Source organism: Arachis ipaensis, chromosome B7 (genome assembly GCF_059453495.1).
Source record: "Arachis ipaensis isolate K30076 ecotype BB chromosome B7, ASM5945349v1, whole genome shotgun sequence".
Lineage (NCBI taxonomy): Eukaryota > Viridiplantae > Streptophyta > Magnoliopsida > Fabales > Fabaceae > Arachis > Arachis ipaensis.
The window spans coordinates 10,900,481-10,972,569 of NC_142442.1; the positions used below are offsets into that span (position 1 = coordinate 10,900,481).

Sequence of the window (72,089 nt, forward strand, 5' to 3'; positions counted from 1 at the left end):
AAAACGATTTCAGAGCTTGATTTCAGAAATAATGAAAAACGAGAAAATCAAAGAAAGAGAATAGAGAGAGAAACTTACGTAAACGGCAAAGGAGAAGACAGAGAGAAACGCACGAAAGAGATCGAAAAGAGAAGGCAGAAAAATGCAGAGAAAATTCGAAAAAGGAAACAAAATCCTTTTGAAAAAGGAAGTTATATATTCGCGCGTTAATTGATTGAAAAATCTGTTACAGAGGCGCGTGAAACATACGTGCCATAAGAAACGCGTTTTAGGGATAAGGAATATTAAAAATTTGTAAAACTTGTATAGTAAAAAGGCTTATACGTGGAGATTAATTGTATTAATTAATCTTTTTTTTCTAATATTAACTTTTTACTAAATTGAAAATTCAATTAATAAGTAGGTCACCACATTTAAATTAGGATTCATTAAGTCGAACTACTTTTCTCAATTTATAAAAGTTGATAAATTACATTTATTCTTAATAATTATCATGTGATTATGAATAAGAATAATAATCTTTAACCCTCAATCTTAGTCAATATTTTTTTTTTAGTCAAATTACATCATACACACATTCCTTCCCTTTTGCATGGTTCCATATAACAATTTTCTAATCATGCTTCTAAAATCAAATTCAACATTCTACTATAATTAATTAATTATACGCTATGGCCGCCTAACCTTCCACATCATAACATTTTACTCTATGAAAAAAAAAAAAAAAACACTATATGTTAGGATGATTAACAAGTAACAGAATAATATTTCTCTATTTACATATAAAAGAATTTCAACTCAATTTAACTATCGTCAAACCCAAGGTCCATTTACATCTAAACCTTGCATAATTAGACTCTTCTTATAAAATTTCTCTTTGTTAGTATTTTTTATCCATTTTAATACATGTACTAGTAATTTAATTAAATACTATTAGAATTTAGAAGTATTTCAATTTTTAAATATACTTAATAATTGAATAAATAAAATATTATTATTATTATTATTATTAACAATTTTAAGCATTATATTTAGAGTAAGTCACCAAAATAAATTATTTGGAAACCAATATTGTTAAAATACAATTCTTATACTTTAAAGACACAAATACAACTTTTACTATTTTATAGAAACCACAATACGGGTATAGTAAATTAGGGTTTGCACGTAAACTGCTACACCTTATAACAGTTTACGTTGAAACGCAACAAAAAAGAAACTGCAGCAGCCCTCCAACGATTTTCTCACGAATTCTTAAATTACATAAACCGCGGTACCCGTATAGTGGTTTATGCTTGTCTATAAATCCACCGGACCTAGTAGCGGATTCTTCATTTCTATTGAAAATCAAATATTTTAGAGAGAGAAGTTGTTTGTTTAGAGAGAGAGAGTTGTGGATTGAGAGAGAAGGAGGAAAAGACTTGGAGAGGATTTGGACACTTGAAATTTCTAAGGTGCTGGACCATGGCAGATGAAGGCAGCTTGTACTGACTCAACAGCATTGCACACGTTGCCGGTGGCATCAATGAAGAGGTAAATTTATTTTCTTTTAGTTATTAAATGGGATAAGTATTATTTTAGTCCCTAAGGTTTAGGGTCAAAATCAAATTCATCCCCAACGTTATTTTGAATTTAAAATCGTCCCCAACGTTTCATTTCATATTAAAATTGTCTTTTTTTAATAAAATTTTTAATTTTATTACTAAATTACCCCTAAAAAATTATAATTTTTTTTAAAAGGAAAGAACGCGAGGGAGGGGGGAGAAAGGAAGAGGGAAAAGGAAGAGGGGGAAGGGAAGGGAAGGGAAGGGGGGAGGGGAAGAAGAAGCTTGGAGCCGCCGCCGTCGTCGCCATCGGGAGTCAGAACCAGAGGGAGAGAGAGTGATGCGTGAGCATTTTTTCTATCTTTTCCTAGTAAATTTGCATTCAATTTGTTGAGTTTAATCAAGAATTAATTATCTTTTAGCCACTATGGATGTTACTTTGAGTATTGTGCAATTCTGTCTATTTTAGGTAGCATTTGGTTGGATTTGATGGAGCTTTCACGGAAAAAGAGAAGAAGGCTATATAGGGCAGAAATGCTTAGAGGATGGAGAGGAAGCTTGCACAAATTCGCAGCTATAGGAGGCACCACAATGCTTTTTTCATAAAGATCTGTAGTAGGAGCAGAGTAAGAGCCAAGCACTCTCCTTTGTTGATCATCCCCATTCGGATTTGCCACATTGGCATTAACAGCTATGGGGATGATCAGAGAGCTCCTGAGGGAAAGAGGAGACGCGAGCCAGGGAGAGAGCTCACCGTCACGCTCCGCCATTGCCGCCACTTTGCGTTCTCGCTGCTGCGCCTCGCTTCTGCTTCTGCTTCTTGCTTTGGCTTCTGCTTCTGCTTCTGCACTTTTGTGTCTGCTTCTACTTCTGTTTTTGCTTCTAATTCTGATTTTGATTTGTTATTTTCTTATTACATTGTTGTTCTGTGTTGATTTTGTTGTTAAATTTGATGTTATTATTTCTGAATTTAAATAATGTGTGATTGTTGGTGTTCTTGAATCTGATTATTGGTATTTGGTGGGAGTAAGGGATGTGGTGGTGGTGGTAAAGGTAGTGGTGGTGGTGGAGGGTATTTTTGTCCATAAAAAGTTAATAGGACGATTTTAATACCAAATAAAACATTGGAGATGATTCTAAATCCAAAATAACGTTGGGGACGAATTTGATTTTGATCCTAAACTTTAAGGACCAAAACAATATTTATCTCTTATTAAATTTTATAACATAATATGTAGTATTTAGGGTGCAGTAATTAGAATACAGAATTTAAAATTTGCTTAGTATTTGAAATTTAAGATTTAAAATTTAAAATTTAGGAATCTAAGAATTTAAGATTTGCCGCGGTTTATACAATTTAGGAATTCGTGAGGAAATCGCTGGAGGGGTGTCGCGGTTTGAGTAGAATGTTTATCTTTCAGTAATTGAGATTTAGGGTTCAAATTTTAAATATAGTGTTTAAGGTTTGCAGGGTTAATTTTTAAATATAGTATTTGAAAACTAAGAATTAAAATTTTAAATTTTAAATTTTAAAATTAGAAGTTTCGAAGCACCCCACCATAGTCGATTAAGGATTCGCCGCTGATGCTCCAAAACTGTCGACGCCATCTTCCAACTTGGCATACAGCTCATGTATTCTCACTTCCGGAAAACTACGTCGACAATGAAACAAAACATGCATATCTTTGTCCGACCTTATTACAAATGTTTCATACTTCACACCAGTTGACACAATCACAATTAGAATCTTGTAGAACAACTTCTTCACCCACTTGGTCCCACACAACCCTATCTTCTACAATATACTCGTTTTTAACTCTGACAACGTATTTGTTGACCCTGATAAAAATACTGTGCCTTTTGTTTTTTTGAATTTTTCCAGAGTAATGGACTAGAACCAAAAACTCTCCTCACTATCTATTTGTAAATCTGTGAAAATGACAATCTACAACTACACCACTCCCTCTGCTTGGTATTTATAGGCAATTCTAACCAAACATAAACTGTTAAGAGGGGGTGCTGCGGTTTCCTTAATGTGGTAATCGTAAAGAAACTTCTATAGGAGTGCGGCAGTTTCTTCTTAGCTCAATTTTTTCAAAAATAGCAGGTTGTAGCGATTTCTGGTCACACGCAGTCCAATGTAAATTGCAGGATTCTGTAGCGATTTACGTGCAAACTCTAATCCATTATATTCCTATCGTAATTTCTATAGAATAATAAAAATTGTATTTACGTCTTCAATTTATAAACATTGTATTATGATAATATTGATTTCCAAATAATTTATATATTTCGGTAACTTACCCTTTTATATATATATATATATATATATAGATAATGAATCTGCAAATAATTAAAAAGGATATAGAATCATGGATAAAAAAATAGTAAGTTGAATTAGAATATTAATTTACAAATGAATTAAAGAAAATCACATAACTCTTTTTTAATTTTTGAATTATACAAAAAAAATTAATATATAATATATAGAATTAGTTACCAATTTTCTTCATCAATTAAAAAGCACATATGCCATAATTTTTTTTATTTGAGTTAATTATTATTATTGTTATTGGTATTAAAACTCTTTGTTTTTCTTTTTAGTTCGGTTAAGAAAAAAGAATCAATCAACAAAAAAATCTCAAGGAGTCAAGGTCTCAAGGACCAACTTATATGTAAAGAAGGATCAACATGAATGATTTTTCCTTAGTTGTACCTAGACAAGCTATCAACTTTTTAGGCAACAGCAGCTTGCCAAGTTACTTCCCCAACATAAAGATAAAATACTAAAATAGTGCAGGTGTTGCGAAAAGAGCTGCATCATATGAATTTCTATAAACTTAAATATGTACCATATACAGTACGTACATTCTTTAATTAACACCATTATTATTATTATTATTATTATTATTATTATTAATAAGTGAAGAGTACATATATTTTTGTATGATTTTATATAGTTGTTTGATTGGCACTATTCTTATTATATTACATAAAAATATAATTCTATATAGTACTGTGATTTGTGTCATTGCTATTATTATTATTATTATTATTATTATTATTATTATTATTATTATTATTATGAATACATATCTATTTTTTTATTTTCACTTTCAGTAACAAAAATAGTGAATAAAAACCAAAAAATCTTTGAATAAATAACAGGTAATAAAAAATGTATATAAAATATTATATATTGAAAAAGTACTCTCTTGATAAATTTTATTATCTAAAATTATTTTAGAATTTTGATAGTACTTTATAGTTTATCATATCTTATTCACATCCTCTGATATGAATGAGGTTGATCTCTATTATTAATTCTTTGATTTCATACATTTTATATCGATTATCTAAACACATAAATAGCTACAACTATTGAGTTTTGAAAAATCCTTAACAGAGGATTCCAAATGGAACCCTTTGTCCCTCCTTTCTTTATCCTCTTTGGAAAAGTCACTCCGAAGTGACCGCTTCGAATGGCTGAGAATAACTTCCTTATTGAATCCCAATATATCTTCGTTGTTCAACATCACTTGAACTGCTAGCCATATTGCAAATTCTCGTGCAAATGAAAAACAGTTAAACAATAGAAGCTACCTATACACACTAATACAAAGCTGCACAATAACAATACTTAACTGCCTACGACTCAATTGTTTATGTAGAAAAAAATACTGGTATTGTAATGGTATAATTTAGAGAAACAATTAATTTTATAATGTAATTTATCCTATTTTGAGATACATCCAATGATAAAGATAGAAAGTTAATGGAACTTAATATTAACTGGATAAATAACATAATTTTTATTACTTACAAGTGTAAACAAAATAAGTAACAAAGATAAAAATATAAATAATATAGAATTTGCATAAATTGATAAATATTAAAGTTATTTTATTTATTAAAAAAATCCTATAAACATTTAGAATACAAATAATTTTGCAATAAGAATTTTGAATGTATCACACAAAAAGATGTACTCTTGGACTCTTTGTGACTTCATTAATGAACTAAGAATGCAAAATCTATCTTAAATATTTGGCTATTGTTTTGTTATTGCCACTCCAATAGAGTAGAAGTAGGTACTAGGTATGCCCTCAACGAGTTGACTCGTTGGGTAGACGACCATGATGAAATGGATGAGTTGTAGAAACGTTATCCAAAGAAATTGGATATGGTTACACAAGTGGCATGACCTTAGTGGAGGAAACGATTTTGACTCCCGTTTCTGTGTGGATCAGATTCCAACGAAAATCTACCTTCTTTCCAAGTCTCTCAATATTATTTTTGCTTCCTTTGTCATCACACTTATCAACCATTATCAGCAGAGAGATACAAAGAAGAGAAAGAAAGAGAGCAATTCAATTGAACTCAGATAGTTATGGCTAGTTGCAACATGGCATCAGCTGCATCTGGATTTGTGCTGTCAGCCGGCAACGTAATCTCTTCGTCTTCCTCTTCGAGAGTCACTTCTACAGTGATGTTCCCTTCAAGGTTCAACAACAACAACAATGGTGGTTCTTTTAACAGGCTTGTTGTGAAGGCTGAAGACGAAGCTGCTGCTGCTTCTGCTGCACCTGCAACTGCAACACCACCGGCTGAAGGTGAAGCTGCTGCTGTTCCGAAACCAAAGCCACCTCCAATTGGCCCCAAGAGAGGAACTAAGGTTGGGTTTTAATTAATTAGTTATGGTTAGTTACATAATTTAATGTTTAATTTCCTTTTGTTCAGTTATTCTTACTTCTTACTTAGTACTGTAATAAAATTTACAAAAGTACATGAAAGATTATAGATTATATAAAAAATGCTATGCTCAAATTCAGTAGCCAAATCAATCATTATCTATTATTTTCAACATGTATTTTGTATTTCAACGAATATACTTTGGTGGATTATTCTTGACATACATGTAGGGTAGTAATATTATGAATCAATTATTAGATAAATCCGTCAAATGGAACACTTTTTTGTTCAGAGTGAAGTTTTTATTGGACAACGTACTCTTAACGAGTAATTCTGATCCAATTTAGAATTTTAGTGAATGAAAATTAATGTCAGTGTTGAAATCCTTGATATTCTATTCGATAATTAGTTTAATTGAGTTGATAATCTGGCTTGATAACTTTTTTTTTTTTTTTAACTTGAGTGATCTGTAGTATAACTTTTTTTAATACATAATCTTTAAGAGTTAAGACCTTTAATCTATTATGAATCCACTTAGATGTTTATTGATTTTTGTGGCTTTATATGATATGAGACTTCATTTTTTATATATATAGATCATAATGTAGACTAATAATAACATGCGTCTAATTTTTGTTTACACTCATCATCAAAACAGGTGAAGATTCTTAGGAAAGAATCGTACTGGTACAAAGGCTATGGTTCAGTTGTTGCTGTTGATCAGGTTATTACTATTCCTACTCCAAATTACACTCAAATTAACAATTAACCACATGCTCAATTTGTATTTCTAACGAAATAAAAATTTAGTGACTGATATGATGATTAAAATTTGTTGACCACTAAAGTGTCTGGCTAAAATGTTTTAGAGACTGATTTGGATATTACTTTAGAGCGATCTGTGCAAATTGCTTAACTAAGTCATGTAATCATGTTTGTTAATTTGATTGGTTTCTCTGTTTATTGTGTAGGACCCCAAGACTCGCTACCCTGTTGTGGTTCGATTCAACAAAGTTAATTATGCAAATGTATCAACAAACAATTATGCACTGGATGAGATTGAGGAAGTTGCATGATTCCATTCTAAGTTTGTAATTTTGACAATTGTCATCATGCTATTGCAGCAATTAGCTTAAGAATTTTTCATCTCAAAAGAAAAAAAAATTATGTATCATATTTTCTCTTATATCCATCACCCTCTAATCTTTATAAATTATGTTGTGTGTGCAATTGCTCATGATTTGAATTTATTTTTAAATTAGTACATAGAACGCAAATACTATACAATTTTTAATAAATTATAGCATAATAAATTATGTAGTATAATACAATCATATAGTATCATGAAAATTAAATTCTAATAATTTATTATATATATTAAAATATTTGTTTGAGTAGATTTTTGATGAAGTATAAAAAAGAGAATCAATTTTTTATTTGATTTTGATAAATGAGTTATATTTACACAAAAAATATATAATTACAAAAATAGTATATTTATTGACACTCAAATAAAGTTTAATTTAACTTAAATAGATTTTACTTCACTAAATATTTTTTATGGCTGAATGAAATTAAAATAAATCCAAAAAAATTTTGTAACAATTTTTTTTAATATTGTTAAATATTAATTGACTTTACAACTTTTAATTTCATTTCTAATTAAAAAATCTTTAAAAAATATAATATATGAACATTTGACCTATAACATGAAACATATAAAAATAAAATAATATTTTAATAAATAGAGTTAATAACAAAAAATAATAAGATAGTTTTTTCTTATGAAATAACTTAATAATAATATTAAAGTCATTAATTAAAAAATAATGTTAATAGAAGTTATTGATTAAATTTATTATTAATTAGAAAAAATCTTAGTTAAAGTTATTAAACGTAGAGAGATAATTTAAAAAAAAATCAAAATTCTATGAAAATTACAACTTAGAAAAAATGCTGATGTAAAAATAGAGTAATAGATAAAATATCAATCTCTAGTGATCTCTAATGATAAAAAAAGTCTTATGTATCAATTTTTATATAAATAGATAAAATAGATTATTTAACAAGTGGGATGATGATGACACACATCTTCTCATTTGTCTTGGTGAAATATAAGATGTGTTGAGACATGAAAGTACATATTTAAAACATTAAGAATACAACTTTTGAGAGAGAATAACTACATAAAAATAATACTAGGTATTCTCTGTAATTTTCAATAATTTTATTAATAATTACGAAAAGTTTTAATAGTTATGAACTTTCTTCGCCTACAAAAGATGGTCCAAATAATTTAAGAAGATTTTGAGGTGACCAAAATTAATGTACTTGATCTATAATTATTATCTAAAAATACTAGAAAACCCACCAATAATATTTTTGTGTTAAGTAAAGACTATCAAATAATGAACTGTAATATATATCTTCATTAATTTTAAGTATTTAGTAGTGTAATTTTCACTTTTGAAATAATACTTTTATAAATTAAAGACTATTGCTATCTAAATTTTAAATAGATAATAAAAATTATCATTTAATATATTTTTTTCATTTACTTTATTAAAATTTTAGTTGAAGTTCTCATTTTTATTTTGGAAAAGAAAAAGATGGAGTATATACAAAACTTTCTATTTTTATATTTTTAAAATATTTGTTAGGACATTTATTAGCAAAGTCTATTATAAATTTTTTTAACAGTAAATTTATTATAAATTCTAAAAATGTTTTTTTTTTCCCTTTTTTTTAAGACTTTAAACATGAAGTTTAAGAAGACTGAGAGGATACACTGTAACTATGCGGGATAAAACGACTCCTCTAGTATCATCAATTCATCATCAACAATCATTCTAAGGATACCAAAAGGCAGGTCCACAAAATGATAACCAGGTTCCTTTTCTGTACTTAGCTTAGCTAAGCAGTCAGCTACACGGTTCCCTTTCCTGTATGTATGGCTGAATTTGAGTTGTCATTCCCTATTGATAAGGGAGTAGATTCTATTTATTAGACTACTTGGATGATTTTTTACTTTGTTTTTTTCATCAAGAACTTCTATCACCGTCTTGGAATCCAACTCTATCACTGTCTTTCTGAATCCCAACTCCCACAATGTTTTAAGACCATAATACACTCCCCAAAGCTTCGCTTGATATGCTAAATATGTCCCTATATTCCCCATGAAACCTGCAATCCATCGCCTATTCTTATCTCTCACAACTCCACCACATCTAGCCGGACCAGGGTTCCCTGCTGACGCCCTATCTGAATTCAATTTTACCCATCCCCGTGGAGGATTTTTTCATTTTATGTTCACTTGAAATCTGGTTGGGACGGTATTCAAGAGGCTTTCTTTTTTGAAGGCTGTGCGAATCTCCTCAACATGGTTAGCTATAAGCTGATGAAGACTTGGGGGTCTGCTCACAGTTGGGTTGAACACCTCTGTGTTTCGCCACTTCCAAATCCACCAACATCCTACCATGAAGATATCCATCCAAGGGTCATTTGGTTTGTTACTAAGCTCTGAGGTGAGGTTCCACCTTAGCCAAGTGTTGAAGGGAGCTCTAAAGAAGCTTTCAATTTTTGAGGGATGGATTAATCTGGACCAAACCCACGATGCTGCTAAACAGTCACGAAGCGCATATAAAAGGGTTTCTTCCGTTCCCACACATCTATGGCAATAAGGTATTGTTCCCATAATTCTTTTCCTTCTCTTCGCAGTTAGAAATTTGTTATGCAAGGCGAGCCACATGAAACATTTTATACATTAGGGCCCTTTCCAGCCCCAAATTATTTCCCATACTGTATCTAGATCTTCTTTTGTGCTTGTGATGCTTTTGTAGGCTGTTGCAACTGAGAAGTCCCCATCTCTACTCAAGCTCCAGAAGATTTTATCATCTCCAAATTTCTCTGATGGTGGTGGTATTGCTCGAATTTTACTTACAATATGATCAGGGAGGTATGTACTTAACTTATGAAAATTCCAATTGCCATTTTTTTAACATAATCTGTTACAGTTTCTTGTTGTTGACTGTCTTGTAATTGAATAATTGTATGCTGTGAGAGAGCTGTTGTTTCCCCCTGTAACCACCTATGTGTCCAAAAATTAGTTCTTTTGCCATTACCAATAGAGTAAGATGAGTTATGTAGCACCATTTTCCATACTTTTGCCAACTCTTTTCAGAGTTCCGAATCGTCTCTATGTATTTGAAATTGCTCCACCAAATTTAGCCCTCTCTCATATTTACTTATCGAGACTCTGGTCCATAAGGAGTTTGGTTCAGTGAGAATTCTCCAAAGGATTTCATAATGAAAGCTTCATTCATGATGGTTAACTTTCTAAAGCTCATTCTTCCCTTCAGTTGTTCTTTGCATAATAACTCCCAGCTCACCGCATGTATTTTCTTGGTATTCTCTTCTTCTCCCAATATGAATTTTCTCTGAAGTTTCTCAATCTGCTGGCATATATCTTTTGGAATTTTGCTGTGCAACATATCAAAATTCAATGAGGTACTCATTATCGATTTAGCTAGGGTTATTCTTCCTGCAAATGACAAACAACTGGCTTTCCATCCCTTCATTTTTCCTTGCACTCTTTCTAATATGTTCTTGAAATTCTCCTTCTTGCTTCTGCTGTTAGTAAACATCGCCCCCAAATATCTTCCCAAGCAATTCACCTCTTTGTATCCACTACTATTACAAATGATTTCCCTCAATCTATGATCTGTGCTCTTGGAGAAATAGATAGCAGTTTTTTCTTTATTAACTTTTAGACCCGATGCTTCACAAAAAGCCTCAAGAGTTGAGTTAACAATCTGTAATTGATCTGTTGATGCCTCCGCAAAGATGAGTAGATCGTCCGCAAAAAGGAGATGCGATATGTGTGGCTCATCTCTGTCTGCTTTCATTGGCAACCATTCTCCCCTATCCACCCTTTCTTCTATGAATTGGGAGAGTTTGTCTATAGCTATGACAAACAAATATGGAGAAAAGGGGTTTCCTTGACGGATTCTCTGAGTTGGGTAGAAAAGCTTTGTTTTAGAACCATTCCAAAGAATTTGATAAGTGACCGAAGCTATGCATCTTTTGATGATATCTGTAACTTGTCTAGGGATCCCAAATTCCATTAAGCACCTTTCCACATAGTTCCAATTCAACCGGTCATAAGCCTTCTCAAAGTCGAATTTTATAGCCATGAATTTCTTTCGACCCTTCATCCTTTTCATATCATGGATCATTTCCTTTGCTATGATTATATTATCATGTATTAATCTCCCAGATATAAATCTGGATTGGTTTGGAGCGATGTTTTCATTCAAGATAGGTTTTATCTTTTCAACTAGAATTTTTGTGAGACATTTATATACTACATTGCATAGAGCAATGGGGCAAAATTGAGTGATAAACTCAGGTTGGTTTACCTTAGGGATAAGAGTCAAAAGAGTCTAATTTACCTCTTTAATCATGCTAGGATTTCTCCACATGCTGGATATAAACTGGCATAAGGATTCTTTGACAAGACTCCAGTTCTCCTTGTAAAAAGAAAGCTGGCATGCCATCTTCCCCTGGGGCCTTAAGGGAGCCTATCTTGAAGAGGGCTTTTTCAATATCACTTTTGTCAGGGGGCTTCAAAATTTGAGTCCGGGCTTGTTCTTCAATACCTGAAAAGGTAGAAAAGATGGGGATCTCAGGCCTGAATTGTTGCTCTTCTTCGTAAAGATTCTTGTAATAGTCTACTGTCATGTTCTTTAGTTCTTCTTGATCTTCACACCATGCACCATCCTGTCTTCTCAGTTTTACCACTCTATTTTTCCGTCTTCTAATTGTTGTCTTAGTATGGTAATACCTCGTGTTCCTATCACCCTCCACTATCCATTGTTGTCTTGACTTTTGGAGCCAACGTATTTTTTCTTGGTTCAAAATACTTTCTAATTCATTCTTTAACTGTCTTTCAGAGCTCTTCAAGAAAAGGGTTCCTTCCATATGATGGAGCTTGCTGGATTCCTTTTAAGCGATTCAGAATTCTTCTCTTCTTCCTGAATATATTGCCAAATACTTCAACATTCCATTTCTGCAGACTTTTTGTAAGATCCTTCATTGCTGCTGGAAAGTGCATATCCCCTTTCCATACTTCTTTAACAAATGTATTAAATTGGGGGTGAGTTTTCCAAATCGCTTCAAACCGAATAGGTTTTGGACCTCTATCCAATCTTTCTGGTTGTAATCGAGCTAGGATTGGGTGGTGATCTGAAAAAACTCTTGGTAGCACCTCTATTCTTGCTTCCGCAAACTCAGTTCTCCATTTAGCATTCGCCAACGCTCTATCCAGGCGCTTGAAGACTCTATCCAAGCCTTCTCTTTGTCCTCCCCTCCAAGTAAATTTAGAGCCAACATGGCCCAAATCAATAAGCTTACTTCTATTGATCAATTCCTTGAATCTTCTGCAGGCTTGGAGATCAACTATAGCTCCTCCTTTTTTCTCACCTTCATCAGCGATTTCATTAAAATCTCCCATCAAAAGCCAAGCTTCTATCTCTCTGTTTGCTATCGTGGATAATTTTTCTCAAAGCTCCCTCCTAGTACTCTCTTGGGGACTCGCATAAATCGCAGTAAGGCACCACATGTGCATTCCCTGTTTACTCACTTCCATATGGACATATTGATTGTGAACTTCAATCATATCTAGGCTAACACAATCATCATTCCACATCACCCATATGCCTCCTGCAAAGCCTCTTGCTTCCTCAATAAAGTACTGTCTATAGCCACTGTCTCTTATCACTTCTTTGGCTTTTACTCCCCCACATTTGGGTTCAAAAATAAGATAAATATCTGGATTATATTGCCTTTTAATTTCTTTGAGTGTGCGAATGGAACCTTTATTTGCAGCACCCCTAATATTCCATGCAAGAATATTCATAAGAAATCTAACAAGTGAAGAGAGTAAAAAAAAACCTGACTGAAGGACACTGTCCTGTCCCAGCACAACCTTAACAGGCAGAAACCCATTAGTTACATACCATATTTTCCTCCTGAAGAGGAAGTTCCTTTCCATTGTCATCTTGCTCCGGGTTCAACCCTGTTTCGTACTGATTTATGGCTTCTAACATATCATCAGTTTCAATTAAACTGAATCCTGGGGATTTGGGGTCTGGATCAGGTGGTATCTCTACCTCCATTATGATTGGGTCTGTTGCTAAAACTTCTTCTGTGGCCATTGGACTTGGGAGGGTAGGGTCAATCCAATTCTCTTGAAAATGTGCTTCTTGATGGGGTGGACTCAAAGATGTTTCAGGATTTTGGTCTGGATGAGAACTTTGGTTAAGTTAATTTTGTGTGCTTGGGTTATGGACAGTTTGGGTGCAATGATTTTGGGCAAGATTATGAACAGGATGCATACATGGGTCTTGGGCAGAATGATACTTTGGGTTATTCTGGGTGTTGAACTGGGTGGTTCTACTGTTAGAGGTCATACTGGGTCTGTTTTGGTGTGTCTGGGTTTGGTCTACTTTTGTGGGCTGTGATTTTTGGGCTGTTGAGTTCTTTTCCTGAGTGCTATTAGATAATCTTTGATTTTTTGTATCTTTTTTGGGCAGGTTTTTTACTGGAGAGGTTTGATTTGTTGCTTTCTCCACCTCAGTTGTACTATTATCATTATTGGTTCCATTGTGATCCTCCACTACCTCATTTTGCAGGGGAGCAAAGTGAGAATTGTGTCCTTCCACTACAGCATCCAGAATCTTCCTTGCATCACCTCCTCCAACGCTTGTTCCTTCCCCAAGTTTGTTGCTTTTTCTGCCACGTGTAGTCCTCTGGACAAGCATCCAGGGACCAAATTCCTCATTTGAGCTTTCAATTACTTCCTTGCCCTTGTCTTTGGTTGCATTGGCATTTTTGCCCCTATCTTCAACCTCAGCTCCTACCTGCTGGGTTGCTTCACCTCTGTTTTGATGTTTTTTTTCTGGACAGCTATTCTTCTCATGCCCAATTTTTTCGCAATGGAAGCATACTTGATGGATTCCTTCATATTCTACTTTTTTATTGATATCATTAATAAGAAACTGGGACACGAGCGGTTTCTGCAAATCAACCTCTACGCAGAGACGAGCAAACTTCCCACGAGAAACTTCGACAGTAGTAGAATCTACTTTGAGTGTTCTACCAACTATATTGCCAATCTTAGTGAGAATGGCTTTGTCATAGTATTCTATTGCTAGTCCCGGTAGCCGAACCCAGGCAGCAATATTATCAATAGTAGCCTCCGCAGGATTAAAATCGGGTTTCCAGAGTCTTATTGTTAGATAGTGGTCTAGGATCTTTCATGGTCCCTCCATTATAGCGAAATCCAAGTCTTCGGAATTGTAAAATCTAACAAGAAAAAAATTATTCCCTAAATCAATCACGTCCAGACTTCCATTCTTTCCCCACATAATCTCCAATCTGCGCCTTAGTGCTAGGAGTAAAATCTTTCTTCCCGGCAACTTCACCACCAAAGAGTCCCACCAAACCTTCCTCAGTTCTCTTTTCGTCCTTTCCCCTATGATCAGGTTCATCATCCCATTTGGCATTTTCTGTATTTTGACATCCTCCTCATCTTCTTCGTCTTCACTTTCTTCTTCCATGATATCTCCTTTTTTATTTCCTTCGGTGACACCAACAACGAATTTTTTATTTTTAATATTGGAGTGGTAGTGGTATTTTTCTTAAATGTGAATTGTTGGGGTGTTATACTTAAATGTGGGATCGTTTAACTAGAGAAGCAGAAATTGGACCGTCCGATTTGTTAGAGGTACACAAATCGGACCGTCCGATTTCTAGAGGTACAGAAATCGGATCGACCGATTTGTGAGAGGTACACAAATCGGTCCCAGGGATTTCTGAGAGGTACACAAATCGATCCTAGGGATTTGTGTTAAAAAAATTAAAAAATTTTAAGTACAGAAATCGGTCCCAGGAATTTGTGTACTTCCACAGTTTTGAAAAACACCAAAAATTACCATGTTAAAGTATATCACCACTTTTACTTCCATAACAAAAAAAAATTAGCCCACCAACAACACTCTCTGTTTCCATATCCTCCCTTTTACCCTCAACAAGGCCCTTTCCACATCTTACTATTTGCGCAAAGGAGATTCTTTTTGCTGCATTTACTTCTTTTTCCCCTTCAACAACAGCCACCCTAGCTCCTTCTCCCTGATTCTCCATCCAATCCTCCATTCTAGGTACCAGGTTGGAAGTTCCAGAGAACTCCATATCTTGTTCCGTTTTCCTCACCTTCTTTGAGTTGCGATGCAAGATGTCACCTTTCGCTCTGGCCGTTTTCCTAGGACCATGTGGTTTGGCAGCTCCTCCTCTCACAAACCCCTCTCTCATGAGGTTTCGGTCAGTGAATATAGCACCATCGTCGAGAGAAAAAATAAAAAAGAGTTTTTGGTTAATATTCCGTTCTGTAGCTAGACATGGTATAGGTTTGACAGGCATAACCTACACCAAAAAGGATCCAAGTTTAAAGTTACAATTTTGATTGAATAGTAATATATAATATCTTAATATATCAACTTCTAAGATTGAAAGTTGTCCAAACTATCTAATAAAAAAATTATCTATTATAATTATCTCTCGGAATCACCTAACAAGATATCCTATTGAACTTGCTATCAATAAATAAAACAAGAATTTGATGATGGGGTTAGCGCTTATATTTCACAGTGAACTCTTGTTAGGTATAAAAATTATTATCTTTCTACAGATGTAGAAATGTAGTATACGTATGATCTTATTGGGTAATGAGTGTCCCACTAGAGACAAAATCAATGTTTGCTCCAGGCTTGCTACAGTATGCTTCACATGATGAGAGTATTATACGGATATGTTAATATGGGGTATTAGTGGTAATTATTTAACATAATCATGGGCTTCTAAGTTTGGGTTTTTTTTTTAAGACAAAAAGATGGGTTTATCATATAGGCCGTTAATGTTTTTAAATAAAATAAACTATTTTGCTTTTGCCATAATTAAACTGGCATGTTTGTTTGTCAATTCTCTTTTGGTCAGTTTATAATTCCACAAAAAAAAAAAAAAAAAATCAGCCAATTACAAATCTATTGTCAGGAAAATTTCTTGGTTGATGAGAAGACAGAAGAGATTGGAACATTAGCATAAAGCACACCTATAAGAAAGGGAATAGAAGAGTTGATCTTCTAACAAAGGAGAATTTGAATTCAAAGCCTGGGTACCATTTCATCGATCAATCATTATCTCATATTCTCAAACTAATCTTAGATGATGACTGTAGAAGGGTTGCTTTACTTCGTGTTATTTCTGTGATATAATCTTCTTTTGGGTTTAATAAAAAAAATATTAATTCATATAATAATGCAAGATATTTCCAGAACACAATAAATACAATAATTGAATGACATATTAGAAATTTTGTATATAAGATGTTTCCAGCTTTTATAATGGGAATCAAATTTTATTAAATTATGAAAATTTAATACTTTGAATAGCTAAATCTTGGAAATAACTGTTTAAAATTTTAGCAAATATAAAATATAAGAAATAATGTTCCAGCTTCTTAGCTCTTTCTTAAATTGTTATTGGTTAAGAATATCGCTAGTGAGAACATTTTTTGTTGTAAAAAAATGAAAGGGTATCTATTCCTAGTAGTTTCTCGGTGGTAATAGAAATTCCATGCAAATTCAAATAGTGAATGCAAATTCAAATAGTGAAGCAGCTTGACAACTGACAAGTGTGAGAAGCGAATTAAACCTCAATTTGATTCTTGTTTTGTGATAATAAAAAAATATTGTTTAGATTATTGATATTCTTTATATTTATTTTGTATTTGAGCTAATATTATTATTAATTAATCTTCTATTTATTTTTATTAAATACGTTGATTTCTAATATTCTCTCTTTCTCTGTGATAATAAACAATTGTTTAGGGTTTGTATTTTCAAAAATTAAAATAAATCTCAAATCCAATAAATATATTTTCTCTATTTTTAAATAAGTATTATCAATTATTAACACTATTCACAAATAAGTTTCATTTAGTAAATTAGTGTGATATACTACTTTTACTTTCATTCTTATATATATTTATTTTTATTAATTAACACTACTCTAATCATCTTTGGAATAAGTGATGAGAGAGAACAAATAAATAAAGTAATTAAAAGAAAATTATTAGTATCATATATTATGCTTGTACCAAAAAAGTATCATATATTATGCTAGTCTTGGATAACTTTTTAAATGTATTTTTAATTTTATAACTCTAATATATTTTAGGATTTAGTTGATAAAGTTACCAATTAAAAAAGTCTTTATAAAACGATGCAAAATTTAAAATTTTAATGTATTTATTGTGTATTTATTAAAATAAATCATTTAAAAAATTTTATTATTAACAATTTTAACTTGTGACCTTAGTGCACAGTCACACAGGTTAACTTTTTTTTTTTTTTGGTTATGGGCTATAAGCCTAACAAGACAACCCACCTAAAACCTAAATCCATCTAGATCCTCCCAATCTATTTGAAACCAACTCTCGCTTCTCTCCTTGAATTTTTTGTTGAATCAATTTCCATGGCATATTCAAATTAGCCAACTCCCACGGTGGGTTCTCCAAACTCTTGCCGCACGATCTCTTTCTCCAACCTCTCCTAATGACAACGCCATTCTGTTGGAATAAATTAATTTTAATGACCCAGATCATCCATATTGAATTACCAAAAATATATATATCATAATGCGGAAGCGTACCTGAATTCATAAACATGAATCATACGATTGGAAGAGTTTGGATCTTGTGGTTCTTTCGATCTTCCTCAACCAAAGCCTTCTGTATTCCTAGGAGGCTGAACTGCAACTCTTTTGATGGGGAAAGAGTAATAAAGGTGGCTTTGGTATATTGGGGACCGAAACCCTGAAAGTCTATTTATATTTGAGCATAGCACCCATTAAACCCTTAAACCCAAATAAAATAGTATCTAAAGCCCAAAATATAATATATCTAAAATCCAAAAAGATAATTATCTAAGGAACAAAAGATAATATCTGGTTTTATTCTCATTTAATTCCAAATCAAAAGTAATAATGACTTATTCAATTAGTATTTATAACAATAAATGAGATCATCATTATATAAGTCATTTATAGTGAAATAGCATAATTTGTGATTACAATTAATATATGTATTGCCCACAAACAAATTAGGAAATTAAAATAATTTTCTAACAATCTCCCACTTGGGCTATACATATATTCTTTCTTGACATAATCACACCTTATAAACTTTATGCGCGCATCTGAATGCTATTTCTCTCATTACTTTAACAATCTGGTCCGTCTCATACATTAGATATGGAACTACCGCAACTTTTATCACATTAAATGCCGTGACTAAACCACGCCAATCACCATCCTAATATACTTAGCGACATAGATCAAATTTGGATGAGTAATATGGAAATTACATGCCAAGTGATCTCATACATGTTTATTTCCAGCTGGTCCAACTTTATTGAGATCAAACACAATACAAATATTGCAAAATGAACATTTCACATAACATGAAATAAACCATCAACTTAATTCTGCAGAAAAAAATAACTCAATATCTGTCATAGGACATATAGCATAAACTCCCACTAAACCAAGGCATCACAAATATTGATACCCATCCGAGCAGTATGCTCATGAAAGACTTTGGGGGATCAATCCCTTGGTTCATGGGTCTGCTAGTATATACTTTGTTCCTATATGTCCTATGGAAATCTGTTTTTCTTAACCTTTCTCCTTGACAACTAAGAGCTTAATGTCTGTATGCTTCGATTTTATCAAGCTCTTATTGTTATTGGAGTATATTACTGCTGACTTATTGTCACAAAATATCTTTAATGACCGTTCAATGTCATCTACTATACGAAACTCAGTGACAAAGTTTCGCAACCATATGCCATGAAATCAGAATCAGAGTACCTAATGATCTCCAAATTTTCTGATCTCCGATAAATAAGCATGTAATCCTTTGTTCTCTTTAGATAACGTATTATGCGTTTAGCAGCTATCCAATGATCCATATCTGGATTGCTCAAGTATCTACCCAACACTCCCACTATAAATTATATATCGGGATGTATGTAGACTTGAGCATACATTAAATTTTCTAATGCTGATGCATAAGGTTTATCATACATTGTTGTCTTCTTAAGATCATTTTGGGGTATTGCTTGAGACTACACTTGTCTCCTTTAACCACGGGTGTGTCCATTGGTCTATAACTTTATATGACATATCTACTTAAAATCTTTTCGATATAGTTCTTTTGTGACAATCCAAGAATACCTTGAGAGTAATCTCTTAGTATCTCAATTCCTAATACAAAAGTGGCATCACCAATATCTTTCATTTCGAATTTGTTCGATAGAAATTGCTTAGTTTCATGCAACAAGCCTATATCGTTGCTGGCAAGTAGAATGTCATCAACATATAAGGCCAAAAAAAATGTATTTACTCCCACTGAACTTGCGGTATACACATTCATCTATAATATTTACCTCAAAACTGTATGAGATAATGACTTTATGAAACTTGTGATACCATTGACGGGAAGCTTGTTTGAGACCATAGATAGATTTCTCCTTTTTCTATTGAATCTCCTTAATGACACTTCTTGAGGTTGTTGAGCTTGCTATATGGGTTGGGGTTTGAGGAGGATTCTCATTATTTTCCTGTACTGTAGCAGTATCTTGAGCAACAACAATATTCTCATTGTTCTCTTGTACTGTAGCTGGATTTACAACAGGATTCTCATTTTACTCTTGTACTATAACTGTATCTTGAACAACAATAGGCACAAGGACCTGATCATTGTCAGTTACAGAATCCTCATCAAAAGCAACATTCCTAATATTCCCTTCCCACCCAAACTCAACATCCTCAAGAAATCTCGCATTTTCCGTCTCAAAATAGACCTTGATGCAGGATTGTAAAACTTGTACCCCCGTGAACACTCAGCGTAACCAACAAAGTAGCAACTAATTGTCCTTGAGTCCAATTTTCTTTCATGCGGCCTATAAGGTCGCGCCTCAGCTGGACATCCCCAAATATGCAAATGCTTTATACTAGGCCTTTTCCCAGTCCAAATTTCATATGGGGTTTTGTTAACTGCTTTGCTTGGCACCCTATTAAGGATGTACACTGCGGTCTTTAAGGCTTCTCCCCAGAGTGATTCAGGCAAGGAAGAATGACTAATCATACTTCTCACTATGTCCTTAAGAGTTCGGTTCCTTCGCTCTGCAACACCATTCATGCTAGGTTTGCCTGACATGGTGTATTGCGGAACAATACCACACTCCTCTAGGAAAAGAGCAAAAGGCCCGGGACGTTGCTCACCTGAACCGTCATATCTTCCGTAGTATTCACCACCACGATCAGATTTGACAGTTTTAATTTTCTTTCTAAGTTGAAGTTCAACTTCAGCTTTGAAAGACTTGAAAACATCCAAGGCTTGACACTTTTCATGAATTAAATATAGATACCCATAACGAGAGTAATCATCTATGAACGTAATAAAGTACCGTTGTCCATTCCAAGAGACAGTAGGGAATGGACCACATATATCGGTATGTATCAGTTCTAAGACATCTTTAGCTCTCTCGGCACCTAATTTCCTTTCGTTTGTCCTTTTCCCCTTTATGCACTCAATGTAGACTTCAAAGTCCGCCAAATTTAGATGTCCAAGAATTTCATCCGACACGAGCCTCTGAATTCTCTGTTTAGAGATGTGACCTAGGCGTTTGTGCCATAATGATGCCGAATTCTCATTTAGTTTTTGTTTTGTACCTGTTTGCAGTATTTCATTATTATAGAAATTTAAGTCAAGCCTATATAGATTATCCACCAAATGACCAGAGCAAATATTATTCGAATTATAGAAGAGATTGACTTTATTTTCTCCGAACGAACAAAAATAACCTAATTTGTCCAAACGAGAAACAGAAACCAAATTTCGTCTAAATGACGGTACATAAAATGTCTCTAATAAATCCAAGTAAAATCCACTCGTGGAACATAATCTAAAGGTTCCTATAGCTTCGACTGCAACTATATTGCCGTCTGCCACGTAGATGTATCTTTCAGCATCACTTGGCAGTCGGCTCCACAGGCAACCCTGCATAATAACACTTACATGAGTAGTAGTAACAGAATCTACCCACCAAGTATCAACAGGTGCATAACTTAAACTAGCCTCAGAACAAACAAAAGTAAGAATTATACCTTTCTTTACACGCCATGTGGCATATTTGGTACAATCCTTCTTCATGTGTCCCACCTTCTTACATAAGAAACAGGTTGAAACTTGATCCTGTTTCTTAGCCTTTTTCTGCTGAGAAGGCGTATCCGCAGTAGTATCACGCTTTCTTTTATACTGAGAAGATAAAGCCATGTGAGCACTGAATTTCTTAGTAAAGAATTTCTCAACATCCTTTAAGAACTGTTTGGCATCTTTATCCTCAGTAATTGAGCCCCGAAACGCCTCAGGAATTGAGCGTTTCATGATCATAATGCTCATTCGATTGGATCTCTCCCACTTCTCTATTTTAACCTCATTGAGGTTTTCCGGAGTGGAAGTGGGTTTCTCCTCTCGAAGAGCTATATCTAGATCCATACAACCGAGGACAATCTCCACGATATCTTTCCAAACTTTAAAGTTTGAACCATTCAGCATAGGAATACTGCTAATTTGCGCAGAAACATTGGTAGCTAAAGCCATAGTTTCTGGATTAGAATAAAATAACATGCAGTAAATATTAGTTAATTAATGGGTAAAAATTCATATTGAGATATCCAGCACAACATTAATTTTCAATCTTTGGATAGAAAAATTAACTGTAAGTGATCCTCTCATTGCAGTAATCAAATATTGTCAAAATTCCTGTCACACATTAAGCCTTTCTTTGGACCGACTTAATGCGCACATGGAAACTTAAACTTCGCAACCTATTTATTACCGCATATATTTTCTATTAATTGGCCAAACAATAACCTTCCTTTGGGCCGATTATTGACCGCATAATTAATAGAAAATAAACAAAAGTGTACAATGCTTATTATTTGGCCAAACAATAAACTTCCTTTGGGCCGATTATTGTTCGCATAAATAATAAGCATTACTTTATTCTTAATTAGTTACCCAAATATGTATTTACCATCAATATGTGTATGTAATTCGGCCAAATATAGACCTTCCTTTGGGCCGATCAATATTCGCATGAATTACATAACACCATATTCCTTATGTTTTGAATAAATTAATTTTCACAAAAGAGGCTACTTTGGCAGCATAATGTGCAATTAATTTATTCCAAAACCAAATTTTTATAAAATAGATAGGTATACTAATCCAAATTGTTACTAATTTTCTTATGTAACAACAAAATAATATTTTCTATTATTCAAATATTATTAATATATATATATATATATATATATATAACTTGGCCAAATATAAATTTCCTTTTAGATCGATTAATATTCACATAAATAACATATACATATTAATTCTTATATCCTAAAAAGATAATCAATTAATTTTGTACCAAATTAATGGCACACAACTAAATGCCAATTATATACAGATACAAAAATATACGAAAAACACATGATAAAAAATATCTATTTGACCGTATATATATATGTAACCGAGACAACATTAACGTAAAAAATAATAATAATAATAATAATAATAATAATTACATGTTATATACGTATATATCATCCAATAATATACATATGCGTAACATATATATATATATATATATATCGAACCAAAATAGTATACTGGAATACGTTTTATATATATATATATAATGCGTATATATACGTATTGATGCAGACACATAATGGGAATAATTTGCGCAACAATTTCGGATGAACAACGCATATGTATATATATTGATCCATTAAAATAAAATCGAATATTTTCGATGATTTAATTATGGATGGTTCTGATACCACTTGTTGGAATAAATTAATTTTAATGATTCAGATCATCCATATTGAATCACCAAAAATATATATATCATAATGCGGAAGCGTACCTGAATTCATAAACATGAATCATACGATTGGAAGAGTTTGGATCTTGTGGTTCTTTCGATCTTCCTCAACCAAAACCTTCTGTATTCCTAGGAGGCTGAACTGCAACTCTTTTGATGGGGAAAGAGTAATAAAGGTGGCTTTGGTATATTGGGGACCGAAACCCTGAAAGTCTATTTATATTTGAGCATGGCACCCATTAAACCCTTAAACCTAGGGATGTCAATGGGGCAGGGCGGGGGCGGGGGATGCCTCCCTGCTCCCCATCCCCGCCCTCAGATTTGCTCCCCATCCCCGCCCCATTCCCCGCCGTGGGGGAATATTGCTCCCCATCCCCATTCTCCACGGGGCCCCATTCCCCGCGGGGACCCCATTCCCCATCTACATAATAGTTCTAACTAATTATTAATTTCCATATGAATAGAGCTGCAAGTATCTATCTTATACAAAAACTGCAAGATTTTATACAAAAAGTCTAAATGATACGATGGTGACTTCTCTCGAAATAACGCAATATGGGGACGCAACGACGAGTCAAAGGACAAAGCAGTGGACAAGGTAAGAGACGTGGCAACAGAGAGGAGAATGGACACGACGGCAGAGTTATAAAAAAGAATGCCGCAAATAGAAATTACGACGCGATAAGGGTGATGGCACGGTGAGGTGTGACGATTCGGTGAGAAGGGTGACGAGGGGGTGGCTGCAGAGAGGTTAGATGGAGTATGGACAGCCTTAGGGATCTCTGAATTGAAGAAGGGTTATGCAAATAAAGATTAGGAGTTTTGGGTTTCTATATATGTGTGTGTGAGAAATGACTAAAAAACATATATGAGAAATAAACTATTAAGGATAATTCAAGGAATTCATAAATTTCGGGGAATAGCGGGGACGGGGCGGGGATCCCCGCTCGGGTCCCCACGCCTGCTTCGGGGGAATTTTGTCCCCCGTCCCCATCCCCACGGGGAAAATTCCCCACAATCGGATCCCCATTCGGGGCAGTCCCCGCAGGGATCCCCGCGTCTCGGGGAATTTTGCCATCCCTACTTAAACCCAAATAAAATAGTATCTAAAACCCAAAATATAATATATCTAAAATCCAAAAAGATAATTATCTAAGGAACAAAAGATAATATCTAGTTTTATTCTCATTTAATTCCAAATCAAAAGTAATAATGACTTATTCAATTAGTATTTATAACAATAAATGAGATCATCATTATATAAGTCATTTATAGTGAAATAGCATAATTTGTGATTACAATTAATATATGTATTGCCCACAAACAAATTAGGAAATTAAAATAATTTCCTAACACATTCTTCTCCTTCTTCAACTTGGTATCAGTTGCCACCCTCGTCTTTCATCGGAGGTTGCATTGATACCACGCCTAATAACCTGCTGAGTTGTTATTTCGATTCCGCGCTTTGCCGTCTTCTCTCTTTTCCTGCCCTTGCTGCACTTCTGTTCGTCGATGCTCTTTCTTTATAATTATGCTATTCCAACTTGCAGGGTGCATCTTTGTGCATCTGTACAATTATTTCTGAAGGTGGTCTGATGATCCACGATCTCTCCAGCGTTCCCATAGCCTCCAATGCTGCAACTTTGTGAGCCAACCAATTTCCTTCTCTTGGAGTCCATGTGAAGCCAAATTCGATTTTTCCTCTTGTGAGTTCAAAAATATCCAGTAAAATAGGATCAATTTCACCTATTCTGCTTTTTTATTTTAATGTTTGCACTAGCATTATATTATCTGATTCTATTAACACCTTCTTCATCTTCATGTTTTTTGATGGAATAATGGCCTGCCTGATTGCTAAAGCTTCTGCTGCTAGACTAGAACCCGCCATAATTTTTGTTGATTCCCCAATTACAAGATTTTCTGTGCTGTCTCTGATTGTCACTGTAGTGGCTCCTGTCCCTGTTGTTGCTTTAAAGGATGCATCAACATTAGCCTTTATCCAAGGCTCTGGGGGAGGTCTCGAGGTAATGGTTCTACTTTTTCTTTTTACTAGTTGTTTATTCTCTATCTGCCTATCCTGTGTTGTTTCTATGAAATGTATCTCTGCCATTTTTGCTCTGTGAATTGTGCTGGCTGGATTGATTCCTATTTTTTGAAACACTGCTTCGTTTCTAGTTTTCCATATTTTCCAACTAAGAAAGGCTATCCTGCTGATCAAAACATCTTGCCCTATTTTTTACACTTCGTCTGATTTCCTGTATACATTTGAGAATCCACTTTCCATATGATGAAATTGTATCCATAGTTGGGCATTTCTGGCACTGGGTGCCGAACCAGGCAGCTCTCGTCCAAGGACACAATAGAATAGCATGCTCTGTGCTTTCAATTTCTAGGTTACAAATTTGACACATAGTACTCTTAGCAATTCTTCTCTTGAATAGGTTCTCATTCACTGGAATAATATTATGTGCAGGTTTTCATACAAATGTCTTTATTTTTTGAGGAGCTTTAATCTTCCAAATTTCTGCCCATAATTCCTTTAGGTCACTGCTTGTGGACGCTTCTCCTCCCTTCACTCCCATTTGTTCCTTTTTTGCCACATAATAGCCCGACTTAATAGAGTAGGATCCATCCAAAGTATATGGCCACACCAACCAATCCTCTCTATCTAATAAGCTAATAGGAGTTTTAATGATCTTCTCTTTTAACTCTGAACTGAAGATAGAACTGATCTTCCTAGAATTCCATCCTTCCCCTGGATCCATTAGTTCACTAACAAATTGCACCTCCCTATGTTGTTCATCTTGAATTTTCTTGGAACCAATAATCCAGTTATCTTCCCACACCTTTACTTTCCTCCCATTCCCGATATTCCATCAACCGTTCCTCCTCAGAAAGTCCCTCCCCTCTAGAATACTACTCCACATCCAGGATGTTTTTGCGTTCCTTTGAGCCTCCCAAAAAGAGCAATCTGGAAAGTATATTGCTTTCACAAATTTTACCCACAGAGACTCTGGGTTTTCTACGATCCTCCATGCTTGCTTGGCCAAGTGAGCTAAATTCTGAACATGGAAATCTTTAAAACCCAAACCTCCATCTTTTTTACTCATAGTTTTCATACGGTATGGAGATGGGACGAGACTGAGAAGAGCGAGCCTAGAAGAGTTTGGTTGGAGTGCTATGGTGTTCCATTACGTGCATGGTCAAGAGACACTTTTTGCAGGATAGGAGAACAGTGGGGTGAGGTGGTGGAATGTGATAATCTGACAGAATCGTGTAACTCATTTAGTGCAGGAAGAGTTCTGATTGATACGTGTGCCTTCGACATGATTAACGAATGGTTACACGTTACAATAGGTATGAGTGGGTTTGACGTAATGGTACGAGAAGTGGGTGGAGAGGGGTATCGAGAAGAATGTTTCGGTAAGCGAAAAAATAATACAGAAGATAGACACAGAAATTGAGAAGACGTGCAGAAATTAGGAGCTGGTAACACTGGCAGCACGGTCGATCGTGGTGGTGATCGGAGGATCGTTGGTGGGGACATGGCGGCAGTGTTTATGGCGGTGGAAAATAGGTCTGAAAAACAAGATAAGGGTAGGATGGTAAATTATTTGAATGAGTGGAATCACAAGAATTCAAAAATTAAGATTGGAGATGCAAATCGTACAGCATTAAACGTGAGACAGGATTCTCGGGGATCCTTTGCTATTAATGAGGAGATTGACTCCGAAAATACAGTATCCAATTATTATGAGGACCGTTATTTTGGGAACCAATTATATGAGGCTACAAGCAAAGAGAATGGGCTGTTAGCTAACAGGCCCAACAAAGTTGCAATAGGACTTGGACCCTTGGTGAAGGATGGGGCCGGGCTGCAAACAGCTGCTGCAGGGTTGCGTAACCGGGTAGGGCCAGAACCGGGTTCCATCTTGACCCGGCATGGAGTGCGCCATCTACCCGAGTCTGCTCCTCAAGCGTCGATTCCAAGAGGGAGTGGGAAGTGCGACGGGATGACTGGGTGGGAGGACGGATATGGTCAGCCAACGCAAGAAGCTAAGGAACCCTCCGATGCGATAACCCTGCAAGGAGAACGCCTTGTGAGCGGGGATAGATTGCAGGTGGAGCCCGGAAACAAGTGCGGCGCAGGGGATGGATCGCAACGCCATATAGTAGGAGGATGAGGGCAGCTGTGTGATCGAGAGGGGAGGACGCGGGAGGTGATGGCTGGGGGTATAATTGGTATAAATGCAGAACAAGCACAGGCACAAGGGATGTACTGTAACATGGAGGTGACGAGAATGAAGAGCGCTATAGAAGATGCAGTGCATTGTATGGATGATGGCAGAGTCAGCAGAGACAATACACCAGAGGAAGAGAGTCGTTTTTGAAGCACGGCAGACTTGAGACTGGAGGAAGGGGAAACATTGACGGAGGGCGGTGCACAGGGTAATAGGAATTGCCAAGAGGATGACAACGAACATGGTACAGAATTAGGATCAGAGACGGCGGCTGGTTCGGATGGTGATGATAAAATAACACGCAAAGAACAAAGACCTAGTTGGGGTGAGGAAATGGCTGAAAACAAAGAAGCTTGGAAGCTGGCAATAGAGTCAGGTGCTCAGTATAGTGATGAGGAGGATATCATGGCTATTTTGCAGGAGCAAAATGAAGTAATTGCGGAGAAGCGACGACAGGCGAAGCAGAAAGCAAAAGCTCGAAGGAGCCGGCCAAAAAATCCAAAATAGGTGTGCAATAAACTTGATCAATGATTTTAAGTTCTTGGAATATAAGGGGGTTGAGAGGTGCTGCAAAAATTAGCATGCTAAAAAATTTTAAAAATAAGTTTAGGTTAGAAATGTTAGGTTTGGTAGAAACAAAGAAAGAGATGGTGACTAAGTATGATGTAGTTCGTATCTGGAAAAGTGACAGTGCGGGTTGGGAGTTTGTAAATTCAACTGGAGCTTCTAGAGGGTTATTATTAATATGGGATGAAACTGTTTTCAAGCTTACTAACTGTTATAAAGGTGATAGATGGATGTGTGTTGAAGGAGTTGTGGTAAAAGATAATTTTCATTGTGTTATATGCTTAGTGTATGGTCCGCATATGAGAACTGAGAAGAGCTCCGTGTGGGAAGAACTGAGTTATATTACAGGACTGTGTCAGGTGCCTTTTTGTTATTTGGGGGATTTTAATGAAATTTTGCACTTGGAAGAAAGAAAAGGAGCGACAAGTCTATCGGCGTCTGCGGAAGATTTTAGAACATGGATAAATGACATGGAGTTGATTGATTTGCCACTAAATGATCGAAAGTATACATGGTTCAGGGGACAGTCATGCAGTCATATTAACCGGAGCCTAGTTTCTTTGGGGTGGCTTGAGGCATACCCAGAGACTTGTCTAAAGGGGGGCCCGAGAGGCTTATCGGATCATTGCCCTTTAATCATGGAAGACAACACGAAATTTGCTGGACCAAGACCATTCCGAAGTCTGGACTTGTGGTTCACACATGAAGGGTTTCTTAGAATGGTGAATGAAGAATGGAAGGAATTAGGTAACATACAATTCTTAGAGAAGATGAAAGCACTGTCTGTACCGATACGCAGATGGCATAAGCAGCACTTTGGGGACATGACTGAGAGGATAAAGAGATTTGAGGAATAAATAAAGAAGGTGGATGATATGGTTAATAGCGGACACTATGATGGGACAATGGAGGCAAGGAGAAGGGCATTAGTGAGATGCTGTGAAAAGTGGTATGTGAGACAAGATGTTCACTGGAAGCAAATGTCAAGATCTCGACATGCTCAAAAGATGGATAGGAACACGAAATATTTCCACAATATTGCTTCGGCAAGAAGAAGGAATAACCGTATTGAATCCTTGGAGATTAATGGGAGGCTAGTGAGAAATCAAGCAAGGATCAAAATTGCTATCAGTGATTTTTATAAATGTCTGTACCACCAGGAATGTTCTCCAAGTGTGAGCTTCAAGGATGGATTAGTCAATCGATTAGAGAGGGAAGAAGCGGAAGGCTTAGAGGTACTACCATCAGTGGAGGAAGTGAAAGAGGCAGTGTGTGATTGCGAATCTTCTAAGGCTCTATGAAGTGATGGATACAACATGAATTTTATAAAACAGTGCTGGAACGAGATAGGAACGGAATTCACTTCATCTGTGATAAGTTTTTTTGAGACAGCAAGACTACCAGAAGAATCTAATGTCACATGGGTAGCGTTGGTGCCGAAATTCATTGGGGCAAAGGAGATTAAAGATCTCAGACCTATCAGCATGGTTGGCTGTGTATATAAAGTTATTTCTAAATTGTTGACTCGAAGAATGAGGAGCGTGATGCCAGGTTTGGTTGGGGAATCACAGACTGCCTTTGTGAAGGGGAGGAAGATACATGATGGAGCCTTAATTGCATGTGAAATGGTGCAATGGTTAAAACAGAAAAAGAAGGCATCAGTAATTATCAAACTGGACTTCCATAAAGCCTATGATAGAGTTAAATGGTGTTTTGTCGATACTGTATTAGAGAAGATGGGCTTCGGTAGAACATGGAGGTCATGGATTAGGGAGTGTGTTAGCTCGGCATCTATATCCATTCTGGTTAATGGGTCACCGTCGAAACCTTTCAAGATGGAGAGGGGCCTACGGCAAGGCGACCCATTATCGCCTTTTTTGTTTGTCCTAGTGGTCGATGTGCTTAACAGGATTATTGGAAAGGCAGTAAGGAACGGTCGGATTTCTCCACTCTTAGTCGGGAGGGATAATATAGAGTTGTCACACCTACAATTTGCTGATGACACTATATTATTCTGTCCGCCGGAAGAGAATACATTGAGAAACTATCAGAGACTACTGAGGTGCTTTGAAATTATGTCTGGATTGAGCATTAATTTTGAAAAGTCCAACTTAATACCAGTAAATTGCAGCCAGGAGTGGGTCAGCCGGATGTGTCAACTACTAGGGTGCCAGGAGGCAGCTTTACCGGTGAGGTGTCTTGGCATTAACCTGGGAGCAAATCCACGGTTGGTGAAAACTTTGAAGCCGGTTTTGGATAAGGTGGAGGAGAAACTGAGCTTGTGGAAAGCAAAGGTGCTTAGTAAGGCGGGAAAGCTAGTGCTCATCAAGTCGGTGATCAACAGTCTACCTATATACTACCTGAGCTTGTATAAGATGCCAAACACGGTTTCACGTAGAATCATTTCCTTGCAAAGGAGGTTCTTCTGGGGAAAGGATGATGGAAGACCGGGTATGGCTCTCGTGAAGTGGGAGATGGTCCAGGCTCCAAAGAAGCTAGGAGGGTTGGGTGTGGGCGATGCAGTAGTCTGTAACACTGCTTTACTGTTTAAATGGTGGTGGCGATTCTCAAAGAAAGAATGTCCTCTGTGGAAGAAGATTGTGTGCTCCTGCAATAATTTGAATCCGAATCATTTGTTGTCAACTCAGGCATTATCAAAGCGAGGAGGCCCGTGGAGAGACATATGTCAAGTACAAATAAAGGAGCAACATGTCAGGCAGAAGATGATTGATGGCCTTGCTATGGAAGTAGGAAATGGTAGATACACCAAATTATGGGAGGATACATGGCTCCAAGTGGGAAAGCTGAAAGACTCCTTTCCGAGACTCTTCTTGATTTCAAACCAACAAGGATCAGTAATTGGAGATTGTGGGTTCTGGGATGGGATACAGTGGGTGTGGCACTTCCAATGGAGGAGAGAATTACGCCAATGGGAGACCGATATATTGGACCAGCTGCTACAAGTCTTGCATTCTGTTAGATTAATAACAGATGTGCAAGATAGAGTGGTGTGGAGGTTTGATAAAGAAGGAATTTATTCTACTAACTCATTTGTGCAGGTTTTGCAGGAAGAGACCTTGGATGAGGAGATTCTGAGCTATGGATTCACAAAGGAAATTTGGAAAGGGTTAGTTCCACCCCTGGTCGAGTTGTTCGCGTGGTTTGTTTTGGTAGAGAGGGTCAACACAAAGGATCGACTAAGTAGACTGGGAATCCTACAACAGAACGATAACTTGTGCGTGTTGTGCAAGAAGGATGTTGAAAATATCCAACACTTATTTGTTACTTGCGAGTTCTCTTGGAAGGTGTAGCGTGCATGGATCTCATCGTTTGGACAGGAGTGGACTGCTCCAGGTAATTTAAAAGATCACTTTGAGAGTTGGAGATATATGCCAGTAAAAAAGAACAATGTAAGAGTTGGATAGTGAGATTTTTCTCAGTAATATGGATTATTTGGCTAAGACAGAATGAAGCTATATTTCAGAGTAAAACAACAGGAGTTGCAGATTGTGTGGATCAAGCGTTTACATGTGCTATACAATGGTATGATAAATAACTCACGTTGTCGATGGCTATGCCGGAGATGACATAGGAGTTGTTGTAAATTATGCACCTAGTCTATATGTACTTGCTCTACTAAAATGTTGAGCTATTTCTTTCCAAAAAAAAAAGCTATCTTATCCCAACTCTTCCAATGTATTCCGCGTTCCTTGCCTGGTGCCGCCCACCAACTCGTCTCTTGTGAGAGTGGATATGATTCCCATGATATAGATTTGTTTTGTTTCGCTTCGCCTCATTCTACCAAAAATATTATAAGGTCAGTTGAGTAAATTTAAACGTCTTTTTTTTTTTTGGAACGTATATACCATGATTGCATCTCAATATGTCATACCATATTGTCGCGAAGCCACTATAACCAAGTTTACTTGTTTTTCCCTGTTAACAATCTAACAAAAAAAAAAAAAGAAAAAAAACTAAACACAGTCCCACTACCATCTCACCTTAATTAACCCATCTAAACCCTCAATTAGATTTGGAGATGTTGCTAATCGATCACGTGAGCTGTTGCATTTGAACATCCACTGCAAAATGTTACCTCTGGTTCCCTAGCATACACACTTGTCACAATAAGAAAGCAGACACCGTATACATATATAGCAAGACAGTGGCTTCTACACGAAGAATCCGCCAACCTTTAAACCATTGAAAAATCAAAACAGGAATTACATAAGGGGCCAACAGAGGAGAAAAGTCGAAAACATTGAGGGAAAAAAAAAAAAGAAAAAAAAGAAAACGTCCTTGTATAAACGAATTCCATGAATTACAAAGGGGGACGTGTGGAACAATGATGTTTGATATCTTGAGAAGTATATGTTTGAACGGACGTTAACGGTTACGATTCATTGACAATCCTATAGTGTACACTCAATTTTTCAAAACTTTCATGCACGAACACTCTCTAGCAGTGCTGCCAGAGTTACGTGGCCATTATTGCTAGAAACTTGCTAGTGTTTCATCTGTAAATGGAAAAGGATAAGGCAAGCACACCAACAAGCCTAAGAGCAAAACTGTTATTCCAAACGCAACATACTTCTGATCAGGATCACTTATTTCTTCAGAGAGAGGAGAAATTGGACCTCGTTGCAAGAAAAATATGAGAACTACCCAGTAGAATGCTACATCATCAATCAGAGACGAGAGTCCAAGCAACACAATCGAAAATCCTGTCAAGCGAACTGACGCCTGCCAAATACACTTACATTAGCAACATTGAAGAGCAATTAGATCTAATTGATCGTATAACTCTTTATGATACTTGCAAAACAAGTTTCGCTCAAATATTTTCTAGTTCAAAGGAAATTACTAAAAGTGATTTGATACCTTTCTTCCCCATATGGCAAAAGATATTCTCCCTCCATCAAGCTCTCCGGCAGGAATGCTATTGATGGCATTAATAAGAAGCCCTGCCCATGCCCAAATCACAAGAGGATTGACGGAGATTGGCGTGCCGTCCTTGAGCACCTCACCAAGAAGCAGCTTTGCTAAAGGGGGAAAAAATTGTCAGTGTTGTCAATGATATATTATTCAGTTATGGGACTAATAACTTTAATTTGTTGACATAGCTAGGGAGAAAAAGAAAGGCTCATCTGATTATTGCTACAACCTACAAATGAATGCACGCACAATTCATCAAATCTTTTTCTGCTTGCCTATCTAAAGTTCATGGTCTTACCAATGCCGCCAGCAAGAAATGACTCGTGAAATACAGAGGCATCAACAACAACGCCAAGACCATCACTTGGAGGTAAGACAAAACCTAAAAGCAGAAGCAGAAAACCCAAGGAAAAGCCAGCTATTGGTCCAGCAGCAGCAAGCTTTAGCAGATCTTCACGATTGGATACGATGTTTCTTATCCTTGTAATAGCACCAAAAGAGCCTATCTGCCACCAAATTACTCATAAGAATTTTTGTACAATACTATAGAAGAGCATAGAAAGTGTACGTATAAAGAGTACATTTACTTAACATTTGCCAAGACAAACACACAGATAAATTGTTTCAAGATGAGATGCATGATCAAATGGATACTTAATTAACAATACGTAAATCAATGCTCTACACAAGTATGCATACTCTGAATGATTTAAGGAATACATATTACAGGGAGTAGGCAGAGAATATGGTGGACTAAATCAATGTCAGCTAAATAAAGAAACTAAGGAGAAACATATTTAAAAGAAGATTTAACAGATACAGATTTGTATCATACAACCTGCCAGCTAGGAACAAAGAATGGAACCCCAAGCTTAACACCAATGTTCTGGGCAACTAAAAAGTGGCCAAGTTCATGTATACCCAGAATGAGAGCAGTAACAGCGGCCCCAGGCAAGCCATCCTTTAACAAGTTCAGATTGTCAAAAGTTGATCTGGAATATTAATAACATCATTTGGGTGAAAAATCGCAATGCAAAACTAGCTAATTAACAAAAATCTTTATGCAGCAATTGGAGGCTATTAACCAATCCAGATTTATGCGGCAATTGGCAGTTTTAATACCTCAAAAATATGCATAAAACAAAATTTACACTATAGGATTAAAAGTGCAAGAAAAACTGAAGCATCTATGTGATAAACTGATGTCAGCAACTAGAGAATTTCTGAAAAAAGTTTATGAAATATTACATCAGAAATGAATAAGAATTCGTCAAAAGCCAAGGTATTTATTAAGAACAACCTATTAAGAAAATAACAACTAAAAAAAAGATAAATAATTTCGTACCCAACATTTTTACTAGTAAAACCTGTTCTGAGGATGGAATAAAGTACGCTAGGTCAGTAAAGGAAACAAAGAAAACAGTTGTCGTATACTAAATTTAAACTTAAAGAGTTTAAAGAATATAATGTGGCAAATTAAGGAGAAAGAAAATTGCTCACAATAAATTAGATTGCAAAGCAGGAACATTGCGAAGCAATAACGTAAACACAGTAACAAGTCCAAAAGCTCCAGCAGCAAACCATTCAGGTACCGCTGCAAAGACAGTTAACACCAGAAGTTCAAATAATTATCTCTAACTTCATTTTCTCCAAAAAAAAAATCCACTTTTTCTGCAGCCACAAGATAAGTGTACCAGTTGTCTCAGGTTGTAAGGTTGTTCTTGGAACCACTACAGCAACTGGCTTATCATCCTCAGGATTGACCAGCAGGAAAAGTTTGTATTCATCTCCGAATTTTTCCTAAAACAAAAAAATATGCAGAATTGTAGTTACGGAACTGGTAGCACATCCACCTAACCAAATTACAGAAAACAATATATATATCGAAGTAACATACTTGCATCCTTTTTGATATCTTATCATAACTTTTAGAAGCTTGCCCTCGTAGATTTCCTTTAAACAACACCCCACCCTAGCAGACAAACAAAAGATCGTAAAACAACAAGAACATTTTCGTGCGCAAACAGAAAAGGAGGAAAGATCGATGCACACCTCATAAGGATCTTGGCTTGTCACAAAAAAGGTATCAAATCCAAATACTTGGTTCTTAAGAATTTCAATAGTTTCCTTGGGAATTTTTATTGCATCATCCAGTTGCTGAGGCTGTTTAGAACAAAGAACGGAAATGCAGAAAATGGGTTGAAAAAACAAGTATGCCTCTTTTAATGCAGGAAGTATTAAACATATTATGTAATCACCTTCACACCTGGCAGTGGTGATCCACTGGCAACTTCAATGGTATCCACACTCTGTTACATCACAAATCCAAAGAATAAGAGATCAGCAAAAGCAGGGCTGGAGGATACAATGCCTGTCACTCCAAATGAAAATGATGGAGTTTTCCTCTTTCTATTTCTTTCTTTACAACTAACACCAAATCTGATGATGGAAGTTCAAATTTTTGGGGAATAGGAGACTGTTATATTCCTGAACTATTATTAGACTGTCAGCCAGATGCTTAAAATGCTAAACGGCAAGCAACTAGTCGTATAATGAGACTAACAAAAGTAAGTACCTCCATAAATGCTTTGGTTTCCACAAATTATACCAGATAACATAGACAATAGCTATACACATTTTCTACATTCAGGTGGCGACCAGAATCCTTCATGATCAATTAATTTTCCTGCTCCTTCAACAGTTACTGTTGGAGAAACAGAGAGGGAACAGAATTATATTTAATAGTGCCTAAAACAAAATTAGCCTGTTGCATACATCATGAGTGGACTAGATAATAAACTCAATTTTTCAAATGGATTATTGAGTACACTATATACATGACTAACAGTCCTTTGAGCAGTTTTTAAAAAGACAGAAAATAATGACTAAAGAAAATAGAATATACACAAACTATGGAAATGTAACCATTTAGGACCAAATTGCCAAATTTAAAGCAACAAAAAATAAATAAGTCAAACATTACCTGCACATCACTTTGATCCTTATTTTCACTAAAACTATTTAGCTGTTCTACATCTTCAGACTGAGGACTACTTTGCTCAAAGGAATCTTGCAAAGGTTGTGTTTCTCCAGTTTTATGTTCTTTTTTTTCCTAAGGAAAATTGAAAAAAATTAAATGTTATTGAGGAAAAAGTAAATGGCAGCACGCAAAGCTAAGAAGCGACGACCATTCTTCCTACAATGTTTTTGTGTGAATGGTCAACTAAAAAAACAATAAAAAATAAAAAACATAAACGACCCAATAAGATTGACATCTAATTTGTTGAAATATTCACATTCCAAATGAAATGTTTTGCATGTTTGGCCGCTGCTATGATAAGCATAAAATTTAATTTATAGTTTTATATCATTCAGAAAATCATTTGAGAATTCAGATCTTAGATAGCACAGAAAATTACTATTATCATATCGTACTAATGTGAAAACCTATATTTCATTATCAAAATTTCAACTTTATCCAAATTCAATTGGCTTGGTTCATAAAGGCATCCATGCAATTTTGCAAAATTCCAAATAAGCCAAGTCCTAACATAACTAGAAAGAATCCATAGCAAGACAAACTTCATTTTGAAGAGCCTAAAGAGAACCAACCTGATTCCTGAAGATGAAGTCAACAGTGAAGTAGAGGAAGTTGAAAAGAATATTACTAAGAATCTTTAAACTAAAAAAAAAAGATACCAATGATCAGAATTTGAAACTAATTGACACTAACTTCTGAAACTAAAATAACTGTTATAACAGATGCTAGTCTAATAGATATAGTGCAGCAAATTGTCAAAATTTGAAACAAACTAACTAACTATAACTAACTTCTGATTTCTAACTAACCTGACAGTTACAACAAATTAACCAACTCACAAATTCTCCAACAGATATAGTACCAAAGCAAACTGAAAGTACCTCCTCATTGTCACCCTCGGGATCTGAATGTGGCTCAGTAACACTACAAGCAATTCGTCTCTTCCCTCTTTATTCCAAAATAACATCGCCACGCGAAGCAGAATCAGTAATAATTCAGAAAAAATAAACAAATAAACAAATAAAACGCAAATTCCACTGAGAATGGAAAGCAAAGCCGCTACCTGAAGCTCGAGCTCAGCTTGAAGGAACTCCAACGCCGTAGAGAGCGGCGAAAACCAATGGAGGAAGGAAGTTGACAACGAAGATTGAATTCAAAGCAAGTGGCGCAGCGCGAGGAGGGAACGAGATTCCCGCGAAAAGTGGCTGACGGTGCCGCCGAGAAGTTCATGGTTTTTTCGTTCAGAGAGATAGGTGAAGTTACCTAATTAAGATGAAAACCTAGCTTCATTAGAATGAGAAATTGAAAAGAAAGATTGAATTTAAGTATTAGAATTAGATAGTGAAAATCGATAGTATATTTAGTACTATGAATAGCAGAGAAGAGAAGAGAAGACAAGCTATCCCCCTTTTTTTGTAGTTACCGCGAAAAGATCTTTTTTTTTTCTCGTGCTTCGAGGACATAGGTAAGCGGGAGAAGTTTTGGGTAACCAATCAGGAGTTGACACGTAAGAAGATTATGGATTGAGATTTCATTTTTTTTTTCATATTTCTGTTTTAATTGTATTTATTTATTTATTGAGGCATGTAACTTGCAAGGTGTGCGAATATTTAACGCTGCTTGCTTTTAGCTTGTGTTATGTCTGCACTTACATGAGAGTGGATCCCTCAATTTTTTTAACAATTAAAAAAGTAAAATATGATCTCTAATTACATCAGTATCTTGTATTTTAATTTCACGAAGTTCGATACAATATTATAGTTTTCCACTTATTAAACGTTGAATACTTTAAAGTTTAAACACCATTGCTTGTAGGTAAGAAAAAAGTGTTTTGTAATAAAATTGAGACCGAATGCGTCATTCCAATAGACAACCAAAGAAGAAAGTTGTATCCATAGTAATTAAAATGGACCGAATCAATTGGTTCAATTAAAAAATTAGCAAACAAAATTCTATATCGATTCGGTCTAAGGTCAGGACCGTTTAAAATAGAGAATCAGAATAAATCGGTTAAACTCATATTGGACTGGTCAGAACTGACCAAATCGAGTAAAAATCAAACCGAATCGAACCGTTTAATTCCAACTGAAGGCAAAGCTACGATACATCTAGATTCTGCCAGTCCATTTTTGGAAAATTTTAAAAAATGGTTGTCATGGGATTGGTACTTCTAACTCCAAGATTACAAGAAGAACATTCACACCACCAAGTTACATTGCTTCTTGCTAACATATATCCAAATTATAATACATATAGCAATTTTTTACTTTATTTATATTCAATTAATTTTAATTTTAAAGTCACTCATTTTTAAATCAATTATATTTTATTTAACTATAAATTTTATATATAGGGACGGACCCAGGTAGTGAATTAGGGGGGCATTTGCCCCCACTCTTATAAAAAAAATATATATACATATGTAATATGCCCCATTTTAAATTTTAAATGACCCCATTACAAATAAATTTAGTCCAATTATTTAAAGTCTCATCCACTTTATCTTTTTATCATTTTGACTATTAGTTAACATAATCAAATTTAGTCTTCTCTCATTCTCAAATCTCAGTCGTCATCACTCCTTTATTCTTTTAAATCATCTTCTTAGTTTCAACATTCTTTTTATATTCCTTTTCTAGTGGTCATCTTTTCTTCATCAAAAGGTAAATTTTTAAGTTTTCTATTTTTTTAATATAACTCTTTATGACTCTATGTATCTTTCAATTTCATTGTTTCTCTTTTTGATATTTTCAATTACAAATTATAATTCAAGCCATTATAGTTTAGGTATTAATCTAATTTTTTATTCTCTTTATAAATTTATATATTTTATTTTATTCTCAATTTAGTGATCTTTATTATTTATTTGTTTATCTTTCGTTCTATTTTATTATATGTAATTATGTTGTATATAAATTTCTAAAGTCAATTGATCAATTTACTAATTTAGAATATATATTTTTTATTTATAGAAATAATAATAAAAAAATATTTTAAAAAATATATTTTCTTCTATTTTATTATATGTAATTTTTGACTTTTTTTTATTCGAATAATTAATGTGCATTTTTATTTTTTTGAATTTAGATTAATATATCTTTTGATAGTAATGTATATTATTTTTGCCCCCTCAACATAAATTTTCTGGATTCGTCACTGAATATATATATATATATATATATATATATATATATATTAAAAAATAAAAAAATTATTAATTATAATTTATTTTTTTTTTCATGATTATATGATATCTATTAATATTATTTTTTTAATAAATACTTGTAGTATATAATAATAGGTAAAGACTCACAGTTGTCTTCATATGAAGTTGATAGTTGAAAATCGTTAGATGATATTTAGTTAAACTTGTCAAATTATCTAATTATTTTTAAATATCAACTTCACATGAAAATTAACTATATGTAAGTTTTTACTTATAATAATATAATAATACAATAAATATAAATTAATTAATAAAGTTTTAAAATTTAAAAATGATAATTATTTTTATAAAAATAAAATAAAAGTACTTATAATAAAGAAAAAATAATTAAATTTTACATAATTATTTAATTATACCGGATTAACCGGTTCGACCAGTGACCCACCGGTTGAATCAGTAACCCAGTAATTCAGTAACTTTATCGGTTTGATCACCGGCTCGGTTCTGACAACTATGGTTGTATCACTCATTTTAAATATATAATTATTGTGTATTTAAAAAATTAATTATTATATATTTGTATATAAATATATATTATTTTATGTTTATACACTTTTTACATATATTTATATTTTATATTTTAATATATATTTTATTAAAATAACTAATTTAATAGTTTTTTTTGTATACACACATAATATATTTAATATTTTAATATGTATTCTATATGTCATATAGGTAACAAATTTAATAATTAATTTTCAATGTATATACAAAACAAAATTGTAAGATAAATAATCAATAAAAGGTTGTATGTGTATATAATATCAGTAAAATATTGTAGTGGAGTAATGTTATTTAAATTGATATCAATGAGAAACAAAGTTAAATTCAAAAGCAGGAAAAAAAAAGGTAAACAAAAAAAATCATAAGTAAAAATCACAATTTAATCACAATTTAGGCGGAGGAAGTCATAAATAAATTTTCCAAAATATACAACTCACACCTTTTCTATATTAAATGGGATATAAACTAAATCAGTTACTCAAATTGGGTCAACATCATACAAAGGTAAAGACTAAAGAGTATTCATTTAATTCATCAGTGTGTTAGTCCCTATCATTACTATCACCATTTGGCTTGTACAATGTTCACACATCTGGCTTTTCATCCCATCTACTCTTGCGCATTCCTCTTCTGATTCTACTTTTCGTTTGGGATGCTACACTAACACTACTACTCTGCCCAAGTAACTTCTCTATGTGTTCAGGTAATGGAGGAAGAGGCAAGTGAATGAGTTCCACTTTGCCATCATCACTATCATCATCACTAATCCAACCATAGCAAGGCTTACGCCTGCGTTGCTGAACCTTCTCAGGTGCTTCCAAGGATGTAGTCATGTTAGTCTTCACAAAACTGGTCCCAACATTGTTCATATGTGTTTGTGTGGTGGTATTTACATTGTTTGCAGGGTTTGGCTCATCTTGTTCTTTTCTTTCAGCTGGAACAGTTGAATCCTTAACATCTGCAAACAACACAATGTTTGGTATTAGCAAAAGCTTTATACACAAATACGTGGTGTCTGACTTTTTGTGCACCGTAGCATTTTTAAGCAACTGAATATCAATTTGAATTTAATTTACTCTATCGGAAGCTTACATTATTCATCATTTCTTTGCAGCTTAGTATCCCATTGACTAGAATACCAGCTTAGTATACTACTTAGGATGAGAAGGAGTAAATACCAATCATGAATCATTATTCATTCAGTACTTATGTTTAATTAAGATAGATATAAGATTTTTCAACTGTCAAAGAAGAAAGATATAGATTTAGCCATTTAGTGATAATGTCTAAGTTGTAAAGAATGAATAATAACCTTGTTTCAGGGAATGCAAATATATACTTCAATGAGAGGGAAGTGATGAAGGATGGGATTCAATTACCTATTGATTGATTAGAAGGTGGAATTGTATCTTGATCATGATCATTGGTTCGAGATGCAGAGTCCAAACCATCAGCACTAGCATGCAATAATGAAGGGTCATGATTCACCACCAGGCTAGAGGATCCAACTTCAGTGATCCCAGTTGCAAAAGTAGCATCAGCTGAAGATGTCAGAGCAAACCCATCCCTTCTTGTATTCTCCTGCAAATTTTCCTCCTTGTTCTTGTTTGGAGGAGGATTCATGTAAATTTTAATTGTTATATCCACAAAAAAAAGTGGTGTGTATAGTAATCTAGGCTTAATTCATGTCTAGCATAGTTATTCATGTTATTCATTCAATTTACTTAATTAGTAAAAGAGATTAGTACAATGTTGGTGTTCAAATACTATAGAAAACAGAATTTTCCAGAGAAGACAAGGAATGCATTTAGCAAGCAAATAAAATGAAAATATGTAACTTCATTGACATAATTCATCGGTAAAGACTTGATCATATCTAAACCTTAACAATTTCCACTTCATAACATATAATGAAGCAGCAAATGGAAACAAAATAAGAATTAAAAACCAAATAACCTTGTCTTCTTGTTTGGCAAGTATGGTTTCTATTAGGAGATTGTAAGAGCCATCCTCAATAAAAGGCCATGCTCCTTCATAAACCTGTAGATTATGAGTAAAGCAAGAAGATTAAGACTGACTACAAAAATATTATTCGTGGCACATTCTTACATCCATATCTTTTATTTAACAAATAATAATAATATTGGACTAACATCAAGAAGCTCGTTAACAGTTTCTTGAACAAGTTTTCCCTCGAATCCAAACTGCGTCATTGCATCAAGGGCAGCATCCATTCTTGAGCTTCCAACCATCTGCAAACAGAAAAAAAAAATGCCATCAAGAAAAGGGGGAAATGCGAAATGATCAAAAACGCATTAAAAATCGAAACTTTATAGATATCCCAAGAAATAGCGATCAAGAGTGTGTGAAATGTAGGACCTTTTTGCGTGGTCTACCTCTTGGCGCCATGCCCTAGCTAGCTTTCTTTCTTGTTTCAGCTGAACCTGGTTTTCTTGGTATGATTGAGTTGGTGGTGTTGGAAAAATAATGAAAGAGAGAAAGAGAGAAATAGAAAAGAAGTGAGTGAGTAATGAATATTTGGAGGTGGTGGGTTATTCAAAGGGACACAAATAAGTTTTCCATTTGTGTGATGCAATGCATTTGATCAGTGTGACAGTGACAGTACTGTGATTAAGGAATGAGTAAGACAGCAATGCATAAATATGATGGTCTTGAAATGGAAATGAGGAAAGTCAGTGGAAGTTATACCTTGTACGCTCTGCGCTCATACTATGAACATGAAAGGACGAAAGGATGAAAGTTGAGATAATTTTATAGTTTTTATTAAATATAAGTTGAAAAAGTACAGGTAACCAACAAGATTTTTGAATAATGTGTAAATAATGTAAATTAATAGGGTTAAAGAGTAAATTTAATTAGTAGCATTAAATTATGGTGTAGTGTATTTTCATTTGATTGGTGGTTGTTCATGTTGTTCAAAATGTTTATTGTTTCCCTAGCACTCCCCTTTATATTTATTTAAAAGTAATTAATTTTTTATTTTATTACTTTATTAATTTTTTTATTTTCAAAAATTTTGATCCAAAAATAAATTATATATGAAGTAATTTAATAAAATAAAATAAAATTTTTAACCATCCTCAATTTTTTTATATAAACATGTGCTTATGTGATTAATTATTAACAAATAAATAAATATATAATTCATATTTTATTAAATAAGTAGCTAACTTGTTCCAAAAAAATTCAAATAATTTAATTTTCAATAAAACTTTATTAATTTAGAAGTCCTATAACTTTTCTGTCAAATAGATGAACTCTTTTAGTGCTTTTAAGTGAAATTTTTAATATATATGTTGGATAAATAAATTTTAATAAATTTTATTATAAAATAATTAAATTATTAAAAAATATTATTAGATCACAACTTATTTTTTCTTAAAACAAAATTTCATTTCAAACACTAAAAAAACTTTGATAAAAATCAAAATATCTTATCTAAAATTCTTTAAAATCAATCGAGTGTTTAGTCCACTTTATTTTATCAAGCAGCTCAAAAGTCGTCAGTGATAGAGTTCCGTGATAGACTGGTTAACCGGATAACTGAAGAGGATGCAGCATAATTGAAATGGATGCCATCTAATGAGGAAATTAAGGATGCAGTTTGGAATTGTGAATCAATTAAGACACTAGACAGTAATGGGTATAATATGAATTTCATTAAGAAGTGTTGGGAGAATATTTATGGGAAGTTCACTGCTGCCGTGATGGGATTCTTTCAGTCAGCTGTTTTACCTAAGAATGCGAATGTTACTTGGGTGGCTTTGGCGCCAAAGTTTGTCGGAGCTAAAGAAATCAAGGACCTTAGGCCGATTAGTATGGTGAGTTGTGTTTATAAGGTTATATCAAAGATCCTGGTTCGAAGGATGCGGAAGATAATGCCAGGGTTGGTAGGAGAAACACAAAGTATTTTTGTGCAGGGTAGGGCTTTGATTGCATATGAAACTGTGCAGTGGCTGAAGTTGAGAAAAAAGAGCTCGACAATTATTAAACTAGACTTCCAAAAGGCTTATAATCGAGTCAAGTGGAGTTTTGTGGATATTATTTTGCAGACGATGGGGTTTGGTCATAGATGGAGGGAGTGGATAAAAGAGAGTGTGTGTTTTGCGTCTATATCGGTCCTAATAAATGACTCTCTCTCTAAACCCTTTAAAATAGAAAAGGGTCTACGACAAGGGGATCCTCTTTCTCCCTTTCTATTTGTGCTTGTTGTAGATGTTCTACATAGGATGATTAGAGAGGCGATGCAGAATGGACGCATTACTCCATTGTTGGTTGGAAGAGATAACATTGAGTTGTCATATTTGCAGTTTGCGGATGATACTATACTTTTTTGCCCTTCTGAAGAAGAGACGATCAGAAACTATAAGCGGTTGCGGCACTGCTTTGAGATGATGTCAGGGTTGAGTATTAATTTTAACAAGTCTAACTTGATCCCGATTAATTGTGAGCAGAGTTGGGCACGACAGATGTATCGACTGTTGGGGTGTAAAGAGACATATTTACCTGTCAGATATCTTGACATTTTTCTAGGGGTAAATCCGAGGCTGATCAAGACATGAAAACCAGTGATTGACAAGGTAGAAGAAAAGCTAAGTCTGTGGAAAGCAAAGTCTCTAAATAAAGCGGGAAAGTTGGTTCTCATTAAATCTGTTCTTAATAGCCTGCCTATTTACTATCTCAACTTGTACAAAATGTCGAAGGCAGTAGCAGAAAAAATAATATCCTTACAGAAACGCTTTTTGTGGAGTAAGGAGGACGGGAGGGAGTATTTGTCAACTACAAATTAGGGAGCCACAAGTGAGAAAGAAGATAATCAGAAGCTTGGCTATGGAACTAGGGGATGGCAGGATAATCCGTTTTTGGGAGGATAGTTGGTTACCTTATGGTGCTCTGAAAGTTACTTTTCCAAGATTTTTCTCGGTCTCAAATCTTCAAGGATCTGTCATAGGGGATTGTGGGTTCTGGGATGGGTTATAGTCGATTTGGAATTTCCAGTGGCGACGAGAGTTGTTGCAATGGGAGCTGGAACTAGTAAACCAACTTCATGCGGTTCTGCAATTAGTGCAACTGACAACTGAGAAAGAGGACAGAGTGATCTGAAAATTTGATAAAAAAAAAAGGGTATTTATTCTACTAACTTCTTTGTGCAGGTATTGCAGGCAGAGGTACTTCCGGCAGATATCACAAGCTATGGCTTCACTAGTACTATTTGGAGAGGATTCGTCTCACTAAGGGTTGAGTTGCTTACTTGGTTTGCACTGGTTGGTAGGGTGAATACAAGGGAAAGACTATGTAGATTAGGTGTTATTGACCAGAATGATAACATGTGTGTTTTATGTCATAAGCCTGTTAAAACTGATTTTCACTTGTTTATTGGTTGTGAGCTCACTTGGCAGATGTGGTGTGCTTGGTTATTCGCTGTTAGAAGGATATAAACTATTTCAGGTACGCTCAAGCAACACTATGAAAGTTGGACGGATATATCAGCGAGAAAGATGGAACGGAAGCAGTGGTTGGTTAGCTTTTTTATAGTCAGCTGGACAATTTGGTTAGAAAGAAATGATAGAATCTTCAAAAATCAAGGTTCAAGTCTGGTGGACATTATTAATAGATCCTTTACAAGTTACAACAAGTAGATTGGTGGTAAACCCTATGATTATTGATGACAATACCGGAGATGACTAGAAATTGTTATTTTTAGCGTTATGAGTTTTTGTTTTTTTTTTTTTTTTACTCCACCTTGTTGTGTAAAAAAAGCTCAAAAGCAAAAAATAAAGATGAAGATGAATATTTTTTTTCTCTGCGTGTAACAAAATAAGTTTATAGTGGTGAATAAGAGAGTGAAAAAAAAAAGAAAAAAAAATAGAAAATTTTGTAGCAGAAATTATTTTTTTATATTGACTTGATTTTGGTGATGTATATCTCTCAGTAGCCCAAGTTGATAATGAATGTGTGGGTAGTAAGTCAAAATTTCTCGCATAGAATAAGCAATGATGCTGGCATCATGTAAACTGTGAAAAACTGCGGATACAACACATGTTAGGAATAAGAATAAAAAATGAATAGAATCACATCACACCTTTAAGTCTTTTTTAGATTTAGAAGAGACAAAATTTTCTTACTAAATCTGTAAAGAGTTTTCAATTTCTTTGATGCGTTTGTTTTCCAATAACAAAAGATCCTTTTGTATAATAGACAAAAATTGCCTATTGTATTAATTTGTAGACAATAAAGCAAGAAATTTACATTAAAAAACTTAAAAAATTACAAACATACAGTGATGTCAAAGACTAAAAATCAACATTTTAACAATAAATTGGACATTAGGCAAGATACAGTTCCAACTATTAAATTTAAATATTTAATGAGATATTAAAAACAACTGCTATAAAATTAAAATTATAAAATAAAAATATAATTTTATTGTCATGAGTGTTTAGGAGTTAGTCATACTTTATTATCCATGTAAATTACTTAAAAAAAGGATATATTAGATATCTTCTAAATTTTCAATATATTAAATGCTTACAATTTTGTGGATCTTTTTTTTTTGTGCATTAATATGTGAAAATTTAGAGATTTTGAATCTTGCAAAAATCACATGACAACCCTCATTTTTTATAATTTTGGTATTTTTTTTTGTCTTCTATTAATTATTTGTTCAATGATAGAAATTTAAATAATAAAATAATAAGATAAATCACAAATTACACAAATCATACAAATAAATTACATAATTCGAAGGTTTTAACGGATTTGATGATATTAAAAGAGAGTTCACATTTCAGTGTGGTGAGGCCGTACTTAGTGTCGTTGACACTTCTTGCAGCGATTTAATTTTTTATTTAAAAAAAAGAGAAAGCTTTCCTGCACTAAGCGAGATGCATTCTTTCAAATTTTTTTAAAATGCTTTCTTGCATTTTGCGAGATGCACAAAAAAATTTAAAAAAAATTATTAAATCTTCTTGGACAGTGCGAAAAATAAAAGATGCACCATTTGTAAGAATAACACCACTCAATCTCATTTTAGAATACATCTCCAGTAATAATTTGGGCAAAAAACACAATTAAGTCAAGAGAGGAAAGAAATTACATGAATAAGCCAAACTCAAAATTGATTCACGAATCGGCCAAAGCACATTACTATATAATTTGAACCAGCTTGGTTCGAATTAAAAAAACATGTAATTCGAACCAATGGAGCTCGAATTATGATAGAACATGTGATGGGTGTAATTCGAATCTATATGGTTCGAATTACCATTGAGCATAATTCGAACTAGGTGAGTTCGAATTACTCAAGAAGACAGCGTTCCATGTAATTCGAAATAAGTTGGTTCGAATTACATGATTATTTGAATTAAACCAATTCAAATAATAATAATAATAACAATAATAATAATAATAATAATAATAATAATAATAATGTTTAAACATACTTTATTATATTAGATTAGATAAAAATTAAACTATTTAAATAAATAATTTGGTGTCTAGAAGTCAAGTCTTAGAATAATTTTTTGAAAATTATTTATCATATTATAAATTCATAATTATGTAAGTATGTGAAGAATTTATATTTTATAAATTGAATGTAAATTTCATAGCATAAATCTAATCCATGTAATTATTTTAATACACCAACCATTATATCTACATGGAGCCAATGCTAAATCGAATTCAATTAGTTCGATAATACTAATCTATGAAAAAAATTGCATTTTATAAAGTTTTAAAATTTTTATTATGTGATAGGTTAGTAACGAGTACATTATAAACTTTTATAGTACTCATAGTAACAATGTTTAATTTAATAATTGTTATTAAAATTTTAGTTGTACTCGTTACAAAATAAATAATTACAATACATAAATATAAAATGAATTGACCAATTTAAAAATAAGACAATCTAATAATATTGAAAGCCATTTAATTTAAAAACGTAATTTAAAAAATAAATCCTTCACATACTTACATAATTATGAATTTATAATATGATAAATAATTCTCAAAAAATTATTCTAAGACTTGACTTCTAGATACCAAATTATTTATTTAAATAGTTTAATTTTTATCTAACCTAATATAATAAAGTATGTTTAAACCTTATTATTATTATTATTATTATTATTATTATTCGAATTGGTTTAATTCAAATCATCATGTAATTCGAACTAACTTACTTCGAATTACATGGAACGCCGTCTTCTTGAGTAATTCGAACTCATCTAGTTCGAATTATACTCAATTGTAATTCGAACCATATAGATTCGACTTACATCCATCACATGTTTCATCATAATTCGAGCTCCATTGGTTCGAATTACGTGTTTTTCTAATTCGAACCAAACTGGTTCGAATTATATAGTGATATGCTTTGGCTGATTCGTGAATCAATTTTAAGTTTAGCTTATTCATGTAATTTCTTTCCTTCCTTAGCTTAATTATGTATCTTGTCCTAATAATTTCATATCAAAATTTTTATGCCAGATTTGAGATAGTGGGTGTAGAAATACACCATGTTGTACGTGACAGATTCAAAATTTTTACTATTTAATATTACTATCATCAACCCAGACAAAGACATTGTTTAATTGGTTGTATACTCTATTTGATTCTCTCTTAGTATTTTAAGGAAGACTATAACTCTATATTAATATAGTAATTCTTTACTTTCAAAGTCGTCACAATGGGTATAAATAAAAATAAATATAATAGATGAGAGTATAGATAGAGGTGAGATTCTACCAACATTTAAACATATCTGATGGTGATGGATGGCTTTGTTTCTGAAAATAGTATAGATAGAGTTGACGCCTGATCGACATATTCAGTGGTTATTGCTACATTTTTTGTAATAACGAGTTATTGCCGTATTGCATTTTTCAACACACAAGACCCCATGTCTAAATCAAAGAGACTCTTGAGTTTCCATTCCCCATGGTACGGTCACATTTTTCTCCATCACTGCATGTTTTGCTCTCCTTCCCAGCAATTCCTCACTTGCCTCACGTAGAATGTTTTTGCTTAATCATCTTCCTTCTATTAGTAAATCTTTTCCTTAGAAGGAAAATGCTAGGTAAACAATGACTATCTTGAACAATATGAACAACCACCAATCAAATAAAAATACATTATACTTTAATTTAATGCTATTAATTAAATTTACTCTTTTAATCCTATTAATTTACATTATTCACACATTGTTCAAAAAAATTATTGGTTATCTATACTTAGGGTCCGTTTGGAAAATTTCAAAAGCTACTTTTTTTAGCTTTTGACTTATAAAAAGTTACGTTAATAGTGTTTGGTACAATTTTTTAGATAAACTTTTAACTTTTCAAAAAGTTATTTAAAAGCTTTTGAAAAAGTTAAAAAAATGTGACTTTTTCTATTTTTAAAAACTATTTTATCACTCATATTTAATACACAACTTTAAAATAAGAACTTCTATAATAACTTTTTAAATACAAAATAATTTATTTAAAAATTGTTATTAATAAAAGTTCTTATATTTTAAACTCTTTCTTTAAAAAAAACTTATTTAAGAAGTTTAGTCAAATTGACCTTTAATAATCTAGGAATAACAAACATATTGCTCTTTGCCAAGATATTTTTTAGGGGTCTGTTTGCGAAGATATTAATTATATAAAAATAATTAACAGAGAAAAAGAAACATAATTAATTTATAATCTTTAAATGATTAATTTAATTAATAAATTTTTTAAAGATAAATTAAAAAAAATCACTTTTTAGAAACTAACTCAACCACTAATTCTAAATAAAAAAATTATTAAGAACTAATTTAACTTATCACAAATTATTTTATTAAAATTAGATCATATTATTATTTATTGATAATTCCTTTTATACGATTTAATTTTTAAATGTCTCAAAAAAAAAATAACAATTGACCCATAAACGTGTTTTCTAGAGACTGTCCGCCTATGAAACAAAATCTGGACCAAATTTTATATGAATCAAGCCAAATTCTCTTTTGATTTTCCATGATATACTATAAATTAAATAAGGAGCAAGAAATATGTTCTAAATATTCATCCACATCCTAATATTCAACTCTTGAACTACTTCTACCAATTTAATCATTGAAGTCTTTTAAGGTATCCCACCATCATTTACTTGGATCATTTTTCAATTCAAAGTTCATCTTTTATGGTCTGAAAGCTGACTTAGCTAATGATTTAAATTGGCACCTCCATAACACCTTTAAATTAAAAAATAAGGAATTAGCTAATAGATTATCATTACCAAAAAATTTTAAATTTTAAATTTTAGTAAATATATAATAAATATATTAAAAACTTGAATTTTATATGTTTTCTATAAAACTTCATTTTTAAAAATGTGTACTTATGAGTTTTGACATATATATATATATATATATATATATATATATATATATATATATATATATTTTTTTGGTATACAGTTTTGACATATATTATGATAAACAGGGTTTTTTTTTTTTTGGCAAGAACTAAGAAGAGAGTAAGTGTTTGAATATAGCCATATAGGGTTTTATTGGGTCTAAATATATTGGGCTTTTGTGTTGTATTGGGCTTATATTCATTATAATAGAATATATTCCTACTTAGGGCTTTCTTCCTCCAATATTACAGAAAAATCCTCAGGCCCAATTCAGCAATTTGTAGCCTTGTAGGCACAGATATCTCAAGGGCTGTTTGAGCATCTCACCCAATAAACAAATGTTGACCAAAATTTGACCCACAGAAGAAGTTTTCCCGTGACTCATTCGAAGTTGTAAAAAATGAATTCGGATCCTCTAAATTTTAAATTTGTATTTTAGAGAGTAAAGTATAATCTTCTATTCTTGAATGATTTCTCTCTCATATTTATTATTAGTCCCACCTATAAAATAAATGATGAAAAATTACACTTTACAGAGTAAAGTGAAATTCAAACTTTAGAGAATCCAAATCAGTAAAAAATAGTAAAGCAAATTAAAAAGCTAAACACATTATTTTCATAAGTATCCTAATTTTATTATCAAGGAACAACTGATTTGGTTCCAATTTTGTGATGGTCTCTTTTAAATTCAAGACCCAAAGAAAGGAGTTAGCCGAGTTTTACATACACTCCCAAAGCCAACTCAATATTGGTCCTTGCACGTTGGACAAAATTAATTTCTAGAACATTAAAAAAAAAAGTTATTAAATAAATCATTATTCTAATTTTTATTATTAAAGCAAATGTCTGATATTCCTAGTTAAATAATGTTTTTGTATATTTTTCTTCCTTAGGCTGTGCAACACTCCTTTTCTTTTGGATTGTTTCACATATAATATATAATATTTCTATTTATCATGAAATGGAGCTTTCAATCCAAATAATATCAAACAGAATAAGAAACATATGGACAGTTCATTTTACTTATGGAATTTTCAATCAATGATGGGAACAAAACAAAATAGTATATGTATCTATCATTGCCATAGGATTGGAGCATCTTTAAGATTTTCTCCTTAATATAAGGTACACCGTAGGATTCTATATATATTTCAATACAAGACTCGTTTTAGAGAAAAAGGTAACAACTAAGCAAGTCGTGTTATGTATTGCAAAGGCTAAGATTCAGAGAATAGAGATATATTAAAGTTGAAAGGTACAAACACCAAACTCAAATGAGCCTTACAAAAATCCCTCAATTATTGCATACCAAACTCTATAGACTTTCCATGTCATACACACCAAGATGCCTCTTCATTCTTTGGTAAAATACTAATAAAATTCTAAATTTATATTTTGAATAGTCAAATATTATATGTAATATAGGACTGAACCTAATAACCAAGGACATAATGATCATGACCTTAAGTGAACAACCTAAGTGAATGATCAATTAAGCGTATAAAAAAAGTGGTAGCTAGCCAAGAGTCTCAGTTCAGCATGTAATCATGACAAATTTCGTCATGAATTCATGTTTCACATGAATAGGTTTCAAAGATGGGAAACAACATATAAAGTAGGTTTTCTATATATCATAATATCTTTATTCTTTAATATAAATCAAGTAAATTCTTAATCTTGATCTCTAACAAAGAAGGAATTTGTTATATATATAGGTACTAATATATAGGAATGACAATTTAGACGGATATACATTGAATCGATCTCACATTGTCTTTAAATGGCAGATTTTTCAACAATTGACCGGATGTAAAACGAATTTAGATAAAATTTGTTTGGTTCTTTGTGTTGTGATGAGTTTAGATTTTCTTTAATTTATGACTATTTTGATGTTTTAAGACTATTTGTATGGTGTGTGTTGTGGCGATGAATAATTTAGGATTATTTTTATGTTTAATTGTGTTTATGAAGAACTTAATCATGTCTAAAATTTTATTGATTTATTCAATTCAATGTGTTTATCTTCATAATATAATTTTTTTTTTAAATTAGAAATTCACCATATTTTTTTTTCGAGACGAAACAAGACTGGATAGATATATACTTGGAATTTGGGTATGAGATAAAAATTAAAATATTCGTAGGTAATAGGAAGAAAGTGGCGCGACACGTGGATATTCACGGTGGGTAGGTAATTAAATATCTGTCCCATCTCATTTCATTGCTTTCTCAAATGAGTGTCTATTAATCGACTTTTTTTTATTAACTAAATGTGATGTTAGTTAAAATGGTAAATATTAGACTTAAATTAAAAAATTTTGGATTCGAATTTTAGATATTACGAAATTTTAAGTATATTTTTTTTAAAAAATTTGGTAAAAAATTTTAAAATATTTTTAAATTTTATTTTGTTTTAGTTTTATCTCAAAAATTTTTTATTTGTATAAAATATACTCTTAATAATTAATTTTTTAAAAAATTTAAAACAAATTCAACAATAATTATATAAGAATAGCCTTTAATGCAAACAAATTAAATATAATTGTCATATATTGTTGAATTTGTTTTAAATTTTTTAAAAATTTAGCTATTCGAGTAAATTTGATGCAAATAAAAAATTTTTGGGATAAAATTAAAATAAAATAAAACTTAGATATATTTTTAAAATTTTTGCAAAATTTTAGAAAAAAAAAGCTTTATCTTATATTTTTAATGAATTATATATGATAAAAGATATTTTTAGTTTTTAATTTATTTTTGGCAAAAACAAAACTAGGAGGTAGGTGCTCTTTATTAATATTTATTATATAATATTTTTTTAGTCTTTGTTTGAGTGGAGACATTATTAGAAACATGCAGACTTCAATTGAGACTGCCAGTCAAATGCAAAACATCATCCTTATGTTAACAAAAGCATGTTTTTGATTAACCACAAAATGATTAATTCAGAATGAAATTAACAATATTGCCTTTACTACTAAACAAGGAGAACACCACCATTAACAATAATAATGTGTCTCTACTTAGAGATTGAAAAAAAAAAAAAAGTGGAAGAACACTATAGAGAAAATTCATATAGCTCACACCACACACAAAAGGGGGAGAAATACTAGCTAAATGACTATGATTAAAAAAAAAAAAAGTAATAATAATAAGGAAAAAGAAACATATATAAAATAAAATGTTCAATGATGAAGTGTTGCTGTGTGATTGGAAGCAGAGATTTTTGGTGGGCATTGGTAGCACTTAGCAAATAATCCAAATGTGTCAACTTGTTTGATGAAGTTAGTCATGCTTGCCCACCCTCCAAATCCAAACCCTACCACAAATACCCACACCACCACAAATGCATTCACAACAAACATTACTGTCCAATTTGGAATGAACACCGGCAATTTCTCTGCTGCATTCTGTTCCAAGCAACAACGAAAAAAAAAAAGAGTAAATAACTAATTAACAATCAATTAAAAAAAAAAAAGGAGATTTTGAATTTTTCGTCAAATTAGGATTATTATTTCTCATTTTTGTATCGTACATCAAATAATTTCTTGTTTTGTTGAACTAATTATTAGTATTATTGTTAGAGTAAATGAAAAAATCTTGCATGCATCTCTGTATGAAGTTAGCTCTGTATCGAGTGCATCTGTGTATGAAGTTAGTTCCATATTAAAAAAATAAAAAAAAATAAGAAGTTTATAAGATGAGAAACTCATTAATTTAACATTTTAAAATTGAATTTGTATAGTAGTTAAAATATTTATATAATTTTTACAATATTTATTAAAATTAAAATAATATTTTTTTAGATGTTGATAAAATGGTATAACCGCCGTAGTTATGGGATCTACATGCACCATTAGTTCCTTGTGCAAGATATTTATAAGAACCTGAATAGGAAGAGGAAGAGTTGAGTAGAAGGGTCAACGTTAGGTTGGGCATGGCCCATATCATTGTTAAAAACTTAAAATGTGGTTTTGTATAGTTATGAATGGTAATATGACTATAGCATATAAACTGATGAGTGACAAAGAAATGACACCAACCCTAAAATTATAATATCAATTTCGAATAATTAAATACAACTAGTGAGTGGGACTAGGACTTATACTGCCAGTGACATAGGAAGTCACTTCCAAAGTTAAATCATTAAGCTAAGCTGGAATCATATCCTCTAAACACATGTTCACCACCTCACAAAGAGTTTCAAGAATCCATCATCTACATAGGTGGGTGCTTTCTAAAATCAAGCTCTTATCACTATCTTCAAACTTAATAATTGTTAGTAAGGGTTTAATTAATTTCATTTCTTTATGGTGGCTTATCATATAATTGCATTTAGAATAAGGGACTAGTCAAATAAAATTAATATTTATCTTAGTCGTATACATCACTCTCACTGTTAGATAAAGTATGGAACTCAATTAATATGGATTCTATATTCCATCTAAAAGATTGAGTTTGCTTGATGTACCAAAAAAAGAAATGATAAATACAAAAAGTTATTTTTATGATAAGATCTAATCTTAAACTTGGACCTCTGTAAAATCCTAATGCACCATCTTTACTCAAAACTTTATGTTTAAAAGGTATTTGCTTTTTGTGTAGGGCAGAAAGCACATCGCCAATTAAATTTCCTTGTACTATTATATAGGTAGCTACAACCTACAAGCTATACATAAAGTTATGTCTAGACTTTTTATTAAAATCCTCTCAATAATGATGTTAATTGTTAGCAATGTTATAAATAAATATAATATTAGATGCATTTCAAATATTTTACAAATACCAATATTTCAATAATTTTAGTCATTAATTTTGATCATAAAATATATACATGATAGAGATCAATAGCTAAAATTATTAAATTATCAATATTTTTAAAATTTTTATTTTTTTTTATAATATTAAGTTGTTGAATAATAGGTAAATTCATTTCTTTTTAATAGCCACAATTTATTTTTAAAAGATAAAAATTGTGATAGAAAATTAAATACCGTCATAATTTCTCAAATTGAATTATATATATATATATATATATATATATATATATATATATATATATATATATAATTAAAATCAATAACTAAAATCACTGAAGAACTAGTATTTTAAAAATATTTGAAAATTTTCATATCATTTATGATTTATATAGATAGATTGGAACATTTACCTGTCTAGCAGAGGCAGACTTGTAAGTGAGCATATGAGCAGAAGCAGGGATGATATAGACTGTGAAGCTAACCAAAAGTGCCCCAACAGCTGAATTTATGGGTCCAAAGAATGGGAAAATTATGGCCAAAAACCATATTGGTATCACCACTGGTAACCTTGCTAATGCCCTTAAACATATGCTTTTTGTGTCATGCATTCCTATCACTTTCTCCCACACAAAGTACAATGGTGTGCATGCAAATCCAAATGTTATGAACTGCCCATTTCAAATATAAACTCATCAACACGAATTATGCACTCACAGTTTGAAGAGTTTTGTATACTATTGAAAATTTTTTAAAATTTCTTAAAATATTGGTGTTTCAATAAATTTTTAATCGTTAATTTTAATTAATATATATTATATATATTTTTATAATTGAGATCAATAGCTAAAAGTCTAAAATTGTTAAAAACACCTATATTTCAGGAACATTTGAAATTCTTCTATTACTATTACATTGAGGTTCATACTTCTGTTTACATGGTTGTCTGTGTAAAACTCTTTTTTTTTTCTTGTATAAAAATTACTTAAGTCCAATATATAAACGGACCTGATGAATGAGCATTAAGATTACGCCGGCGTCGCGCCAGCCGGAGCGGGGAAGAAGGGAGAAGGCATTGGAATGGTCTAAGAGTTGGTCACCAAATGCCCAATAGACAGCAATAGCAGATGGAAGAGTGAGGGTGAACACATAGATAGTGGCAAAAAGATAGATATACTTGAACTTTTGAGGTTTCCACATTGCATGCATGATTTCCCTGCCATAGCCACATAGTTCCATATTAGAAAAAGAACCAATGTTGCTCCAAATTGAAAATCAAATTCAATTTTGTCATTATTGTTAGGAAAAAAAATGGTTTTATTCCAATAATTAACGTTAACTTTACCTAAATTTAGATTGAGAGACAAACTATCATAAAAATCTACATTCATTTTCTTTTTCACAATCCAAAATATTTTGTATTTATATGTCTGATCTCTGAGGTTACCCATTCCAGTAGTTTACAACTGCACTTCATTTAATTCCATTCCTTTTGTCGTGAGAAAAGTAAACTAGTACATACCACGAGGTAAAATGTCATAAAAATATGATACATTGATGGTATCTTGGAGGAAAAGCAAAATGCCAACATCTGAGCAGAGTTTCACATTAAATATACTACTGCTCTACATAAATAATAATACTAATAGTAATTAAAAGAATAAAGTTCAACTACATGGGTCATTAATTTTTTTTTATTGATTAATGGCAGAGTATAACTGTAATCCAAGAAAGAGGACACTAGTTAGTGTGTGACGGTTGTTCAAAAAGTGCAAGATTTACTGTTTGTCTTATTTCCAAAGTCTCAATTTAGAATGGGGGCAAAAGCTGCTATTGAGAAAAAAAAAAAAAAAGAAAAAAAAGTGGCCGTGCAAATGCAATAAACTTACCACTATATAACTATCTTTAATGTTTCATTGTCCTAGACAATAAAGAAAACTATCATCATTGTTCTGTCTACTTAACAAGCAAAAGATTAGAGGGGGGAAAATTGTTTTAATACATTGACCATGTACATATTTTATATTATTATTTAATTAAAATTATATTTCATTTAAAAATATTATTTTATTAATATGATAATACATGATTAAATATGATTAATTAAATTAAATGATATATAAATGCAAATGATTAAAGGTGCTTACACTGTGACGGCATGGCCGCCGAAAGTGTAGAGTATGTTGGTGGCGCCTGTGAAATACAAAACCAACTTGTTTGGGCCCGTGTGACTTACATTTTCAACCTGCAAAATTTTATACAATTTTAAAAGGAATAAATTAATAATGAATAGCTGAATTTTTTTTATTTTTCGTACAAGCAGATGGACCCCGCAATAGAAATGTCATGTCCTTGGTATTAAATATTAAAATAAATATAAAAATTTTAATTTTTAATTAGTTAATATGGATTAAATTTTATCGTAAAATTATTTTTTAGAGAATTTAGAATTTAGAAGAAAAATAATTGATTTTTTAATTAAACTTTAAATGTTAACGGAAGAATTTTTTGAGACGTGGCTTAAAGGTGAGTAGAGAGGTTGATCGGATCATTGTCTATCGATGAATTTTGTACTATTATCTGAAATACTTGGCTGAAAAGGAATAATAGGATATTCAATAATCAAGAAGTAGGTGTTGCAAAGGTTATCAACAAATCGATTAAAAGCTATAAAGAGTAGGTTGATTTTGATCATTCAAGTTGTTGATGACAATGTCAGAGATGACTATAATTTAATTTTTTATTTTGTTATTTAGTAATTTTGTATTTTCTAACTGTTCCACCTTATTATGTTGAGTTTTTTGTTTAAAAAAAACCCAGAAGAAAAAATAAAGATTTAAATTCATTCTGTTAATTTTTTTTTTGTATTTAAAAGAGTAAACATTTAAATATATATTACTTTTTAAAAACATAAAAAATAATTTTTTATTTAAAAATGAGAAGAATAATTAGACAATTACCTGGCCATGAAGAAGGGCAGCAATGGTTAAATACCAAGCAGTGTAGGTGGTCATGGCAAGGCCAAGGAAGGACCAAATCCTGTAGTTATGAAATGATGGTATGAAGACTGTGGTGGCACAGCATGCTCCGAATATGTATGTCCATGTTCTCTTATCCAAGTGATCGTTTATGTAGTATATGTTACTGCATGATGCATAACATTAGTTATTCACTAAGCATCTTCTAATCTAATATAAAATTAGAAATTACTATATGAAACCTTGCACAGGCTATCAGCTGGATAACAGATCCAAAGAGTAGAAAAGTGCAGTTGAATGCCAATCCAACGGCTTTCCAGTAAGGTCCCAGGAGTCCATCCAACACCTCAAACCACTGCATCATCCATCATATCAAATTATCACTCATATTCGCAGTTTTGACGCTTGATAATTGTTTTGTGACAAAAATTTAAAATAAAATAAAATATATTAAAAATTTATGTAAAGTTGATATCTGAGAGTTATTAAATGATTTAATAGTTTGACTAAATTAACTCTACTAATTATGAGTTTTTCTATAAAATATATGTTAAAAATATTTTAACTTTGGGTAAAAGTTGTTAGTTTTTAATTTACTTGAAACTAATTTCAGTAAACAAGAATAAATACATAATTTTTTTGTTGAATTGTGTTTATTTTAGGATAAATTTGGTTAATTAGAAGTCCTATATTTTTATTCATTTAAACGTTAAAAATAATCAAAAAAATAAGTTAAAATTTCTAATTATTGTTATAAAAGAAGAGTTCAATTAAGAAGCTATTTTTATTGCCAATTTCAGCTAACATGCTTACTTTTTCAATGTACAATAAAAAGGGCATTAATGTCTTTTTGTTTATTATTTATGTATTAGTGTCAGTCATATCCTTCGTTCTACTAAGCACAACCTTAATATCTCTTTATCTTTCTATTATGAGACACTGTACTCATCAAAGAGGCAAAGACAACAATATAAAGATGTGTTTGGTAAATGAAGAGCTTGAAGGAGAAGGGACGGGAAAAAAAAGAGTTAGTGAATAAAGTAGAATTGAAACCCAATCCTTTTTCACTCAAAAAGGCAAACTTGTAATCACAGCCTTAAAACAATTTAATGGTGGTTTTTCCTTGTTTGTACAGTAAACTAAACTCAAAGCTGAGAAAGAAAAAACTCAAACCTGAATGACATGGTTTTTGAAGCTGACATTCTCTTTCTCCTTGCGGGTTCTGTACTCAATGTAGAGAATGCTTATCAAATAAGCAGTCCAACTACCAAGAATTCCATAGAAGATTTGTAGTATGATTCCTGAAAGCATCCCTAGCTGTGAGAATGAGTATGGCAGTGTTAACAGAACCTGTGCTACCTGCAATATATAACAAACAGAATAATCTCAGTTAGTTAGTTAGTTTCAACAATTATGAAATGAATTGAAACTGTTCTGTGTATATACCTGATTTGAGGCACAGCTGAACCAAGCATCATAAGCAGAACCACCATGCCAGAGAAGGCTTTTCAAGGAGGAATGTGAACCTGAGCCACCACCTTCTTTCTCCAACTCCTCTCTTTCTTCTCTTTCAATTGTTTCATTCAGGCTTGACATCATGGTTTCTTCACCTCCTTGCTTCTGTCTTGACATTGTTTTTATGGTGATAAAGATCTGAAGAAGAAGAAGAAGAAGAGATCACATTAAACAGTGTTAAAATCAAGACATGTACCAAACCCCATGATCAAAACACAAAAAGGAGATACCGAACCGTGTATGATAAACAGTAAAAGCTACCTAATCTTAGTCAATAATGTTGCTTTGTGATGAAAGGAAAGGTTTTTTCTTTTCTTTTTCTCCTATCTTGCTGCTGATTGACAGAGAAAATCATAGGCTTTTTTCCCACTCTGATCCTACTGCCAAATAGAGTGAAGGCCTTAAATCCTAAAAATTATACTTGTTCTTTTTCTTCTTTTGTGATCTGTGGTGATATATAGCTGAGTTGCTGTTAAGGTAAGAAGAGTCAATAAGGTTCTTAAATGCAGTTTTTTATTTCCCCCCCCTTTTTTTTTTCTTTCTGTACAAGGAATTGGCAGTGAGCTGGTAGTTTCAATGCAAAAGATATCAATGATAATAATAATAATAATAACAATAACAATAATAATAAGTAATCTTGTGGTGGAAAATTAAACCCTGTAAGGAAGCTAAGTAAGCACAGAAAGTAGTACTATGTTACTACTGTTTTTGATGAAGGGGGTGTTGATGGATGGTGATTGTTGGATTTGGAGGATCAAGATCTGACACAAAAGGGGGGAAGTAGTAGTACACCTGAACTCAGAGAGAGAGAGAGAGAGAGAGAGAGAGAGAGAGAGAGAGAGAGAGAGAGAGAGAGAATAAGAACAGTTTGTTATTGGGTATATATTGAAGTTGGAAGATGAAAATTAATGAATGAAACCAATGGGTTTGGTTTGGTTGTGATGTTGGTTTGGGGGGTTCTCTCTTATAGTTGTGTACTTTGTGCTGTCTCTCTTTTCTTTCTCTGTTATGTTCTGTTCTCTGAGATGGTCCTCATCACAAATAATGTTACACACAAGTGAAGTAGTAAAAATCATATCTTGCTCTTCAATCTTCATGGATATCGTTTTACAAAGCAAATTTTAATGTAATTTTTTTTATTTTGTTTAGAAAGATAAGATGTTTTTATTTTTTAAGTTTGGTGATTTTGTTCCAAATGAATACTTTCTATGATTTTTTTAACAATGATAGTAAAATTGTCCAAAAAAAAATTTAGAGGTTAAATTTTATTTTAGTCTTTTGTATATATTTTTTGTATGAATAATTATTCAAATATTCATAAAAAATTAAATCAAATATATAATTTGTTTGTCGTTTATGAAATAATAATACACTTTGTCATGGTTAAATAATATTTGGAAAGTTAATATGTCATTTTTTTTTCTTGGAGATCATTTTGTCAAAAGCTAAGGATGTGTTTGGTTGTACTTTTATTTTCAAGTTTTTTTTAGCATTTTATGAAGAAAAAAGAAAAATAATAAAATGTATTTACAGTTTTTATCTCCTTTTTTTATTCATTCACAAAATCATAAAAACTAAAAATATTAAGAATAAAGTCAGAAAATAAAAACACAAATCAAATATTTTTTAATTCTTTTAAAAATTTAAATGGCAATTTAATCTAAAAATACCAATTATATCAAGAAAGTAAATTATTTTTCATAGAAACGTAACTTATATATAGTACGAAATATTAATTCATTCTCATACCTATATAAATGTAGATGTAGATTATGGGCTAATTTTTTTATATATGGATAATTTTAATATAAAATATGAAAATATTTGATCATTTTAGTATTTTATATTATTATAGTAATAGCATAAAACGTTACTGATATTTTGTAAAAAAAAAAATTAATTATAAAAAAATATTTTTTAATTATAAAAAGACAAAAAGTCATCATATTGTGTAAAAAAATATTTTTTAATTATGAAAAGACAAAGTATTATTGACGTTTTGTAAAGTCTTACAACAGTGTATAATATAAAGTTTAGATATTTTTAAAAAATTCACTGCTAATAATCTAATATTAGAAAAAAAAATCGTAGATTATGTGCTATTTTTTTCATTATTTTCTCCCATATTTGCTTTTCTTTTCCCTGTTTTTAAATTGACCTTGGTTTAATTTTGAGTTTTGATTAGTTAGAAGCTTCTTTAACGTGAAAAGAAATAAAATTCTTCTTTTGATTTTGAAGTAAAAAATTATGTCTATAAATAATAATAAATGTAAGAAAATAAAATTGTCAAACATATGTAACTTGGTAAACTTAGAAAAAACAAGCTGATAAGACAGTGATTTCAATAAGTTAGCTAAGTTGTAATTTTTTTTATTTGGACAAAATTAAATACGTTAGCTTAGTTACAACTAACCTTTAACTTAGGCAAATAACAAATTGTTAGCTAATCATATGTTAAAACCAAGTAAGATGATAAGGTTAAAGGCCAATTTTTTTTATGACTTTTATTTTGATGCCAAAATTACTGAGCTTACCTTTTAAGATAAATATCAAATATGTTAAAATGATTCGTTTTTATATCTTTAATTTTAAATTAAATATTAATTTTTAAATTTTTTGTAGATTAGACACTATACTAATAATCAACATTAAATTAATATTTATCAACTTATAATACAACCTAACAAACTGCCTCTAAAGTGGCGTATTTAGCTTCCCAGCTCTAAGCCGCCGCTAGAACCATCGCATTTCGAAAAATATTAATTGTTTGCAAAACTGCCGTTAAATGGCCGCCGCCATCTTCCAGTCCGGTTTAGGTGGCTTGGTTGTCAATTCTTATAAAAAAAAATCATAATCATTGTGTAGTCTCTTTCATGAAAAAAGAAGGAAAAAATACTTCCATCACAGCAACTATGATATAAAAAACGATTATGTTAAGTGTACACAAAAATTAAAATATATGTTGAAATATAAATACACATTAAAAATAAATTAAATCACATATATATTTATACACAAATATATTAGTAATTGATTTTGGTGTATGAATAATATTTTTTATAAAAAAAAAAAAGTTTCAAAGTTTTCTTCATCGAATAATATATATATTAGCAATTCATCCACGCTAAAAGCTTCAAAAATAAGTAATTGATACAGAAGTTTAAATGCATTCGATGTTGGGTATGAATTAATCTAACTATGCTTTGGATTTGTGATTATAAGCATCGACAAGCCTGTTAATCAATTGCCTCTCGATTAAAAAGAGGCTTGATTATATATGTCTTGAAGAAGCTAAGTGGCATGTAACTATTGCAAATAATTATTAGTTTTGTTTGCTTCGATGATTTTGTAGGTTTCTTAGTTGAGGACATAATTGTTGGATTTTTTTTGGTAGATAATTCATTGTTATAATGATTGGTACATATATGTTAACCTAGTGTTAAGGGTAAACATGCTTGTGTGTTGTCGTCTACAGAACTTTTTAAATAATTATATAAATAAATAAAATCGAAAGCCATATACATTTTATACTATACTACTTCTTTCAAAGCAACACAAATACTGTGAAATACAAAAAATGAGTTGCACACATACATACTGAAATGGCTCATTGAAACAATGTTGAAAAAAAAAAATTAAAATAAAGGCAAGACAGGCAGGCATGCAAAAATGGATTTGGTTCCATGCATAGTTTCTTGATAGTGGTTATGTTACAAATATTAATAATAATCAAGTGACTTTAATTAGCTGGACCCATTACATTTTTCCATTCAAGAAAAATGGAACTTTGTTTCATACAAAAAAGTTTCCATTAATGTTAATACTCTTAGTAAAAGAATTTGGTGAACTAATCCTTCTTAGTTAGTCAAAAGTGTGATCTGATGATACAGTAGAGAAGCATATATAGATATTGTATTTATATATTTTCTCCGGTTCGTAGATATATATATATATATATATACACACAGATCTATCAAAATCAAAAAATATATGAAGAGCATTAAGCTTTCATTTTCAGTGAACTAATTAAATGAACATGCTTAGTTGCTTAGTGGCTTGGGGGGGCCGCACCCCTTCGTTCACTCGGTTTCTAACTTTTCCATAATATGCTCCTTGTCTCCCCCTTTCCCTCTTACTCTCTTTATTCATTTTTTTTTCCTTTAAATAAATATGCTCTAATGTGATTAATTGGCATGCAATAGCTACTATAATAATCAACTTATTGCTCACTTCAATTTTTTGCATAATTATTCAAATTTAGCATTACCCTATATATATCCTCCTACTTGTTTTGATGAGACCCTCTTATATATATATATATATATATATGAAATCCACCCTCTTATATATATGTCAGTGTGATGGAGGACAATTTATGCATTATCTCTAGGTAGTTCCAATTACCATTATTATAGATTAGAGAATCTCATATCATGAGATATAATCCACAACTTTAAGTCGTCCCTTGTCTTTTCATTGAGTTAGTAGTGGTAATAGTATATATATATATATATATGGTATTTTTTTCATACATACATATGTAGGTACGTACTAGATGTTTGAACGGTTAGGTAGTTATTAGGCATGTTTTATATGTATTTGCTCATTAAATGTAATTCTTTTCTTAATATCAAGATTTTGTAATTTCATTAATATAAAACTTTTTATTTAGTCGAAACTAAAATTTAAAAATATTAATTAAATAAAGAATAAAATATAAAAATAATACTCGAAAGTTCATGTTGCCAACGAAAATAATCTTAAAAGATATGAACTACAAATAAGTTCTCGAATAATTTAAACAACATTATATTATTTTCATAAATGACAAATAATTTTTGTATTTTGCAAATGATTTGTATAATTGATTCAATTTTTTAAAATATTTAAATAACTATTTAGAATATACATAAAAAATTGAAGTAAAATTCGAGCTTTAGGGTATTTTAATTTTTTTAAAAAATATTTCGATCATTCACAAAAAAATATGAAAAATTACTAGATGTAAAATCGTCAAATTTTAATAATTAAAATATTTTATCTTTCTAATAATACTTATAAAAATTATATCAAAATTTAATCTCTAAATTTTTTTAAAAAAATATATATTTAATATTAAGTTATTTTATCATATTTTAAAAATTTATTTGTCATTAGTATATTTTATAAATATTTTTATCAACAATATGAACTTTTGAATATCATTTTTATAGTTTACTCTTAATAGAAAAAATAGTATCTATTTTACTCTAATGGGTCGTGTATTACTAACGGTAGTTAGTGAGTCAAAGGTCACTACTTTATGTGTTCAGAATGTTTAAAATGGAAGTTTTCTCACTTTTACTTTGTGGGAACTAAACAAAAAAAAAAAAAAAACAAAAAACAAAAAAAATATTCCTAAACTACCAGACAAGGGAAGTTCGAATTCATATCCTAATATATACGCAAAATGTTTAGTGGGTGAATTATGAGCAATTATACACATCCCTCTCTTAATACTTCATCACGTATTCTATGACAATTATTAAGATATATAGTTAGGTGAAACTGCAATATAATTAGTAAAAGGGCCAAAAAAATAAAGTTCAACCTTATCTAAGATTTTTTCCGTAAAGTTTGAAGCTAAAGAGATTGGATGATCCACACATGCATATGTTTGGCAAACATATAGATATATAGCGTCAATTCAAATCAACACGCGAGATTATTGCTTTAATCTCTAATATATATATATATATATATATATAGAAAAAGTCTAAGGACCAGCAATTTTATTGAATTTTATCCAACATGTAACTAGCAGAAAAATGTGAGTCATTAGAGGAAATCTCACACCAATTTCACACCATTAAATTATCATTGATGGCTATTTGATAGCTACCAATCACAAAAATTGCTGATCCCCTAACATTGTTCATATATATATTTTGTGACCCTTTTCTTGGTTTATTAGATCTTTTGTAAGATTTGTTATTCAATCCTTGATCGTGATTTAAAGTAGTTTACTATGCCATGAGACAAAGACTTGTAATCAAGTCATGCAACTTCAAATTGCAAGGTTTCAAAGCACCACTACGTTTTTAATCATATCAATATGACATAATTTGATACTATTTTTGTGTCTATGGGTTGTGTTTGTGAAGTGCCCTTAGTAAGAGTCATCTATGAGGTGACATGGTCCAAGCTGAAAATCATGATGATTAGAGCGAATTTTTTTTGGGGTGCCCACAAGGAGGATAAAGAAAAAAAAAATTATTTTATTAATAGAAATTCCAACTAAAAGGAAAATATTGGAATTATTTGGCTTTTTCTTATCTTCAAAAGCTTCTTTTTGAATTTTCTCCCTTATAAAAAAACTTATATCATTCAATAAGCCTTGGTTTTGCTTTTTTGTAACTAAACCTCTCTATTTTTATTTTCTTTCACCTATCCGTCGTCTTTGGAATCAACTTTATTTATAAAGAAGATTAGAAAGAAGCATCCTAGGACATGCTTATGGTGTTTAGCCCCCACAATTAAGTTTAATTAAGGATTCAATCATGTACCTTATTATAAAGAAAAAGTGCTTGTCTATTTTATATATTTAATCATAAACAAAATGAAATTTAATTTGTTTGCACTATCGGTATAAAATGTTTTGAATAAGTATTTAAGTATGTGTTAATATATTAAAAAATTGATTCAATCATCAATTATGTTAAAAATTATCATAAAATTATTTCTTCCAAAAGATTAAGATAATATAGGAGAAGACATAACAAGAATTTTTTTTTGGATTTGTTTTAATCTTTTGCGTAATCTTTCTTTGTTTTTTTATCGACCTTACGCTAATTTTTTTTTTTTTTGTGGGGTTCAACAAGAATAAATTCTAAACTTTTGGTAATAGAGATACTAACTTCTAACCAACTTGGGTTAATCGAGTAGTCAGTTCATTCGTCTGCTTAAGCAAGTGTTGAAGGTTCGAATCCTACCTTGTGTATGCAGTAACTCATTGGTCAGCAACAAACCCTTAAATGAAACTCAGATTCGCGACGAATTAATTCTTGACCTATTGAGTTGAGGGATACCGTGAAAAAAAAAATACTAACTTCTCCAAAAAATTTATACTGATAGACAAAAATACCTGAATTATCATATATCTAACAAAAGATATCCTACAAATAAAACTAATAATAATAATAATATTATCTATACATTAAAAATTAATAAATTATCTCTATAAAATACATATTAAAATATAAAATAATACACATCAAATATATGAAACGATACATATATTTATATGACGTATACATTAATAGATTACTTTGGTGTAAACGCAATATTTTTTTATTACTATACGATAATAATCAAACTCAACTAATGTAATATCCGTAAACTCTTCATGGCTAGGACTTGAAACTTGTAGTGGGATAATTATGAACGTAGGACCAAGAATTATGAATGCTGGGCATGGAACTTGTATTATGCATGTCTATATATCCTCAATTGAAGAGCCACTTAGCATACTACAAAGTGCTCAATTATCCCCATTGCTGATTCATCATTAGATCAATGGAGGAGTGCAGCTATATATATGAATGCTGGGGCAACAATGTGACTTATTATTAGGTGGCTCCATTGGCTTAGTTCAACAAATAAATACCATACTATATACAAAGACTTATTATCACATTTATTATTTTATTTATTATTGTGAACATATCTCTTTCATCATGTTAATGTGGTTTTCGGTATCATTTTTGTTGCTGCAGCATGACGGTGAAGCAATCACTGCTTTGGTGATTTGAATTCCCTTTTCATTTTTATTTTTCTATCATTCATTTTTATTTTTAGTTTTGCACAATATTTAATTTCTTAATTTGACAGATCAAAAATTAATTTATATAGATCTAAATTTTATTTAAAGATTGATCGTTGACTAATAAATTACTGTATACATAAAATAATATTCGAATTTCTACTACTTATTTAAGTAGAGTGAACTAACCAATTAGGACCACCAATCTAAATTGATTTATGATTCATTCTCATTATTCAAATATATTTATTTGAATTTATTGGTCCTACAAAATGGGTTCACAAAAAGTATGGGTTTTGGGCCCATTCATCATTGCTATAATTGGTTTCATTATTAGTTGTTTAGTGCATTATAAGAAATATTGGGAGGGAAGTTTTGACCAGCAAAGAACAAATGCATATGTATCTTGAATACGAAGGAGAGTAAGTAGAAGAGAAATATAGATACATCAATATTATTATTGGTTGTAAGAATCATTTCATACTTGAAGTTTAGTTATCAAAATGACACATTATAACTTTTGACCTTTGAATAAATAACTAATATTACATCATTTCATTTAATGATTACTGTAATTTTTGTCAAAGATTTTAATCATACATTTTTTCACTAGTACAATATTATTGGACTTATATCTATTTTATTTTGTTTGCCAAAAAAATATGGTACAAAGCAAATGTTAATTTTATAGTACACACATCAATTTCTATCCTTATACATCAATATATTTATAGAAATTGAAATTTTCAACATAAACCAAATCGTCATGTGATCTTAAGTCTAAAAATACTTCTCTTATGTATTTTAGCCCTTTTGAGTTTTGACATATTTGAATAACAAAACTATGCATAAATACAAAAATGTAACCATTTTATATATATAGTTTTATATATTTTTTAATAAAATGATCATCTAATGAAATAATCAAACGTTTACAACATAATCAAACTTTTTTTTAATAATAACATAGTCAAATATTTTTATAAATACTAAATATGTATTTCTATATTACAAATAATCGATAGCTAATTTTTAGTATATATAACATAACTGGTTAAACTATAAAGTTAGTTAGTCACCAAAAAAAAAAAAAAAAACTATAAAGTTAGTTGAGAATTTTTTGATGTGTAAATCTACATGATTAAATATGAGATTGAACTAATTAATTTAGATTGGTCTAAATGTTACTTTACTTATCTGTTTAAATAATTATTTAGAATTTGAATAATTTCACTTTATGTATATAATTTATTGGTTAATAATAAATTTTTAAATAAAATTTATATTTACATTAAGTAAATTAATTTTTGATATTTTAGATTAGAGAATACCGTGAGAAATATTAAAAAAAAAAACGAGGTTGAACTTGGTATGAGTAATTAAGTGGAACTTACTATTAATGCAACCACATATTTTATAATTTTGCCCCTTAAATTTGTGAGTCAAGAAAACTCGTACATTAGTATTTCTCATAGTTTCATAAGGTGATTCCTTCCTTTCCCTTTCATCTTTCATTTTCCAGGCCCACCTTTGAGCATAGAATGAATTATTTAAGTAAGTATTATTATTCCGACAAGAGATCTTGCTTCCATTGTAATAGGTTGCCGGTGTCACTGGGAATCTAAGGCGATCACGAAAATAACCTACTAAATTAAAGTACTATCCTATTTGAGGGAGAATAAGAATAATCTTCTCACTGTTTAAATGTCTGAGACATTGGGCTTTTCACTTTAATTTTTTTGTGGTCCTTTCCCATAATAACAGTATGAAATCCAAACTTAAGATGCCCTTTATCAGTCATAGTATATAGTACTAAACTACTAATAGTTCATCACCTTTTCATAGCTTTCAAATTATTATTATCATTATTTTGCCTAGATAAGGTGCTAGCTGAGTGAAAGTCTTGGCTATGATGTAGTATTTGTTTTAGCTTTTTTTAATTAAAAAATATTGATGCTTATTTGTATTTTTATACAAAAATATATATGATGTATGTACATACTAAAAATTAGTTATAAAATCAATTATGATGTATTTGAATATGAATATATGTATTGTTAATTTATTTTTAATATATATTTTATACTTTAACATATATTTTATATAAATAATTAATTTAGTAGTTATTTATTTGTGTATATCTAGTATAATTAGTTTTCATAAATATAATCTTATGTAAATAAAAGTAGAGTGAAATTGTTATTTTTAAAATTGATCATTTTATTTTTTTATATTTTTTAATTACACTCCATATATGTACTCTTTTGTTTTATGGTGCTCATATTAGAGACAAAAAATTTATTGTGTGGAAAGAGTTGAGCTATACAGCTGGATTGTATCAGGTTTCCTGTTGCTTCATGGAAGACTTTAACGAGATTGTACAAGTAGAGGAAAGAAAAGGTAATGTTAGCTTATCAATTTCTGCTGAAGAGTTTAAGAACTGGATACAAGATATGCATTTGGTGGACTTACTGCTCAATGACCAGAAATTTACGTGGTTCAGATGACGTTCCTACAGCCGGATTGATAAAGTTTTGGTTAGTCTAGAATGGGTAGAGGAGTTCCCAGAGATTCGCTTGAGAGGTGGACCTTGGGATTTGTCAGATCACTACCCGATAATAGTAGAAGATACTAGTTTGAGATGTGGACCTAGGTCGTTCCGGAATCTTGACTCGTGGTTTACACATGAAGATTTTCTAAGAATGGTTAAAGAGGAATGGAAGAAATTAGGGAATATACAGTTCACAGATAAATTGAAGGTATTGACGGTTCCTCTGGAGAGATGGCACAGAGATAACTTTTGACGACATGGATAAGAAAATTTTATGAAGTTTGAGGAAGAGATCAGGAAGATAGACGACATGGTAAGTACTGGAGTATATGATGGAACAGTGGAGATAAGAAGAAAGACGTTGGTGTCTTGCTGTGAGAAGTGGTATGTGAGGAAGGAACTGCACTAGAAACAGATGTCCTGATCCCGACTTGTGAAGGACATGGATAAAAATACCAGGTACTTTCACAATGTAGTTTCAACAAGAAGGAGGAATAACATGATTGATGCATTGATAATTAATGGAGAGTTAGTCAGGAATCAAGCAAGAATAAAAATTACTATCAGAGAGTTCTACAATAAATTATATCATCAGAAGGAGTCTCCTATGGTGGGTTTTAGAGATAGACTGGTGAATATAATAGATGAAGAAGATGCTACAGCTCTAGAGGTATTGTCGTCATCTTAGGAGATTAAAGATGCCGTGTGGGACTGTGAATTAACTAGGGCACCAGGAAGTGATGGGTACATACAACATGAACTTCATTAAGAAGTGTTAGGATGAAATTGGGGATGAGTTCACGACAGCTGTGATAGGGTTCTTCCAGACATCTAGGCTATCGAAAGACTCTAATCTCACATGGGTGGCTTTGGTGCCAAAGTTCATTGGGGCTAAGGAGATTAAGGACCTTCGACCAATCAACATGATTGGGTGTGTGTATAAGGTGATCTCCAAGGTATTGGTTAGGAGGATGAGATCAGTTATGCCAGGCCTGGTTGGAGAGACTCAGAGTGCATTTGTAAAGGGTCAGAAAATACACGATGGGGCTCTTATTGCTTGTGAAACTGTACATTGGCTCAAATCGAGGAAGAAGGAAGCGGCTATAATCAAGCTGGATTTTCAAAAGGCATATGATAGGGTCAAGTGGAGCTTTGTGGACATTGTCCTGCAGAAGATGGGGTTTGGGCGCAGGTGGAGGGAGTGAGTTATGGAGTGTGTTGGCACATCTACTATGTTAGTGTTGATAAATGATTCGCCAACTAAGCCGTTCAAGATGGATAGAGGTCTGAGACAAGGTGATCCTCTTTCTCCATTCTTATTTGTACTTATTGTTGATGTCCTACATAGAATGATTGGGGAGGAAGTTAGAAATTGTCAGATATCCCCTCTGTTCATGGGAAGAGACAATATAGAATTGTCACATCTCCAGTTTGCTGATGACACTGTGTTGTTCTGTCCGCCAGAGGAGGAGTCCGTTAAGAATTACAAAAGGTTCTACGATGCTGCAAATTGATGTCGGCGTTAAGCATCAATTTTGAGAAATCGAGTTTGATACCAATCAATTGTGATCAACAGTGGGTTCAGAGCATGTGTCGTCTGCTGGGGTGCAAGGAAGCTGCTCTTCCGATTAAATACCTGGGGATCCCTCTAGGTGCAAATCCGAGGTTGGTCAAGATTTGGAAGCCAATAATAGACAAAGTGGAGGAGAAGCTCAGCTTATGGAAATCCAAGGTTCTTAATAAAGCAGGGAAGTTAGTACTCATCAAAGCAGTTTTAAATAGTCTGTAGGTATATTATTTAAGCTTATATAAGATGTCGAAGGCTATTGCGGTGAAACTTATTTCATTACAGAAAAGATTCTTATGGGGTAAGGAGGATGGGAGATAATCCCTTTTCGTTGTTGATGGCAATGTCGGAGGTAACATTGAGGATACGTATCTGTTGAGAAATTTAAGTGGTTATAATAGGTGTTATTTTATTATTTGTTTTATGTCTCAAACGCTCCACGTTTGTGTTGAGCTCTTGTAGCTTTTTAAAAAAATATGATAAGAGGTAAAACACAATTATTAATTTAAAGCCATGCAATCCTTAATGACTAATCTTAGTTGATTTTATGTCACTTATCAAAACTAGTTTTACAAACTTGAGATATTATGAGAAGAAATTTCAAGCTTAATTCAAATGATCAACTTTTTTAAGGTAATAACAAATTCAAATCAGATTATAATTATTTTTTAATACATTCTAATCCTTAA

The 72,089-nt window shown here is 32.1% G+C and overlaps 6 protein-coding genes across 12 annotated transcripts; 2 read left to right on the plus strand and 4 right to left on the minus strand.

Moving 5' to 3' along the window:
* The first annotated feature begins 5,668 nt into the window (after positions 1 to 5,668).
* Positions 5,669 to 7,466, plus strand: LOC107609726 (photosystem I reaction center subunit IV A, chloroplastic). 2 transcript variants are annotated; one of them, XM_088495157.1, is made up of 4 exons: positions 5,669 to 5,895; positions 5,931 to 6,219; positions 6,895 to 6,960; positions 7,208 to 7,452. In XM_088495157.1, exons 1-4 carry the CDS (start codon positions 5,681 to 5,683, stop codon positions 7,310 to 7,312), a joined length of 675 nt encoding a protein of 224 aa, XP_088351283.1. In that variant the 5' UTR covers positions 5,669 to 5,680; the 3' UTR covers positions 7,313 to 7,452. The 2 variants fall into 2 exon arrangements, with proteins under 2 accessions (XP_088351283.1, XP_016167229.1); XM_016311743.3 differs by having other exon boundaries at positions 5,756 to 6,219; positions 7,208 to 7,466.
* A 4,717-nt stretch (positions 7,467 to 12,183) lies between these two features.
* Positions 12,184 to 12,747, minus strand: LOC148550336 (uncharacterized). The gene has a single exon (XM_088494436.1). It carries the CDS (start codon positions 12,745 to 12,747, stop codon positions 12,184 to 12,186), a length of 564 nt encoding a protein of 187 aa, XP_088350562.1.
* A 15,413-nt stretch (positions 12,748 to 28,160) lies between these two features.
* LOC107606625 (uncharacterized) lies at positions 28,161 to 28,967 on the plus strand. Its single transcript, XM_016308666.1, has one exon. The coding sequence runs from the start codon at positions 28,161 to 28,163 to the stop codon at positions 28,965 to 28,967; it is 807 nt and encodes a 268-aa protein (XP_016164152.1).
* A 3,429-nt stretch (positions 28,968 to 32,396) lies between these two features.
* EGY2 (ethylene-dependent gravitropism-deficient and yellow-green-like 2) lies at positions 32,397 to 37,548 on the minus strand. Of its 4 annotated transcripts, none has more exons than XM_021107298.2 (13): positions 37,453 to 37,548; positions 37,149 to 37,348; positions 36,967 to 37,033; positions 36,029 to 36,157; positions 35,304 to 35,354; positions 35,098 to 35,208; positions 34,943 to 35,017; positions 34,740 to 34,845; positions 34,546 to 34,639; positions 33,884 to 34,037; positions 33,344 to 33,551; positions 32,992 to 33,152; positions 32,397 to 32,853 (listed from the first exon to the last, which is right to left on the minus strand). In XM_021107298.2, the coding sequence occupies exons 1-13, from the start codon at positions 37,546 to 37,548 to the stop codon at positions 32,605 to 32,607; spliced, it is 1,701 nt and encodes a 566-aa protein (XP_020962957.1). In that variant the 3' UTR covers positions 32,397 to 32,604. The 4 variants fall into 4 exon arrangements, with proteins under 4 accessions (XP_020962957.1, XP_088349500.1, XP_088349499.1 ...); XM_088493374.1 differs by lacking the exon at positions 37,453 to 37,548 and adding an exon at positions 36,658 to 36,727 and having other exon boundaries at positions 37,149 to 37,231; XM_088493373.1 differs by lacking the exon at positions 37,453 to 37,548 and having other exon boundaries at positions 37,149 to 37,446.
* A 2,668-nt stretch (positions 37,549 to 40,216) lies between these two features.
* On the minus strand, positions 40,217 to 42,376 carry LOC107608225 (uncharacterized). 2 transcript variants are annotated; one of them, XM_021107299.2, is made up of 5 exons: positions 42,215 to 42,376; positions 41,972 to 42,070; positions 41,775 to 41,858; positions 41,198 to 41,420; positions 40,217 to 40,776 (listed from the first exon to the last, which is right to left on the minus strand). In XM_021107299.2, exons 2-5 carry the CDS (start codon positions 42,068 to 42,070, stop codon positions 40,403 to 40,405), a joined length of 780 nt encoding a protein of 259 aa, XP_020962958.1. In that variant the 5' UTR covers positions 42,215 to 42,376; the 3' UTR covers positions 40,217 to 40,402. The 2 variants fall into 2 exon arrangements, with proteins under 2 accessions (XP_020962958.1, XP_016165568.1); XM_016310082.3 differs by having other exon boundaries at positions 42,198 to 42,376.
* A 10,773-nt stretch (positions 42,377 to 53,149) lies between these two features.
* On the minus strand, positions 53,150 to 60,568 carry LOC107609232 (auxin transporter-like protein 1). 2 transcript variants are annotated; one of them, XM_016311113.3, is made up of 9 exons: positions 59,743 to 60,568; positions 59,413 to 59,619; positions 59,140 to 59,325; positions 58,209 to 58,321; positions 57,949 to 58,132; positions 57,136 to 57,233; positions 55,997 to 56,204; positions 55,402 to 55,659; positions 53,150 to 53,641 (listed from the first exon to the last, which is right to left on the minus strand). In XM_016311113.3, the coding sequence occupies exons 2-9, from the start codon at positions 59,596 to 59,598 to the stop codon at positions 53,417 to 53,419; spliced, it is 1,458 nt and encodes a 485-aa protein (XP_016166599.1). In that variant the 5' UTR covers positions 59,599 to 59,619; positions 59,743 to 60,568; the 3' UTR covers positions 53,150 to 53,416. The 2 variants fall into 2 exon arrangements, with proteins under 2 accessions (XP_016166599.1, XP_016166600.1); XM_016311114.3 differs by having other exon boundaries at positions 60,174 to 60,421.
* Positions 60,569 to 72,089: the final 11,521 nt, after the last annotated feature.

Coding starts and splice junctions, on each gene's coding strand:
- LOC107609726 (XM_088495157.1), top strand. CDS start 5,681: ATGATGAAATGGATGAGTTGTAGAAACGTTATCCAAAGAAATTGGATA. Junction 5,896..5,930: donor CAGCAGAGAGATACAAAGAA/GAGAAAGAAAGA, acceptor TTGAACTCAGAT/AGTTATGGCTAGTTGCAACA. Junction 6,961..7,207: donor CAGTTGTTGCTGTTGATCAG/GTTATTACTATT, acceptor TTTATTGTGTAG/GACCCCAAGACTCGCTACCC.
- LOC148550336 (XM_088494436.1), bottom strand. CDS start 12,747: ATGGGAGATTTTAATGAAATCGCTGATGAAGGTGAGAAAAAAGGAGGA.
- LOC107606625 (XM_016308666.1), top strand. CDS start 28,161: ATGTTAGGTTTGGTAGAAACAAAGAAAGAGATGGTGACTAAGTATGAT.
- EGY2 (XM_021107298.2), bottom strand. CDS start 37,548: ATGTCCTCGAAGCACGAGAAAAAAAAAAGATCTTTTCGCGGTAACTAC. Junction 35,018..35,097: donor CAAGCCAAGATCCTTATGAG/GTGTGCATCGAT, acceptor TTTGTCTGCTAG/GGTGGGGTGTTGTTTAAAGG. Junction 33,153..33,343: donor ATTTCTTGCTGGCGGCATTG/GTAAGACCATGA, acceptor TTCCCCCTTTAG/CAAAGCTGCTTCTTGGTGAG.
- LOC107608225 (XM_016310082.3), bottom strand. CDS start 42,227: ATGGCGCCAAGAGGTAGACCACGCAAAAAG. Junction 41,859..41,971: donor CTGTTAACGAGCTTCTTGAT/GTTAGTCCAATA, acceptor CATAATCTACAG/GTTTATGAAGGAGCATGGCC. Junction 41,421..41,774: donor TTGCCAAACAAGAAGACAAG/GTTATTTGGTTT, acceptor CCTCCAAACAAG/AACAAGGAGGAAAATTTGCA.
- LOC107609232 (XM_016311113.3), bottom strand. CDS start 59,598: ATGTCAAGACAGAAGCAAGGAGGTGAAGAAACCATGATGTCAAGCCTG. Junction 58,322..59,139: donor TCAAAAACCATGTCATTCAG/GTTTGAGTTTTT, acceptor TGGATGATGCAG/TGGTTTGAGGTGTTGGATGG. Junction 58,133..58,208: donor CAGCTGATAGCCTGTGCAAG/GTTTCATATAGT, acceptor TGCATCATGCAG/TAACATATACTACATAAACG.